This window comes from Pongo abelii, chromosome 1 (assembly GCF_028885655.2).
Source record: "Pongo abelii isolate AG06213 chromosome 1, NHGRI_mPonAbe1-v2.0_pri, whole genome shotgun sequence".
NCBI classification, from domain to species: Eukaryota; Metazoa; Chordata; class Mammalia; order Primates; family Hominidae; genus Pongo; species Pongo abelii.
The window spans coordinates 79,911,339-79,983,427 of record NC_071985.2 but is presented as its reverse complement, the minus strand read 5'-3'; the positions used below and the strand labels follow the sequence as shown (position 1 = coordinate 79,983,427).

General features: G+C 38.4%; 1 protein-coding gene across 1 annotated transcript; it reads left to right on the top strand.

Annotated features, from left to right (window-relative positions):
* Positions 1–19,628: 19,628 nt before the first annotated feature.
* On the top strand, positions 19,629–42,426 carry NTMT2 (N-terminal Xaa-Pro-Lys N-methyltransferase 2). The gene is made up of 4 exons (XM_024237991.2): positions 19,629–19,928; positions 34,405–34,580; positions 40,032–40,281; positions 41,027–42,426. Exons 1-4 carry the CDS (start codon positions 19,775–19,777, stop codon positions 41,296–41,298), a joined length of 852 nt encoding a protein of 283 aa, XP_024093759.2. The 5' UTR covers positions 19,629–19,774; the 3' UTR covers positions 41,299–42,426.
* Positions 42,427–72,089: the final 29,663 nt, after the last annotated feature.

The window sequence follows — 72,089 nt, the reverse complement described above, 5'->3', positions numbered from 1 at the left end:
GCACTGACAATAAAATTCAAATGGATGTATTTTTCTGAGGTTGGTTTGTAGAGCTAGAAAAGTATTATGAATGACGAGAACAAAGACACAACATACCAGAATCTTTGGAACACATTCAAAGCAGTGTGTAGAGGGAAATTTATAGCACTAAATGCCCACAAGAGAAAGCAGGAAAGATCCAAAATTGACACCCTAACATCACAATTAAAAGAACTAGAAAAGCAAGAGTAAACACATTCAAAAGCTAGCAGAAGGCAAGAAATAACTAAAATCAGAGCAGAACTGAAGGAAACAGAGATACAAAAACCCTTCAAAAAATTAATGAATCCAGGAGCTGGTTTTTTGAAAGGATCAACAAAATTGATAGACTGCTAGCAAGACTAATAAAGAAGAAAAGAGAGAAGAATCGAATAGACGCAATAAAAAATCATAAAGGGGATATCACCACCGATCCCACAGAAATACAAACTACCATCAGAGAATACTACAAACACCTCTACACAAATAAACTAGAAAATCTGGAAGAAATGGTTAAATTTCTCGACACATACACCCTCCCAAGACTAAACCAGGAAGACATTGACTCTCTGAATAGACCAATAACAGGCTGTGAAATTGTGGCAATAATCAATAGCTTACCAACCGAAAAGAGTCCAGGACCAGACGGATTCACAGCCAAATTCTACCAGAGGTACAAGGAGGAACTGGTACCATTCCTTCTGAAACTATTCCAATCAATAGAAAAAGAGGGAATCCTCCCTAACTCATTTTGTGAAGCCAGCATCATCCTGATACCAAAGCCGGGCAGAGACACAACCAAAAAAGAGAATTTTAGACCAATATCCTTGATGAACATTGATGCAAAAATCCTCAATAAAATACTGGCAAACCGAATCCAGCAGCACATTAAAAAGCTTATCCACCATGATCAAATGGGCTTCATTCCTGGGATGCAAGGCTGGTTCAATATACACAAATCAATAAATGTAATCCAGCATATAAACAGAACCAAAGAGAAAAACCACATGATTATCTCAATAGATGCAGAAAAGGCCTTTGACAAAATTCAACAACTCTTCATGCTAAAAACTCTCAATAAATTAAGTACTGATGGGACATATCTCAAAATAATAAGAGCTATCTATGACAAACCCACAGCCAATATCATACTGAATGGGCAAAAACTGGAAGCATTCCCTTTGAAAACCGGCACAAGACAGGGATGCCCTCTCTCACTACTCCTATTCAACATAGTGTTAGAAGTTCTGGCCAGAGCAATTAGGCAGGAGAAGGAAATAAAGGGTATTCAATTAGGAAAAGAGGAAGTCAAATTTTCCCTGTTTGCAGATGATATGATTGTATATCTAGAAAACCCCATCGTCTCAGCCCAAAATCTCCTTAAGCTGATAAGCAACTTCAGCAAAGTCTCAGGATACAAAATCGATGTACAAAAATCACAAGCATTCTTATACACTAATAGCACACAAACAGAGAGCCAAATCATGAGTGAACTCCCATTCACAATTGCTTCAAAGAGAATAAAATACCTAGGAATCCAACTTACAAGGGACGTGAAGGACCTCTTCAAGGGAACTACAAACCACTGCTCAATGAAATAAAAGAGGATACAAACAAATGGAAGAACATTCCATGCTCATGGGTAGGAAGAATCAATATCATGAAAATGGCCATACTGCCCAAGGTAATTTATAGATTCAATGCCATCCCCATCAAGCTACCAATGACTTTCTTCACAGAATTGGAAAAAATTACCTTAAAGTTCATATGGAACCAAAAAAGAGCCCACATCGCCAAGTCAATCCTAAGCCAAAAGAACAAAGCCAGAGGCATCACGCTACCTGACTTCAAACTATACTACAAGGCTACAGTAACCAAAACAGCATGGTACTGGTACCAAAACAGAGATATAGATCAAGGGAACACAACAGAGCCCTCAGAAATAACGCCACATATCTACAACTATCTGATCTTTGACAAACCTGAGAAAAACAAGCAATGGGGAAAGGATTCCCTATTTAATAAATGGTGCTGGGAAAACTGGCTAGCCATATGTAGAAAGCTGAAACTGGATCCCTTCCTTACACCTTATACAAAAATTAATTCAAGATGGATTAAAGACTTACATGTTAGACCTAAAACCATAAAAACCCTAGAAGAAAACCTAGGCATTACCATTCAGGACATAGGCATGGGCAAGGATTTCATGTCTAAAACACCAAAAGCAATGGCAACAAAAGCCAAAATTGACAAATGGGATCTAATTAAACTCAAGAGCTTCTGCACAGCAAAAGAAACTACCATCAGAGTGAACAGGCAACCTACAAATTGGGAGAAAATTTTTGCAAACTACTCATCTGACAAAGGGCTAATATCCAGGATCTACAATGAACTCAAACAAATTTATAAGAGAAAAACAAACAACCCCATCAAAAAGTGGGCGAAGGATATGAATAGACACTTCTCAAAAGAAGACATTTATGCAGCAGCCAAAAGACACATGAAAAGATGCTCATCTTCACTGGCCATCAGAGAAATGCAAATCAAAACCACAATGAGATACCATCTCACACCAGTTAGAATGGCAATCATTAAAAAGTCAGGAAACAACAGGTGCTGGAGAGGATGTGGAGAAATAGGAACACTTTTACACCGTTGGTGGGACTGTAACTAGTTGAACCCTTGTGGAAGTCAGTGTGGCGATTCCTCAGGGACCTAGAACTAGAAATACCATTTGACCCAGCCATCATATCACTGGGTATATACCCAAAGGACTATAAATCATGCTGCTATAAAGACACATGCACACGTATGTTTATTGTGGCACTATTCACAATAGCAGACTTGGAACCAACCCAAATGTCCAACAATGATAGACTGGATTAAGAAAATGTGGCACATATACACCATGCAATACTATGCAGCCATAAAAAATGATGAGTTCATGTCCTTTGTAGGGACATAGATGAAACTGGAAATCATCATTCTCAGTAAACTATCACAAGAACAAAAAACCAAACACCACACGTTCTCACTCATAGATGGGAATTGAACAATCAGAACACATGGACACAGGAAGGGGAACATCACACTCTGGGGACTGGGGACTGTTGTGGGGTGGGGGGAGGGGGGAGGGATAGCTTTAGGAGATATACCTAATGCTAAATGACGAGTTAACGAGTGCAGCACACCAGCATGGCACATGTATACATATGTAACTAACCTGCACATTGTACACATGTACCCTAAAACTTAAAGTATAATAATAATAAAATTAAAAAAAAGAAAAAAAGAAAAATAATCCATGACCCTGCTGTGTGCTTTACTGAAACAAAATTATAGGTATTTTGTCTTATTTGGAATTTATACTCTCATTAATCTCCCTCTTGGTTTACACTCTCTTTCTCGTGTAGCACATTCTTCAGAATTTTCCTCTGAAATGGTGCACAGGAGGTAATTTTTCGGGCCTTCCTCATGTTGAAAAATGTCATTATTCTTCACATACTCTACAATCAATTGTTTGGCTGAGTGCTAGCATTTTAGTATTGAAATCATTTTTTTCCTCAGAATTTTGAAAATTTTTCTCTATTGTCTTCTAGCCGCCACTGCTGTCATTTAAGTGCTGATGATCTGAATTGTCATTCACAGATGCATTACTGCAGAAACCTCCTAATTCCCTGCTGCCACTCTTGCCTTACTATTGGCCATTCTTAACACAGCAGCAGGGTGAACTTTTTGAAAAAGAAATCAGATCATGCCACTTCTCCACTCCCAACCTCATAATGACTCCCCACCTTGATTACGGTACCTCTCATGCCCTTACAATGTTCTTAAAGGCCTCACATGCTGTGAGCCCTGTTATTTCTCTGGTCTCATCTCTAGTTTCCTCCCCCATGTTTACTCTGCTCTAGGCACACTGTCCTCCCAGCTGTTGCGTGAACATGTGTGATATGTTACCACCTTTGACACTTGGAACTGGCTGCTCCTCGGTCGGAAGGCTCCTCACCCAGACACCTGGAAGATGAACACCTTCACTTCTTTCAAGTCTGCTTAAAACATACCTTCTCAAGAGGACTATTTTGATTATCTTGTTTAAAATGACATGCCATCTTCTCTTCTCACTCCAATTTCCCCTTATCCTGATTTGTTTTTTCTTTTTATGTAGCACTTAGCTTTCAACTAACTGTATTGTTTATGTTTATACCTTGTCTATTATGTAAACTCTAGAAGGGCAGAGATCTTTGTCTATTTTGTCATGAATGTTGCCCCAGTGCCCAAAGCAGCACACAGTGCACAATAAATGTTTGAATGAATAAACTGAAAAGTGATTATTATATTATTCTTCCATGTAATATGACAGAGAAACTTTATTTTAGTAATATTTCTGGGGCAAAGGTTACTTGCACAATCAAACTTTTCATCATTTTACTGCCTCCATCTGTTTTTCACAATGTAGATAGAATAATACTTCCGAGATGTTAACCTGGTGATGTCAGCCCCCTCTCCACCCCTCCTCCACTCTGTTTAAGATACCCTAAGTGGCCTTCTATGTTTTTAGGATTAAGACAGAATTCTTTGATATGGTCTATAAAGCCCTGCATGGATTGCTTCTTGCCTGAGCCATAAAGTTTTCACATAAGCTATTCTCTCTTCTTGGAATGCTCTTTTCTCTCTCTCTCTCTGTCTCTCTTCATTAACTACAGGAGCAAAGCCACATTCTAAAAGGGGAGAGAATGCAAGTGGAAATAGTCTGCCAAGAGGCTTGAGCCTTTTGATTTCTTGAGGAGCCCTTTGATTTCTTGGGGAGCCCTTTGATTTCTTGGGGAGCCCTTTGATTTCTTGGGGAGCAAAGATGAAAGAAAAAGGCATTGTCCATTCATACTGCTTTCTTTAGCATCTTTTCATCCTAGTATTAACAGCCATTAAGTCAATGAATTACCTCTTTAAAAAACAGCAACACTATCATATGTAGTGGAGGAGTAGCCTTTTTTCACTTCAATTATGCTTCTAGTTAACTCCTGCGTATTTCTCAGATCTCAGCTGAAGGGTCAATTTTGCAGGGCAGTTTCCTCCAACTTAATTCTGTCCACCTTTGATAGGCTCTCTCAGCATTATGCACCTCCACTCCTTAGTACTTACTGTAGAGACACATACTTACACATACATGTGTTATCTGGCTAATTTGTATTGCTCCCACTGGACTGTAAGCTTCATGAGGATAAGGGAATGAGACTAGCTTTTTTTTCTCGATTTGGTCTCTGTTGTCTAGTGCAGTGTCTGGATCATGGGTGATTTAAAAATAAATTCATAGTTATAAAGTAGTCTGTTTAGGCATCAACTTTTATTATATATTAGATCTAATTCAAGCATAATTGCATAATTCCCCTTGTAATTGTACTAAGCTTTAGGGTTGGCCCTTCTCCCTCAGATGCTATGCACTAAATTCTATAAAGTCATAGCTTATTTGCATACCCACTCTTCTATTGGTCTTCTTCTTGTTCTTAACAACTGCTTTATGTAGTTCTTCAAATACGGAATTTTTATTTCTATCATCAAAGCAGAATATTAATCTTATATTATTCTGGTGTCACATTGGTTAATGCTGACTTGAAATGTAGTTTCAGAGTTTTACAGCTCTAAGAACCAGCAGTTTTCACTGTTTTCTAAAAATGTGTCTGTCCTTTTACATTCCGTATACGTTCTAAAAATATATATAAACTTTTGTAAAATTTCATAAAACTGCTCCGAGTGTACAGAACTTTCATACAACTCAAGAACTGACTATGACTTTCAGGCATCAATAAAAACTTACAAGGTCTAGGTAAAAGAAGTGTAGGAGATGAGGATGGGAATAAGAAATGAGTGAAGGCAAAATGAAAAACAGGATGAGGCCACAGTGGATGAGCAAAATGAAGCCAGGAATTTTTTTCACACTAGACTTCTTGTCTTTATTCCAGAGAATATGTAGAGGTGTAAAAAAATTTATTGTCTTCTGATATTTGGCTTATGACACTTGGTTTCAAGATTCATTTTAGTTTTGAGAGGAATGAATTCTCTGTATAATGATCATTCTGCTGGCCTAGTCAGTAAATCTAGTTGTTTTCCTATCAGAGATGATGGATTTGCTGTTATTCAGCCATAATCTGTTACCCAGTCCAGCTACTGGCAGGTTTCATGGATTTGTAAAAGAGATGAGTCAATTAGGAATCCAGCCTACAGTTATGAAGTGGAACAAAAGTTAGTAGGCTTCATTTGGCTTCAAATGTAAGTCTGTTATGCTTATTATCCAGATACCCTGAATAGATGTGTATAAATGCAAATATAGAGATGAGCTATTCTAAATTATGTCCCCTAAACAAGCCAATGTTCACAACTGCACAAAACACACATGCCTGCCAAAGTACTATTAAAATCAGCCTGAAAAAATGACCCAAGGGAGTCAAGTAGTTTATGAGTTTGGCTGTCACTAGATATTTAATTCATTTGAAGCACCCTTTATAACTGGAATGATAGGAGATGTCATAATGATCCAGAGATCTTGATAGATGCACCAAGAGTAAACGAGGGACAGCTTTTCAGCCTCACTTCATTATTGTCTGGCTTTCATCAGTGAGCCAGAGCCTGAGAGGCAGAGCTTGAGTGGCCCATTGAGTCTCTGCAGAGAAGGATGAGTCGGTGAAGTTCCAGAGGTTACCCTTGCCTAAAGTTGGCATTTCCTAGTAACGTTTCTGTGCTATGTGTGCAACTTAGTTGCTGATGTCACTAGTGACAAAAATTTATATAATCATTCATGTGGACATGGTTGAACAGGAAAAATAAAAACACACTAAAACAAATATACTCAACCCTAACATCAGTCGAAAGACAACTGTGGTTAGAAACAAAAGGAAACACAAAACATACTTGGCCTGATAAGTTGTTCTGTGTGAAAAAAGAAGATTGTCCAAGACATAAATCATGGCAACTTCCCTCTGCAGTAAGCACTTTTTTCCCCTCAGAATTATCATTTTATAATCAGAAAAGCCCTAGAGTTTAAAGTATGCCTCGTACAAATGTCACTTCCAAGCTTCAGTGCTAATCCAGAGGAAATATTATCCTAGTGGTCTCCAAGGCCCAATGTCTAAGTGTTGGATACATGATAAACTTATGTGGAGCTTTCTTAGTGAGATATAGTCCTCCAGAGGATTGAATTTTTCAAGGCCTAGTACAACCCAACCCTTTAAAATAAGATTTAAGCTTCCCTTGTCAGGTTCTTTTAAGAGCTTTTAAAATTTTTTTTATTTGCTGCTTTGACCAGGTTCTAATCCCTAGTCCCCAGTGACAACCTTTGGCCATCTCAACCATTTCATGTCTGGTTTCCCATGCCTGGGGCAGCTTGCACAATTAAAGGTATTTTTTCCCACTCCCACAGAAGAGCCTCATATAAATAATTTAAGATAGAAAATATAACTTTTTTTTTAAACTAAAATAAGACTTTCTTGCTACTTTATGGGTAGTATTACAGATTTTTAATCATTTTTTCCATTCTATAGGCAGCTTTCTTGAATACAATAAATAATGATAGAATAGCAGGTGTTGGAAATAAGAAGTGGATCTACCAATTTGAACTCTCCAAAGCACAGTTAAATATAAGTTTACTGCACATAGACAAATGGCTTCCAAAGGTTTCCAAGAGGTCTAGGAGGGGGTTACAGTATATCGCTTGATTGAGTGTCTGCTTTTTTTTTAAAAAAAAAAAAAAAAAGATAAAGAAACAGGCAAACACTCCCTATGTAGTTGGACCCATGTAGGGTGAAGTGAGGCCTGGTGGTCTGTATGAGCCTGTTGGTAAAGCCTGTTTGCACTATTTTTCATACTGCTCTTTCATGCTAAGCTAAAGTCTACTTAAATGCCCACTTTGTCACAAATGCACATTAAGTTTATAAGCAAGAATTACTCATTTGTATTCTTGATAATGATTTTTACCAAAACCTACACATGGCAATATACTTTGTTTTTTATTTTTACTTTTTGAGTTGAAGTGTCGCTGTGTCGCCCAACTGGAGTGCAGTGGCACGATCTTGGCTCACTGCAACCTCTGCCTCCTGGGTTCAAGTGATTCTCCTGACTCACCCACCTGAGTAGCTGGGACTACAGGTGCCTGCCACCATGCCCACTTAGTTTTTGTATTTTTAGTAGAGACGGGATTTTACTACGTTGGCCAGGCTGGTCTCGAATTCCTGACCTTGTGATCCACCCTCCTCGGCCTCCCAAAGTGCTGGGATTATAGGCATAAGCCACCACACTCGGTCCAGGAATGTATTTTGATGATTTTATCATAAATTTAATTTGGCTAAGTTTGGCCTATTATTTTAGCCTCCTAAATCTATCATCCTGGGTAGTAGGTTGGGGTCATCCTGATTCAACTATCAACATATTACTTTTGTTTCAGCCTTGTTTTAGCTACCAATTATAGAAACCTTTGGTCTATATCTTCTTAAGGTCATTAACAAAAATGTCAGTAGTTTTTAGCCAAGGTAGAAGTTCATCCCTGAAGATCCTGGAGATAAACTACTGTCAAAGAAAAATCAGAGCCTACAGTAGTTAAAGTGGTAAAACCGGATTTTGGTTCAAGACTATTGCAATAGGGAAAAAGAGACCGGAGTATAGAACTGGGCTCAATTCCAAATACAGCTGGGCAAATGGGAATTTATAGCTAAGAAGCAGGATGTGAGGCAGTGGATGGAAAATTACTCTGAAGGAAGCATCAAGGGTAAGAGGAGATTCTGGCTCAACTGACTTGACAGGATTCTTGGTGGAGACAGGCCACTGTGATAAGATCCTGAAGGTGGAGGACGCAAAATTTGGTCAGATATAGAAGGCAACCAGATACTGAGGGTAAGGATTCTCTCTACACTAACTTAACAAAATTTTTGCTGAAACTGGACTCTACAGAGACAGACAGAGAAGCCAAAATTTGGACCTCATTGATTAGAAGACTCAGAGGTGCCTATTAAAGTTTGGTAAAGTGGGATGGTGTCTTGTCAGTCCCTCCTCTTGTTCGAGTAAAGAAAAGGCATTCTTTTATCCTCTCAAAAATCTACATCTGCTTCTGGAGGCTCTCAGTAGAACCTCAGTTTGAGGTCTCCAGTTGGAATACTTTTCTAGTCTAAATAGCTTTTTTATTTCTTTAGTTGTGAAACATGAACCCAATGTTGAATAGCATATATTTGATAGCAATGTTAGCAATGAGTAAAACAGTATAAGGTCACTTCCTTCTGGGCTCAAGATTAGTTTTCTGATGGTAGTGTTTTTAGAATACCAGATTGCTTACTTATAAAGGGACAATCAGGAAGTTATAAGGGGATGGAAACCTTGAATTGTTGGTGATAGGATTGAGTATATAGTTTTTATTGATCTTTGATGTATCTAAAGATGTCAGATTAAGTCAAGTTAGAGCCCCACACTAGCTGAGATGCATAAGGCATCCTCATGGGTCTTCCCATGATAATTTCAAAAGTGAATACCTTATGTAGAGGTGAAGGTGTAAGAGTCATAAGAGCAATGGAAAGCACTTTTGGCCATGGAAAGTCCAATTTTTCAGATGGGTTAGCCAATTTGGTCTTGAGAATGCTGTTGGCTTTTCTGTGGTTCCTAATGACTGAGGGCGGTAAGAGCAGTGTAGTCTTTGACTAATGTGTGTTGCTTTTCCAACTTTTTGTATAATTTTACCAATAAAATGTGATCTCTATCTCTAGAGATGGGAGAGGGGATACTCAAGATGGGGAAAATTTATCCTAGGAAAACTCCACTGAGTCAACAAAGAAACAATGGATTTAAACTATATCCAACAACTGCAGAACGTACATTCTATTCATCAGCTCATGGAACATTCTCCAAGATAGACCATATAATAGAACCAAAAAAGAGTTCACATAGCCGAAGCAAAACTAAGCAAAAATAACAAATCTGAAGGCATCACACAAGGCCATAATCACCAAAACAGCATGGTACTGGTATAAAAATAGGCACATGGACCAAGGGAACAGAATAAAGAACCCAGAAATAAATCCAAATACATGTAGCCAACTGATCTTTGACAAAGCAAACAAAAACATAAAATGGGGAAAGGACACCCTTCTCAACAAATGGTGCTGGGATAATTGGCAAGTTAGTGTCATTGTCTCAGCAAGAAAATAACATTTTATTTTTCATTGAGTCTAATGGAACTCTACCATGTGTGAGAGTGGCTCAATCATTTGCTGAGTTAAAAAGCAGGCACACCACAATTCCTTAAAAGAAAAGTGTTCTCTAGGAAAGAAAAAAAATGCTTGGATAATGCAAGTTATAGATAAATATAGCCTTGCCTGGAAATCTTTATCTCACTTTCCAGTCTTGAAAGATTCCTGCCAGAATTTTTATCTGAGCCTAGTCTTTAATAAGTGAATTAAAGAAGTGGAAGACCTCAACCTCCCTTCCTTCCTTCCTTCTTTCCTTCTTTCCTTCTTTCCTTCCTTCCTTCCTTCTTTCCTTCCTTCCTTCCTTCCTTCCTTCCTTCCTTCTTTCCTTCTTTCCTTCCTTCTTTCCTTTCCTTTCTTCTTTTCTTCCTTCCTTCCTCTCTCCCTCTTTTCTTCTCTTTTCGGTCTTCCTTCCTTCCTTTCTCTTTCTCTCTCTTCTCTTTCTTTCTTTTTATTTATTATTCTTTCTTTTCCTTTTTCTTCTTTCTTTTTTGCCTTTTCCAAGATCTTTGCAAATACAAGCTCTCTCTACTAGGGTAATAATTATTACCCTAGTATATAAGTTGTGATGGTGGAAGGGCAGAAAAGGATGAGAAAACTGTTGTGTCACATATTTGATATGCAACGTGGAATCATTGAAGGGTTTTAAACAGGTGAGTAAAAAATTTCTGATTTACAGGTCTTACAACAAGATCATAGTTTGCAGCTTACAAAATATTAATTTTTATATTATTGTGAGTTATTTCTAGATGTAAAGATTAGCTTTCTTAAGGCATCTTCTAAAGGCTGACACCCAGAAAAGGAATTGAATTCTTAAAAGTTCCATGTACACTACTATGGCCCAGTTTTTAAGGCAGTCAATTCTAGCCAACCACAAGCTTGAACCCCGGGCCTCAGGCATGCACAGGGTAGGGCTGTGGCTTCCCAATTATGAACAATGATCAGGCAAATCCTGCAGCAAACTTACTACATCATATAGCTGCAACCACCTAACTAAGACCACAGCTTTCAGATTATGGCAGAGGAAGAGCTGGTGTTACCCCCAAGTCAAAAAATTAAGCTGAAATCAAGGTTCTGCAATGTCATATAGTCATTTTGTCCTGGTCCTTCATCAAGCCAGAACGTGAGCAGCTGCTTCCCTAATCATGCAGCTTAAGATATCCCCAACCCAAGGGTCAGGGTGTCTCACCCAGTATATAACATCCAGCTCTGACAGGTGGCTGTGCCCTGCTGTAGAATGAATGGATAATGGGAAATTGTATGCCTGCTACTGACTCTGTTTCTGTGCATTTTATTTAATGAGCACTGCTCTAGGAGGTCTCGTATAAATGACATTTGGCCATTTGCCTTCACTTGCATGACTATTTCATACAAACAACTATCTTAATGTACAAAAAGCTAATAAGGTGAATATATTTGCACCCACAGCTTAGCTGAAGATTTAAACATTGCCAATACTATCAAAGTTCCGTGGCATTCCATTCCGGATGTATCCTCTCCTTATCTCTCAGGATTGATCCCTGTACTGATCATTGAATTTACTCTTCCCCTAAAATCATACTGCTTAGTTTAGTGTGTGTTTGAACTTTATATGCCTAGAAATATACAGTAAATATATTTTTGCAATTTGCTTTTCACACAACATTGTGTTTCTGAGATTCATTCATATTTATGGGGAAGAGGAGTAGCAGATGTTTTCAAGCACACAAGATAAGGACAAGGCTAAGGTCTGATTCAGCCAGTTAAGATACAATGAGTTATTTTTAGATTCAGGCAGTTTGTTATTTCCATAGAGAGTGAAATAAAGAGTAGCCAAAGATGCCAGGCAGATGCATCCCTGTCCTATGCACCCAAAATTATGATAGTAAAACAAAAGGGGCTGAATGACTGCCCATAGGAGTTGCAGGATACTCCATTACTAAGATGCAATTCTAGACTGGAGCTAAGTGGTTTTGTAGCCTGATGCCATACCTTGTAGAAAGCCTCATATTTCATCAGTATCTGGGAAGTGGTAAGAAACTGTCCCATGCAAGACAAATGCACACTTATGTTTATTGCAGCACTGTTCACAATAGCAAAGACTTGGAAGCAACCCAAATGCCCATCAATGATAGACTGGATAAAGAAAATGTGGCACATATACACCATGGAATACCATGCAACCATAAAAATGGATGAGTTCACGTCCTTTGCAGGAACATGGATGAAGCTGGAAACCATAATTCTCAGCAAACTAACACAGGAACAGGAAACCAAACACCGCATGTTCTCACTCACAAGTGGGAGTTGAATCAATGAGAACACATGGACACAGGGAGGGGAACATCACACACTGGGGTCTATCAGGGGGTGGGGGGCTAGGGGAGGGATAGCATTAGGAGAAATACCTAATGTAGGTGATGGGTTGATGGGTGCAGCAAACCACCATGGAACGTGCATACCTATGTAACAAACCTGCACATTCTGCACTTGTATCACAGAACTTAAAGTTAAAAAAAAAAAAAAGAAAGAAAAAGAAACTGTGCCATGCAAGTCTCTTAGGGGATACAGGGAAATGAGTGGGAGATAGCTTCACAAACCACTTATCATCTTGTGTTTCAGGAGGATCACAAGGCATTCTGCCAAGACTCAGATTAGTTGTGGTTCAGTCCTGTGTGGCACATGTGGATACCTGCAAGGGTTCCAGTGCATAATAGCAGAACATTCCCCAATAGTCATTGCTGTGTCTTGGTTTCTTACTGTATAAATATATGTTATTTGTCAATTTGGATGTTTTTGAACATCCGGGTTGCTATAGTGTTTTTGTTTGTTTATTTGGTATTGTAAAGAAAGCTATTTAAAAAATTCTTAAACATATCCCCTGGTGCAGATGTGTAGGAGTTATTTTAGGGTATGTGCCTAAGAATGGAATTGTTTGATCGAGGATACACACATCATTAACTCTACAAGATAATGTCAAATTGTTTTGCAAAATGTTTATGTCTATTTTCACTAAAACACAGCTTATAATGATTTCTTCTGTTCCATATCCTCACCAGGCCTTAATTTTCACAAATCTCACTCTGCACCTTGTTTTGATTAAAATTTGTATATTCTAGGTGATTAATGGGTTAGCCTTTTTTTAATGTTTCATTTGTATTTTTATTTACTTTTCTGTGAACTACCTGTTAATGTCTTTTTTCAATTTTTCTATAGAATTGTTTGTATTATTCTTATTTATTCATAGAAACTCTTCATATATTTAGTATACTAATTTCTGATTAATTATTGGTGGTACAAGTATTTCTTACCCATTTGTTCAATGGTTTCTTTTAGTAAACAAAAGTTCACCATTCTAATTTCAACGTAGCCTAATTAATTACACTTTTTCTTTACGGTTTTTGCTTTTTGAATCTTAAAAAAGTTATCCTTCTTTTACTCTGTTATCATAAAGATGTTTTCCCATAACACGTTCAAAGAATTTTAGAGTTTTGCTTTCCACATTTAAGTCTTCAATCTGCCTGGGTTAGGTTTGTGCATGATGTGAGATGGGGACCCAACTATGCCAACACCAGGACCAATGTTGAAAATATCTTTTCTCTACTGCAATACTATCTCTGTCTTATGTCAACTTACTATATATGAATAGATTTGTTTTGTAGTTCTATGTGTATTCTGTTTTATTAATCTTTTTACCTATTCCTGTGCTAATAACACCCTGTATTAATTCCTTCCTCCTGAAGTAGATTTTTTTTTAGTTGTGCTTCCAGTTAGCACCTATGAGTGGTAAATTCTCTCTTTGTCTGAAAATATCCTTATTTCATCCTCTATGCTGAATTTCCCTTTAAAGTATTATGATATTTTAATTTGATAGGTATTTTATTTTGAGTGGATGTTCCCAAACATTTAGCTTGTCATACTACTGAATGAGTATGTTTTTTATATGGCATTTTTTCTTTCTTTGTTTTCCTTACTTCTGACTCTCTCTTCATGATAATTTACTTTTTAACAGTAGTTACCTGCCCCCCCCACCAAGGGATCCCCTGTGAGATGGAAAACCAAAATGGATAAATTCAGAGTTTCTACCTTCTCTTGCTGAAGTCATATTTCTTTCTTCTGCATTCATTGTTTTTCTTTCCTGCCTGGAAATTGATGACTGGTAGACTTGAGCTCTATATCATAACCTCATTTACTGAGTATGAACATAGCCAAGAATGGTGTGAGGTGGTAGCAAATAGAGCATGGCAGCTGTGAGAGAAAAAATATTGGCATAAGGAAACAAACGCAATGAGCCAGAAATCGGTTTGAGCTGTACCAGTATGAGAAACAGTCACAAAATCCAATGTGACCTACAGAGATAAACAAAATTTGACAAAGGCATTTTGTAGAAACCAATCAGTCTTTCACCCCACTCAAGAATTATGGGTGTGAAATATAGAATCTTAGAACACTTAATAATCCTCATTCAAACATAAATAATTAATGTTCATTTTATAGTGGAAGAAAATTAGTTCTGTAAAAACTGAGAAACTTCCCAATATCAATTGCCAAATAAGCAATACTGAGTGTCTTGAGCCAGTGATTGCCAGTCTCTCTCCCAGCACCAAACATCCCGACCTTTTCAGCATAGGAGAGGTCATCAAAACATCACTGAGATGGGGTTAAGAACCCACCTCCCGTTAAACGTATTGACGAATATAAGTAACAAAAGAGAAGCCCTTCATGTTTTTCTCCTTTCACTTAATTTATTTTACTACAGCAACAAAAAATTCCAAAGGATGGATGAATGAGCTCTAACAACACATTTCATTTGGATTTCTTTTCAATTCTTAAATGCATTAAGTACAAATAATCTGGATATGTGTTAGAATTACTTGAATACAACACAAGAAGAACCAGATAGACATCATGTATTTTGAGGACCTATAACTTATTATTAACTTACTCCAAAGGATTATAATGATAATAGTTAACTGATGATAGTAACTGAACATGTACTGTGTATTAGGCACTGTGGTATTTTACATGGTTTATTTCATCTTACCCTCACAATAATAAAGTAAGGCATATACTATTATCATCATTTTTATATTAAAGAAGATGAAAGTGAGGCTCAGAGAGACTAAGAAATCAGTTAGTTGAGGTAACCCCATATATAAGTGGTGGCAATGAATTCCTAACTCAGTCATATCTGCTTAATTCCAGGTAAGACCCTTCCTTCTTAATACCATGAAATAATCTCACCAGAAGTTTCTTTGGTCTGTTTGATGTCATCTACTCTATCTTCATCTTCATGAGAATTCATTGAGTAAAAATGATTCTGGATGGTATTTGTATTAGACAAAACTCCATGTTGCTAGTACAGAAAACTGAAGCTGGCATTAACAATAACAGACTTAGATAATGTGCCCACTCAAAAACGAAAACTGGAACCAGGGTAACATTATGGACTGACCGGCTCAGGCATGGATGATGTACCCATCTGTGTACCACAAACTGTGGGAGGGGCAAAATGGATAACTTGAACTGCAATTTGGGCAATTACTGAAGCCAAGGATGGGGACAATTCCACCAAAATTGAATGGCTGTCCCTTTATCTGGAGAGGGAGAAAATGGCAAAACAGAAGCACAAGAAGATGAGGGAAAATAAATCAGAGTCAAATAATTGGAATCCTTACTTCCTCTCTCAGTAAAAGATTGACACACAAATAAAACTTAAAAAAAGATTATGGCTACATTGTATATCTTCAAAAAATTCTGGCTGGGCTTACTGGCTCATGCCTATAATCCCAGCACTTTGGAAGACTGAGATGGGAAGATTGCTTGAGGCTAGGTGTTTGAGACAAGCCTGGGCAACATAACAAGACCCTGTCTCTACAGAAAAAAAAAAAATTAAAAAAAAATCCAGATGTGCTGATGCATGCCCATAGTCCTAGCTACTCTGGATAATGAGGTGGGAGGATTGCTTGAGACTTGGGAGATTGAGGCTGCAGTGAGCCATGATCACACGCCTGCACTCCAGCCTGGGTGACAGAGCGTGACCCTGTCTCAAAAAAAAAAAAAAAATTCATGGACAATGTATGAATTCATTATATCTTGTGGCACTGTGACAAATAATCCCCAAACTTAGTTGCTTAAAATAATAAACACATTTCTGTGGGTTAGTAACCTAGGTATGACATAACTGATTTAGGGTCTCTCATCAAGTTGCAGCCAAACCATTAATTGGGGAAGGATTCGCTTCCAACGTCACTTACACTGTTGTTAGTGAATTTCAGTGTCTTCTGGGCTGTTTGACGGAGGACTTCAGGTCCTCGACATGCGGGCCTCTCCACATGACCACTCACAATAGGCAGCAGTCTTCTCGCATGGCAAACAAGCAAGCGAGAGAAAGAAGACACCTAAGACAATCTTTTAATAACCTCTCTTAAAAGTGACATCCCATCACTTTCTTTTTTTTTAAATTTTATTATTATTATACTTTAAGTTTTAGGGTACATGTGCACAATGTGCAGGTTTGTTACATACGTATACATGTGCCATGTTGGTGTGCTGCACCCATTAACTCGTCATTTAGCATTAGGTATATCTCCTAATGCTATCCCTCCCCCCTCCCCCCACCCCACAACAGTCCCCGGAGTGTGATGTTCCCCTTCCTGTGTCCATGTGTTCTCATTGTTCACTTCCCACCTATGAGTGAGAACATGCGGTGTTTGGTTTTTTGTCCTTGCGATAGTTTGCTGAGAATGATGGTTTCCAGTTTCATCCATGTCCCTACAAAGGACATGAACTCATCATTTTTTATGGCTGAATAGTATTGCATAGTGTGTATGTGCCACATTTTCTTAATCCAGTCTATCGTTGTTGGACATTTGGGTTGGTTCCAAGGCTTTGCTATTGTGAATAGTGCCACAATAAACATACGTGTGCATGTGTCTTTATAGCAGCATGATTTATAATCCTTTGGGTATATACCCAGTAATGGGATGGCTGGGTCAAATGGTATTTCTAGTTCTAGATCCCTGAGGAATCGCCACACTGACTTCCACAATGGTTGAACTAGTTTACAGTCCCACCAACAGTGTAGAAGTGTTCCTATTTCTCCACATCCTCTCCAGCACCTGTTGTTTCCTGACTTTTTAATGATTGCCATTCTAACTGGTGTGAGATGGTATCTCATTGTGGTTTTGATTTGCATTTCTCTGACTGGCTAGCCATATGTAGAAAGCTGAAACTGGATCCCTTCCTTACACCTTATACAAAAATTAATTCAAGATGGATTAAAGACTTACATGTTAGACCTAAAACCATAAAAACCCTAGAAGAAAACCTAGGCAATACCATTCAGGACATAGGCATGGGCGAGGACTTCATGTCTAAAACACCAAAAGCAATGGCAACAAAAGTCAAAATTGACAAATGGGATCTAATTAAACTAAAGAGCTTCTGCACAGCAAAAGAAGCTACCATCAGAGTGAACAGGCAACCTACAAAATGGGAGAAAATTTTCCCAACCTACTCATCTGACGAAGGGCTAATATCCAGAATCTACAATGAACTCAAACAAATTTACAAGAAAAAAACAAACAACCCCATCAAAAAGTGGGCAAAGGATATGAACAGACACTTCTCAAAAGAAGACATTTATGCAGCCAAAAAAACACATGAAAAAATGCTCATCATGATTGCCCATCGCTTTCACCATATTTTATTCTTTAGCTGTGAGTCCTTAAGTCCAGCCTATACTCAAAAAAAGAGGATTGCAGGAAGAGGTGAATACCAGGAAGAAAGAAGATGGGGATTCTTATGGACTGCTGTGGACTGAATGTTTGTGTTCCATCAAAATTTTTATGTTGGAATTCTAAGCCCTAATGTGTTGGGATTTGGAGATGGGGGCCTTTGGGAGATAATTAGGTCATGAGGGTGGAGCCGTTATGAAGGGGATAAGTCCCCTTATAAGAAAAGACACAAGAGCTTGATTTCGCTCTCTGCCATGTGAGCACACAATGAGAAGAGGGCAATCTGCAAACCAGACAGAGGGCCCTCACTAGACATGGGATCTGCCAGCACCTTGATCTTTGACTTCACAGCTTCCAGAACTGTGAGAAATAAATGTTTGTTGTTTAAGCCACATAGTCTTTGGTAATATGTTAGAGCAGCCTGAACTAAGACAGGGGTCACATTAGAGGTTGCCTACCATAATGTGTGCATTTGTGTATATTAGCATGTGTATATGTACGGGCAGGGGGTCTGTGGGTACACAGGGCATAGGGCCAATAGTGTATTGAGATCTTACACATTTTCCTGTTAGGAACATAAGGGGAGGAAAACAGTAGTCACGGTCCCTGTAGGGAACAGATGGAATTCACAAATTGGGAATTAGAACTGGTTTAATAAAGGGACTATTTACAAATATGTGGGCAAGTATAGGAAAATTACAAGGAATCGGGCTTGTCACCTGGTGCATCACTGCCCCTGGGCCTCAAGCAGTCGGGTGAAGGAGAAATGAACAGAACCAGGAGAGGATATTTGTATGAGAAGACTCCGGTCAGATGTATGACCTTTTATTAAAGGATATGGTCAGCTCATGGCATTTCCACAGAGAAGGTGCCAAGGGAATAAATACCTTGACCTCACTTTCCTCCAGTCTCCTCCTGGCACTATCTTTTGGCTAAAGCCAACTAGGAGCTAGAGGGCAATGGAGTCCACTGATGTAGGTCAGCCTCCTGGGGAACACATAGTAATGTGTGAAGAGTGGAGAGTGGATCCGGAGGGACAATCAGAAGATACCCAGTACAGAAAACAAATGTACTTAAGAGGAAAATCATATTCATGGTAGGTAGAGAGGAAGAAACAGGCTTACATGAATAGTTGTTGTTTACAGCAAGCTAGATGGAAGAGTTTGCTGACAGAGAAGGGTATTTAACATCAAAACAAGCTTTGAAATAATTGCATCTCTTGAAGATCCTTCAAAATAGGAAACACATACACATTTCTATGAAATTATTTGGGAGAAATTGTGCTGATGAAAGGAGCATGGGTGGCTAAGATGACTTTGAAGGGTCCTTGTAATTTGAGGATTCAGTGTTCTATGAGGAGTGATGGAAATCAGGGAACAAGATCTCTTGCAAAATATTCACAACTCTTTGAAATGGAAATTAGGCTATTCCAATTTAGAAATCAAATTAAGGCAAATATTCAGGGTGTTAGCAGTCTGTGCTCTTGCCTGTTTGAAGTGGTGGCTAAAGGAGAGAGGCGTGCTTTTTCCTGGATGAAGCAGGATCTCTCTCAGCCAGTTTTCATCCTTACTTAGCACCTGCTGGCTTGGAGTGGTGTCACCCAAGCAATCAGATGGGGGGATGTGCCAAGAGGCTGCCCTCCCCTCCCACTGTGTGCTGCCCCTCCTCCCCACACCCCATGACAGCCTGTCCTGATATAGATGGAGAGGGGACTGGTTTAAAATGACAGTCTCAAGTTCATTTAGAAAGAGAAGGCTAATTCAAAGAAACAGCAAGGCAAGCTTCCTTTCTCTGTAAGAATCATTATTATCCCCCTTTGTCATGGCCCACCTGGGTGCCCATTTTGCCTTTAGATCCCGCTGGCAGAAGACCGACGATGAACTCTGTAGACATAGCATGTCTTTTATCCTTCACAAAGCCATTCGCAATGACTTCTTTCAGAGCTACCTCTACCTGCTGGAAAAAATTCCCCTGGGTAAGTGAGTCAGAGCTACTAGATAAGAAACAAGAAATGACTGATGGGATTGCATGAGGTCATGGGGCTTCTAGAAGAGAATTTAAAACAAGGACACTTTTCAGACAAAAAAAACCCTCCACAACCAATGTCACTGGGCTGAAATGTTTCAGTGGAATTCTTTTATGGAGAATACAAAGATTAAGTGCCTAAAATAGACTCAGGACTTTATTTTGGGATTCCATGCACCCTCAGGCACTGTGATTTGCTTCTCTGGGTGTCTGTTGCGTGAGTATCAGGCTTGTAGAAACTCAGACATGTTTAATATTTACAAAAAATTGTTATTGGGCAAATTTGACAATTCAAAGATGAGAGTTTTAATGCATTAATGCATTGAGTAAGAATTAAAAAGAAAGACTAAATAATGATAGATCAAAATGTGCTTGGGTTATGTATGCATGTTTCTGTGTCTGTGCTTGTGTACACACTTATAATCCTCTGCGGTCTTCTTGAATCACAAGAATAGTCAGAGAGCCTAAAAAAAGAAGATTTTAGCTTGGTTTTTGAATATTGAGAAGTCAGTAGTCTGTCTCCATTTTTGTTATCTCCTCTAGTTTTCAGAGAATTGGACAATAGAGCAACGAAAATCTTATCTGGTTTGCCTACTCTACTTTTTTCAGCCTCTGTGAAAGTAGTTAACTTCAGGGCACCCTAAACAGCACTGAAGAGGAACTAACTTACCATTAAAGAGTAAAGTACCCTCCTCCCTTTGATTTATATCTTCCCCCAATGAAAGCAAGAAGGCTGTGTATCAGCCCAGTCTGTTTTCTTAAGGTCGTTTGAAAGCCCCATTGTGCACTTGTTGTGGTCAGGGTTTCCAGCTGTCGAAGCAGCTACACAATTCTTTGTATTGCATTCAAGCAACCGAATGTTAGCAGCCTACCAAAACCTCTTTTTGTAAATCCATTTATGAGGGATCTTCAATTCTAACATACAAATACCTTCATCTCATATATATATAACTTCCTTCTAAAACTTTTTATCATCTATGACTTTATTTGATTCTCATAGTCACACTATGAAATAGATAGGGTAAGTTATCATTATTTTTTTCCACCTATCTTCCCTCCTTCTTCCTTTCATTTTACTTTTTCAAAGGAGGGAAATAAAATTCAGAGATGATGATATTTAATCTAGATAGAGTAATATCAAAGCAAAGACCAAAGTCCAGGGCTTTTTTTTTGGTAGATCACACTGCCCATGAGTAATTCTTTTAGGACGTATAATACATCTCATCTATATCCAAAAGGAAAAAAAAATAGAGCAGTTTAATTGGAAGGTGATGATGTTCTAGTCACTTCATATACTGGCAAAGCATTGCTTTTCTGGAGACACTCTTCAGGCCATACCTCAATAAGAGTAGCTTGGTAGCCTTGGTTTTATTAGACTGGAGAAATGTATTAATTACAACAGCTGAGAAGAGAGTCACTAACAGGCAGATGACTGTCAAACTTTAAAAATATTTACTAGAGAGAAAAAGAAGTCACCTTTGAAGGCAGCTGAAGATGAATTAAAAAGTTGAATACAATAGTCTCTTCTGAAAAGCAGATGAAAATTAATTTGGCACAAATGGACTATAATTTATATTTGGTCTCAATCCCTTTTTTTTGTCCAATAAAATCATTGTGATTTTGTGTTTTTCTCCTTTGTAAATATGCTAATGTTTTACCAATGATTTTCGACCTTTTAAAAAAACATTATTATCAAAATGCAAAGTTTTTGACAAAATATTCCACTAACGCCCAATGTAAAATACAGGAAAAAGGGAAACTTTATTTTATTTTATTATTATTATACTTTAAGTTTTAGGGTATATGTGCACAATGTGTAGGTTAGTTACATATGTATACATGTGCCATGCTGGTGTGCTGTACCCATTAACAAGTCCTTTAGCTTTAGGTATATCTCCTGATGCTATCTCTCTCCCCTCCCCCTACCCCACAACAGTCCCCAGAGTGTGATGTTCGAAAAAGGGAAACTTGTCTGCATAGGACTGGGGGCAGGGCCCTTTCCTTGGTCTATTCTCTTAGACTTACCACTGTCTCCTGAGGCACTCCTTTTTTTTTTTTTTTTTTTTTTTTTTGAGGTGGAGTCTCACTCTGTCACCCAGGCTGGAGTGCAGTGGTGCGATCTCGGCTCACTGAAAGCTCCATCTCCCAGGTTCACTCCATTCTCCTGCCTCAGCCTCCTGAGTAGCTGGGACTACAGGCCCCCGCTACCATGCCCGGCTATTTTTTTTTTTTTTTGTATTTTTAGTAGAGACGGGGTTTCACCGTGTTAGCCAGGATGGTCTCGATCTCCTGACCTAGTGATCCGCCCGTCCAGAGGCACTTCTCTAATACCTGTGGGGTTCCATAAACACAGTTTGAAAACCATTAGTCTATCCCAAGCCAACATTGCCTTCATTTTACTTATTTGCAGTTTTCCATAAATGGGCATTGCTTATTTTCTCGGACCCTGATGATTTGACCTGGACACTAGTTTGCCTGAGAGTCACAGAGCTAGCCTCATCCACAGTACCTCTTTGATGATAGAAATGTAGGGCTATGTTAGTCAACATGGACTGGGATATGCTGCAATAACAAATTAACTCTGGAATCTTGATAGCTGAATACATAAAAAATATTTTTTTCTCTTGCTACATCATTTTCAACATGCATTATTGGAGTCATCGAGGGGAGGCTATATTCCACACAGGCATTCAGGGATCCAGGATGATAGAGGCTTTGCCAGCTGGAACATCACTAGTCACCAGGCAAGCAAATAGGGCAGCCAAAGTTTTGTCTACTATCTCTTAAAAACTTCAGCCCCAAAGGACATCTATTACATCTGCTTAGAATTCATTGTCCAGAACTACAAGAATGCTGGACAATATGAAGGGAGCACATACATATTTGTTCACTAGAAAATGTTTCTGCCACAGGGAAAAATATTGTATTTTGGAGATAAAAATACCAGACAATGCTTATTTCTGATCAATTCAGTCATATTCAATGTAAGAGACATTTATGGAATTTCATTATTGTCAAAGAACTGTGCATTAGAAAGGATTCAAATATTAATAAGACAGTTTCCATTCCTCAGGATTTTATAATGTGACAATGGATGCAAATCTACAAATAACTGTGTACTAATCCTTTTAACTAAGGGTGCAGGGAAATCAGGCTACTAGTTCTGTGAATACTCAGATTTTTTGCAGCTTTTTCCTCTAATGGCAGAAGCCAAATGTTCAGAAACGAATCTGCATGCAAGTCTTATCTGCCAGTGTGACTTTTATTCAATTAGAAGGCTTCCCTTAATCCTTGATTCACTCATTTAAACTTTGATTTTTGTCCCAGGGGATTATAACTTATATTTATGGAATGCAATTGCGTGTATTAGTTCCCCTATTGGACTCTCATTCCCATGAGAGTAAAGACTCGCCTATTTTTTCCTCTTTTGTATCTATTCAGCATTTACCATGGTTCCCGGCACATAGGAAAAACACAAAAAATATTTGTTAAATGAATTAAATGGCCTCTTACTAATAATTAATTGTAGATCAGCAAAGTTCTGAATTTAAATTTTTGCACTGCTACTACTAGAAAACTAACCTCTGCAAGTTACTAAAGCCTCTGAGTATATTTTTTCTTAAAACTACAGCAGAGTTGATTGAAGGATTAAATGTTGGTATATATGTGAAATAGTCCTCCTCAGTAAATATTAGTTTCTTTATTTCCTTCCTCTGAGCCAGGCCTCTTTTAAAGTCACCACGTAGCTCTCTCTAGAACAGGCATTACCAAAAACGATAAACTTAATTCAAAATATGAGAGTTTTCAGGCTGCAGTGAGTATAATTATGTTTTTCAGTTTGGAAATAAAACTTAGCCAGAAGAGATGCTTCCTCTCCAGCTCTGCTGAGGTGTTTTAGACTCAGCTTCTTCTACTCTTGATAATTTCAAGACTTCATAGAAATGAAAATAAAGCCCTTCTTTCAAAAAGGCTAGGAACTTCTCCTGTAGGGTCTGCACAGAAAGTTTGTTGTTTGGGGTAATTATATGGAAAGAACGGTGACTAACCAGACTCTTTGATCCCTTCTTTCCTTCCTTCCTCCCTCCAACTGCCTAGATTAGGCAGCCAGTCTCACTCCAGCACACTATGTGGTGACATTCAGTCATGGGGAAATTTGCTGGAACATCCTTGGCAAGCTTCAGAGATTCATGGAATAGCAAAGACATACATACTAAAAATCTCCAATGGAAGACTCAGCTATGCTGTTGAACATAACGGATCTTCAGAAAGAAGTCAGAACAAGCCTATCATTGTTCTCAGTGTTTTGCATATATTATCTCAGTTCATTTTTATAACATCTCTATTAGGTGTGCTGTTATTTTCCCCATATTATGTTTGAAGAACTGATACCTAGATGAGTTAAGTAACTTGCCAGAGATCTTGTGGTGGTGAGTGGAGTAGCAGGATTAGAACCCAGGTGATCTAACTCCATGATATTTTTTAAACTACTACATAATACAATGTAAATGAAAACTTAACTAATGTGGGCAGCAATATAAGTTTTACCATATTTTATGATTTAACAGGAATAGAGAACAAACAAAACCTAAGAAGAGCATTTGCTTTCTGTTGAGATAATCAAGATAGGCAGGCCAGTAAATAGGTTTAAATAATCTAGTTATGCCAACCAAATTTCTGTTAGAAGCTTGGTGTGAACAAATTTTCCAAAAGTGGCTATTCATGAACAAATAGGAAATAGAACAGGAAAACAAGTCAGTGGAAATCTCCAGTGTGTATACCAGTGCTCAAAGGGCCCAACTGGAGATGTTGTCCCAACATCTCCATGTTTAGTAACAATCATTGAGGAATAACTTAACACTCAATGATTCTTCTAGTGCTATCCACATTTCTGAACACATAGAAGTCAATGAACATTCATTAATTATATTATTGAGCAAAAGTCTATTACTCCTAGACATTGTTAAAGGCTTAGCCCAACTTCATGTGTAGAACAATGGTTCTGTGTGGTTTAACAGAAAGACCAGAAGCTTTGCATTTGAATAGGCATGTGCTAGGACCTGGCTATGACATTTCTTTTCTATGTGATATGAAGTTACCAAGTCTCTCAGATTCTCTTGCTCATCTATAAAATGATGATTACAATTCTAGTCTTATATAATCATTGTGATAGTTAAAAGAGACAATGTGAAGAGGTGACTTGAAAGTACCTAGCATAATGCCTGGCACATAGGAGGTATCCTCTCTTGTGTTGGTCGCTTTTCAGAAGAATCAGTCTCTGAGGAGGAAATTAACTCTGGCTTTTAACTTTGATGGCAAAGACATAGATTGTTTAGCTACCCCTTTGCCATCAAAGTTAAAAGCCAGAGTTAATAACAACATTTCCTAAAAAGAACTTGGAACTTCCAGAATAAAACTCACCATACAGCTATTGGTATTTTAAAAATTTATTTCATTCCTGTGATAGGCATTGCTGCACAACTCGTTGTCCAATGATACATTTTCAAATGTTTATCATTACCTGTGCAATACAAATGCTGCAAGACCATTTTTCTCTTTCAAGCAATGAAGAAAATATAATTTTCTTTTTTATTTAGCAGATATATTTTTAGGTGCAGAGTATGAGAGGGATGATCTATAGGTTTTCTACTTAAATAGACCTAGGTTCAAGTCCCAGATATATCACTCTCTAGCTGCTTAACCTTGGGCAATTTAGTTAATCTCTTAATGCCTTGGTTTCTTCTTCTGTAGAATGGATATATAATGTTTATCTTACATATTCAGTTTGATATAAATGTTTTGCATAAGTATTACATATAAATATATTTGATCAATTAGTTACTATTTTTTAATTATTTGAGTATGCCTAATTGGGAGGACAGGTATTTCATAAATGATACCAAAGTTATGACTTATGTGTGCTTATGGCAGTTAATCCCTATAACCATTCAGCTCTTTCTTGTACCCACATATTATTTAAAGAACAAAAAGCTAGCTTTTATTCAATGAACATTCAAAGAAGACCCATCAAGAAGTTAGCATAACATTAAGTGCTAGGTTTACAAAAAAATAAGATATAGCCTTATCCTGAAGAGTTTAGTGTAGGAGAGAGACCTACACAAATGCTTTTTAAAAATGTGGTATTAAAGTGATAGAGACCACTATACAATTCTACAGAGGTGCAAAGGAAGCATGGGGACTGCTGAGTCAAATCTCATCATGAAAAATCTGTCTTCAGTATCTCCACTTGACTTCTGGCCTTCTCAGATCTGATAGTAGGTCAGATAGAGAGTTCAAGAAAGAATAGAGGTAGAAGGGCACTCAGCAAGTAGGTAGGGGATAGATCTCTTGCTGAATTTGAGAAAGCAGATTGTCTTTCCCCAATTTAGAAGTCAGGAAACACTAAACTAGCCCCCAGTTGAAAAGAAAAAAATCCCACACAACTTTCAGAATAGGCAGTGCCCTATTTTAGAGATAAGAAACATCAGATACCTAAAGCCTATAGGGAGCAAATAAAACCTAGAGGGTTCCTCTGGGCAATTCAGAGACTTGGTAATGACAGCTTTCTAGTATCCTGGCACATTTAAACCTTGGATTTCACCTGAAACACTGATAAATCCCCCCCACCACCATTGTTGATGAAAAATATAATGAGGAGGGTAATATTTATTGAGCTTCTACTCTAAACCAAACACCATACTAGATGTTTTCACATGCATTATCTCATTTAATAATCTCAACAAGTTGTACGATAGATTTTGATATATTTGGGATATTTGTCTCACCCAAATCTCATGTTGAAATGTAATCCCCAATGTTGGAGGTGGGGCCAGGTAGGAGGTGTTTGGGTCATGAAGATGGATCCCTCATGCCTTGGTGCTGTCCTTAAAATAATGAGTGAGTTCTCGTGAGAGCTGGTTGTTTAAAATTGTGTGGCACTTCACCCCACCTTTTACTCCCACTCTTGCCATGTGATGTGCTTGTTCTTGCTTCACTTTTAGCTATGAGTAAAAGCTCCCTAAGGCCTCCCCAGAAGCTGAGCAGATGCCAGTGCCATGCTTCTTTTACAGCCTGCAGAACTATTAGTCAATTAAACCTCTTTGTTTTATAAATTAAGCAGTCTTAGGTATTTCTTTATAGCAATGCAAGAATGGTCTAACATAGACAATTGGTACTGATGAGTAGAGTTTTGCTCCTGAAATGCCTGACATGTGGAAGCATCTGATACTTGAAAATGTGGAATTGACTTTGGAACTGGGTAATGGGAAGAGGTTGGAAGAATTTGGAAGGCTCAGAAGACAAGATGATGAGGAAAAGTTTGGAACTTCTTAGAGTTGTTAAATCATTGTGATCAAAATGCTGATAGTGACATGGACAGTGAGGCCAGATTGCTGAGATCTCAGATGGAAATAAGAAACTTATTGGGAGGTGGAGCAAAGGTCACCCTTGTTATGCTTTAGCAAAGAGCTTAGTTGCATTGTATCCATGACCTAGGGATCTCTGGAAGATTGAACTTAAGAGTGATGACTTAGCATATCTGGTGGAAGAAATTTCTAAACAGCAAAACATGCAAGATGTGGCCTGCCTGCTTCTAACAGCTTAACCAAAATTTGGAAGCAAGAAATGACTTAAAGTTGGAAGTTACATTTAAAGGTGAAGCACAGCACAAAAGTTGAAAATTTGCAGCCTAGCCATGTGGCAAAGAAAGCTTTTTCAGAGTAAGAATTAAAGCAGATTGTGGAACAACCACTTGCTAGAGAGATTTGCATGACTAAAAGTGAGCCACGTGCTAATAGCCAAGATGATGGGGAAAAGGTCTGGAAGGCATTTCAGAGATCTAAGAGACAGCCCCTCTCATCACAGACCCAGTAGTGTAGGAAAACTGGTTTCAGAGGACCAGGCCCAGGGCCCTGCTACCCTGTGTAGCCTCAGAGCACTGTTCTCCATGTCCCACTCCAGCTCCGGCTGTGGCTCAAAGGGGCCCAGGTACAGCTGAGACATCTGCTCTGAAGGGCAGAAGTTGTAAGCCTGTTGGCTTCCACATGGTGTTAAGCCTGTGGGTGCAAAGAGTGCAAGAGTGGTGGAGGCTGCCAAGCCTCTGGATTTCAGAGGATGTATGGGCAGTCCTGGGCACTCAAGCAGAAGCCTGTTGCAAAGGTGGAGCCCCCACACTGAGATAACCTTTACTAGTGTGGAGGAGAAATGTGGGGTTGGAAGTCCCACACAGAGTCCCCACTGGGGGCACTGCCTAGTGGAGCTATCAGAAGGGGGTCAACTGCCTCCAGACCTGAGAATGGCAGACCCACGTACAGTTTAAAACCTCAGTATGGACTAGCCCAGGAGGGGAGCTGCCTAAGACCTTGGAAGCCCACACCTCAGTGTGCCCAAATGAGGGGCATGGAGTCAAGGATTATTTTGGAGCTTTAAGATTTAAGGACTGCCCTGCTGGCTGGGGTTCAAGCTCGTGAGGGACTTTTAACCCCTTTCCTTTGGCCTATTTCTCCCTTTCGGAATGGAATGGGAATGTTTACCCAATACCTGTATCCCCATTGTATCATGGAAGTAAATAACTTGTTTTGATTTTATGGGGCTGTAGGTGGAGGAACTCATCTCCAGATGAGACTTGCGACTTGAGACTTGGGACTTCTGAGTTAATGCTGGAATGAGTTAAGACTTTGGGAGACTATTGAGAAGGGAATTTGAAACGTGAGAAGGACAAGAGATTTGGAGGGCCAGGGCAGGATCATATGGTTTGGATATTTGTCCCATCCCAATCTCATGTTAAAATATAATCCCCAATGTTAGAAGTAGGGCCTGGTGGGAGGTGTTTGGGTCATAGGGATAAGTCCCTCATGGCTTGGTGCTGTCCTGTGAGTGAGTTCTTATGAGATCTGGTTGTTTAAAAGTGTGTGACACCCCACCCCTCCCCTTGCTCCTGCTCTGCCATGTGACATGCCTGCTCTGGCTTCACTTTCTGCCATGAGTAAAAACTCCCTAAGACCTCCTCAGAAGCTTAGCAAATGCCAGCACCATGCTTCTTGTACAGTCTGCAGAACCGTAAGCCAATTAAACACCTCTTTTCTTTATAAATTACTCAGTCTCAGGTGTTTCTTTATAGTAACACAAGAACAGCCTAACACAGGTATCATTACCTCTTTATAGAGGAAGAAGCTGAGGCTAACAATAACAATAGCTGAGGCTATTCAAGGTCATAAAACTAATTAGTGTCAGAGCTGGCAAACAAATCCAGGGATGTCTTACTCCAACTTTTTCCTTCCTCTCTCTTTTTCTTTTTCTTTCTTCCCTCTCTTCCCTCCTTCCTTCCTTTTTTCCTATTTTACCATTACTTCTTTAATGGCTAAATTCAGAAGTACTCATCTGCAAATCTCTTTTATGGAAGGTCTTACTTTTCATAGGGGCATCTCCTAATTGGGCTTTTTTTTTTTTCTGTTACAAAGGGCTAATTTGATCAAATATTATCAGACTCAACTCATTTCAAAATTAGTGTCTAAACCTAGCTTATATATCTTCTGAAGAATTTTAGATCACTTTTTAATTGACAAACAGTTCTAATAGCTGGAATAAAGAGGCATTTTAAAAGAGCTATATTCAACCACTTGAAAAAAGAAGAAAGAAAAGAGGATACTCAGCAGACATAAGCACTTAGCTATCAACAAAATTTCCTGTTTGTCAGAAAGTCTTCATTTTATTGCCAACTTGGATAATATTGTCTTGACTTGTTGTCCCTATCTCTGATACTGGATCAATATTTCCTTTCAGGTCTAGATTAAGATTTTGAGTGAGTATTCTGTTTTTCTCCACATTTTTATATTGAAAGACAGCAAAAGTCATCAAATGGCACATTGCCTCAAGGTAAACTTACTTATTTGCTTCTTAGAGTCAGAAGTTGAGACCTTAAGCCACAAAATTGTTTTGCTACCTGCAAAAGATTTTCTCAAGGAGGCATTTGAAAATTCTGAGTTTTATCCAGATAATTCATGCCATGTGACATTTCTTTCCTGCTCATTTTTTGCTAACCCAAGTAAAAAGTATCCTTCATGGTTAAGGTCTTATGGAATCTTCTTGCTGCTACTTGCAGGCATCTGCTGCGTACCCAAGGCATTTTTTGGTACTATTCTTTGGACATGCAGCTGTATGACTTAACTCCTCCATGCTAGGGTGCAATCTCCATGAGAGAGATTGAGCTTTATGTTTATTTCCTGAATGTTGTATTGGGGCTTAATAACTGAATCATGAATGAACTGTCTTTCAATGTAAACTCTCTTGGATATTAACCTTTCCTAGAAATTTCATCTTTATTCTCCTCAGAGTAAACAAACTTGTATTCTATTTTTCTTTTCACCACAAGTAAACAGTGGAAGGTCCTTGGGAATTCAACTAATAATGTAGATCAATAAATAAATACTACATTAAATAAAAAACAAATAGTGTCTAGTTTTTGTCTTGAACTACCCCAAGTTTTACAGAGACATTGCAATTCTTTAATTTGCCAGTATATATATTTCTATAGTAAAAAGCCATGTGCTGGTGACTGATTTACTTATCTGAGTCAATATGCACAATTGCAGAAGCTTACAGGAGGGGAGAACCTGGGGCCGAACATGACACCTCATATATCTTTTTTTTTTTTTAGTGAAATGCTGCTGTCAATTAGGTGAAAATGAGAACTCAAGCCTATAACCATAAAAGCCCACCTATTGAGTATGATGCCTGCTGAGATTGGCATTCACTTATGATCTAAATGTTGCTGGCATAATGGAACATTCCTATTTCTAGATTAAGGGTTTTAATAGACTGCACAAACCAGTTGACTTAAGCAGGTGATGATGAGTGTGGCTGCTTTGCTGCTTTGGTTGGATCAAGAGAGCCCTGGGCTATGGCTTGCCAATAATCCTAGAGTAGCATCCAATCCTGGTCAGCCTCTGTGAGCTGTGAGTTCCTAGCCTGATTTTCTGAGACATCCAGAAGAATTTGGAACAGCAATATTATTGGTGATGCCTGGTTTTTGTCATCCCTGTTGAATTTATAAGCACTTATTAAGTCACTTGCTGTGTATGCAACACTTTACCAAGTGCTAGGGAAGGGAGATTGGTGTTGGTCCATAGTTCTCAATGTTTTTGAACATAAGGACCATCCTTTTAATGTATTTTCTCAATCAGTGGCTAATTTGTGTATAAAATAGCAAAAAAGCTTCTATGTATTTATTTAAACTTTTAAAAGATTTGTATTTTTGAAATAATAATCTATGTATAATAGTTAACGTGTATAGAGGATATAAATAATGTTGGTGGCCTCCAGAAAATGATGTACTACATAGAAACTGATTCTTGTTCTCATTATCCCTTTCAGCAAATTCATGGTGATTCAGGGTACAAACACTGGCTCCAGTGTCTCCAAGTTGGAAAATGCTGATGTAACTCCATAGATGGAACATAGTCATAGTAATACAAGTAGTGTTTTTTGGATTTTTAACTTTCAGAATCAAAATTTGGAATTATGTAATTGTTCAATTCTGAACACTATCCAATGTCTCAGTCTTGGGGTTATCTGACGAAAAATGCTCTTAGTTAAAGTGAAATAGGTATTTTTCTCTTTGATTTCTTCTGCTCAAATTTATGTCACATTTTGGCTTGTTTCATTCCCTGATCATAACATTTTGAACCATTGTATATTTTTCTTGGAGCTTTCAATTATCTTTTATTTTTGGTGGTTTAGATTAAAAGTATGTCCTCCTTAGAATATTTCTAATATCTCCTGGCTTCTTGCCTACTCCATTGCCTTGGATCTAGCTTATTCTACTTAAAGATATTATTTTTGAAGTCTATATTTTGTATTGTAATATAAACTAATTTCTTTCCAGATCTGATACATATCTGTCATTTTGGGATTTCTTTTCATTGGATTCCTGGTTAATTACATCATCTTTCCTCGTGCATCTTCTCTTGATTGTAACCCTCATTGGGCTGGAATATAGCTTCAAGAAACTTCTGAAGAATGAATCTATAGGAGGTAAATATTCTTTGATAATTTGACTGGATATTAAGTTTAGTTTCCAAAAATTTGATCTTAGAATATTGGTGGCACTGTGGCATTGTTTTCTAGTGTTTCTGATGAGATCTGTGATATAAGCCTGATTCTAGTCTTTTGAACATAGAGTTGCCAAATAAAATACATGATGCCAGCTAAGTTTAATTTTAACATAATCAAGAAATAATTTTTAGTGTGAGTATTTACCCTGGAATGTGCAATATTTCAGGCATACTCATACCAATAAGTTATTCATTATTTGTCTGAAGTTCAAATCTGTGTGTTGTGTATTTCTTTTTTCCCTAAATCTGGCAACCCTATTTGAAGGTCAACCACTCTTCCTTCTCTAAATGACTTTTATATCTTCTTACTACTCTTTCTGTTTTGAAATTTCTTAAAGATGTGCTCAAATGTGGCTTTAAAAAAAAAATCTATGCACCTCAGCACTTTGTTAGATCTTACAATCTCTTTCAGCTCCAGGGAATTTTCTTCTGTTACTTTCTTTAATAATTTTCTTCCCTTCATTTTATTAGTTTTCTAGAATTCTAATTAGCTTGATCTTGGGCCTTCTGAATTGCTTATATAAGTCTAGTCTTCTTATTTCTGTTTTGCATATCTATCTTTTTGTTGTATGTCCTGGAAATTTACTCAACTTTATATCTTAAAGTTTTTGGTTATCAAAACTTTAATTTCTAAGAATTCTTTATTTTTCTTTTAATTATAATTTTCTTGGAATCTTATCTTTAAGATTCCAAGAACAGGATGTGCCTGTTCTCATATCTCTTCAAAGATTAATGAGTTTTTCATTTTGTTTTGGCTTAAATTCTCATCCATTTCCTGAATTATTTTTGTTTTCTTTGAGGTCAATTCTGACTATTTGTCTCAATCTTTGTTTTTCAGGCATCTCATGTGTTTGGAGATCATTTATCCACATTTAGAAACAAAAAACAAGGTAAATAATTCTAGGCAATAGATAAGGTTTCTTTTGTTTTGTACTTGTCCCCTAAGTAGAGAGGAAGACAAAAAGCCCTACATGTGCAGGTAGATTTTACCAGACTCTGATGAGTGGGAGTAAGTGACAGTACTTGGAGACTTCTATATGTGAAAATGAGTAGTGTTCTAACATTTTAATGCTAACTGGTCTAGCTCTTCCTAGGCAATTTGTCTATTTATTCTTTTTTAAGACAACAGACACATTTTCCCTTTCTAGGATTACAGCTCTGCTGTCTGCTGCTTTTAGGAGGGTGCACTTGTCCTCTTACCTGGTTGTTCTCTGGACAGAGTTTTGATTTATGCTCTTTTTTTTTTTTTTTTTTTTGGCTTCCATTCTCATTTGTACATTTGCCTTCCTGTTGATTCTAAGTCTGGAATGTAGTTTACTCTTGCAAATATTTTGGCCTGCAAATTCTTTAGCTTTGTTCCATCTGCTTTTTATTGTCCAGAAATTTATTGGAATCATGAATCCGTCAGTGATACCCTCTCATTTTCCTCACTATTATGGGTTTAGTGTTTTAAGATAATTCTCAGGGAATATTGGGAGGGAGAGAAGACAAATGCATGTACTCAGCCTATAATCTTGAACCAGAAGTTCCATCCTTTAATCTACTATCTATCATTTTATCATGAATGTCTTATGATGAAAATATTTTATATCTGCATGGGTGAATTTTAGTACACTTACGTGTACTCTCATTTATTCCTCAGAAGTTGGAACACATATTTTTCTTATACATTTTTGAAAATAATGAATGACAAAGTATATGTGAATGTGCCTGGCACACTACCTAGGACAGAATGGCTGCACAATAAATATTATGTCTCCTTTATTATTTTATTTTCACAATGTAGAGTTCAAGCACATTTCTGTAATATTGGTATGAAGACATATTTGGATATGTGTTGCTTGAAAAAGATAAAAAAACTGTTACCCCTACCTTGCGATTAGAAGTAATTTTTTCATTAAACTTTATTATAAGCTTAATGAGAAAATTCTCAGAAAACATTTGGAACTCAGAGATAAAACTCACTGCAAAATTGATGACATTCTTTACATTATTGTAGCTAACACTGTTAAAAATTTTAATACAGTGATATAGCTATGAGTTTATTCAACTATAGAGTTATTAAGTCATGAAAATGCCACATGATTATAATCCATAGATGCGATCTCTGAAGATCAGAGGAGTTAAGACGTTTTCCCAGCATTACATAGCACGTAAATCATGGAGCCAAAACTCAAACCCAAATCTTTTGACTTCAAACCAGTGCTCTTTTTTCCACAGCACAGATTCACAGGCTTTTAAAAGGAAATGCAATGCATAAAGCTGAGCTTTTTAAAATCTTATAAATATTAATAACTATTAATAATGTTTCATTTGCAGTGAAATTGTATGCTTTAACAAGCCAAGTCATCAATGGCAAGATGCAGTTCTATGCCAGAGCTAAACTTTTCTACCAAGAAGTACCAGCCACAGAAGAGGGTATGATGGGAAATTTCATTGAACTGTCCAGCCCAGACATCCAGGCCTCTCAGAGATTTCTTAGGAAATTTGTTGGGGTGAGTTATTCAACTGCACCTTGATGAGAAGGCAAAGTCCTTGCAAATATTGAGCTCGCATGCCTCTGTGTTGTTATTGAAGTCACGACTAAGCCATATGACCCAGCCAAGAGTTCTGCCGCCTGCAAGCCTGTTTTAAGATGTTCAGAAAGGATGAGCCATTTTTGATATGATAAATATAATAACATTGGTTTATCCTCCCACTTGGCATTTCACTCTCCTATCGCCAACTAATCTTACATGCTTCAGAGGAAGGTGAATTAGCAGTGTTGATATAAAATTTGGGAATAAAGAAGACATCTCTTTTAGAGTCTCATAAACATTTCATACCCAAATGATTGATGACAGATCATGCCTTTTGGGATCTTGGGTTGACTTATTGATTCCCTGTAATAAAAATGAGATGTTGGCCTGGCTAACACAGTCAAACCCCGTCTCTACTAAAAATACAAAAAATTAGCTGGGCGTGGTGGTGGGCGCCTGTAGTCCCAGCTACTTGGGAGGCTGAGGCAGGAGAATGGCGTGAACCTGGGAGGCACAGCTTGCAATGAGCCGAGATTGCTCCACTGCACTCCAGCCTGGGCGACAGAGCGAGACTCCGTCTAAAAAAAAAAAAAATGTTAGAAGGAAATACATGATTATATTCTGTTTAAAAACAATGAAGGTAGAATATTTTTATACTATTTTATACATAGTTTTGATTTTACTTTGAAAGATTGGTATCCTTTTTTAGTCCTGCATTGGGTCAACCCCTATTACTTCCTTACCGTCATGTCATATGAAGACAGACAGTATATTGTAGGGGTCAAAATTTTGGGCTTTATGTCTATCGTGGTTCTTCTGCTTAATGTATAAGCAACTTTGAGCTTGTTACTTAAATGCACTAAGTGTCAGTTTTCTCTCTTGTGACTAGGGCATGACAATAGAAGCTACTTCACAGGATAATGTGGAGATCAAACAAGATAATACATGTCAGGTACCTGCTTTAGTGCACAAAATTAGTACCCAATAAATCTAATTTATTGCTATTACTACTACTAACAGGCTTTCATATAATGTATTCATTGTATTTTAAGGAACTTCATTTAGTTGTTAGAAAAGACTTAATCCCCAAGAAAGGCTGGGTGTGGTGGCTCATGCCTGTAATCCCAGCACTTTGTGAGGCTGAGGTGGGTGAATCACGAGGTCAGAGTTCGAGACCAGCCCGGCCAATATGGTGAAACCCTGTCTCTACTAAAAATACAAAAATTAGCCGGGCGTGGTGTTGCGCGCCTGTAGTCCCAGCTACTGGGGAGGCTGAGGCAGAAGAATCGCTTGAACCCAGGAGGCGGAGGTTGCAGTGAGCTGGGATCGTGCCACTGCATTCCAGCCTGAGTGGCACAGCGAGACTCCATCTCAAACAAACAAACAAACAAACAAACAAACAAAACAAAGCAACAACAGAAAAGACTTAACCCCCAAGATAAAGCTGCTGTTAGTTCTATTAAAGATGCACAGTTCTAATCGGTAACAGGTTTTGTTCCAATACATTACAAAGTCATTGGTTTGAGATTTGGTGCCCATTTTATTCTGATAAAGGAAACATAAACATTAGGCTGTGGGGTTAGGCCATCAACCGATGTAGTAGCAAAACATTAATATCTCTAGTGTTGAGGTGAGGTTCACTTCAAATCCAGTCTTCCCGGAGCAACCAGTGTGTGAGTCCAGAGCCTGACAGTAGATAAAAATGTGATCAGGATGATGTATTTACTGGGGCCAAAGTGTCTGGACATCAGCTTCAGCCATAAAAGACTAGAGAGTCTAGGGATGAAGACCGTGGATATTTATAGGTTAGGTTAACTTGGAGTATTTCTAAATCAGTGCTGCTGACTGGTTTCACTGAATGCTGGTTCTGAGAGAGTCAATCTGCTAAGCACTTTAGAAGCGTTGTCTCATTTACTCTTCATGCCAATTCTTGGAGGTAAGTGCTATTATTAGCTCTGTTTTTATAGTTGTGGAAACTGAGGCTTGAAGAGGTTAAATAAGTCGTCAAGATTACACAGCTGGTAAAAGACAGAACGGCGAATTAAGCCCAGCCAGGTCTGCCTAACACCAAACTCTCTGCTCTTAACCATGACATATTTTTTCCATTTGTCTCATGAAACTGAAAAATCCCTGCTTTATTTATTTATTTATTTATTTATTTATTTATTTATTTACTTTTTTGGTGGACCATAGAACTCGACTCTCCTCCAGTCTGGCTGAAAGCAATCCCTCCTGCTTGCCTCGTGGTGAGGCCGACTTTGATCCCAAAGTATTTCAGAAGCTTAGTTAGTAATCCAGCTGTCTTGTCACTCCGTGTGGAATGCCAAGCTGACCACAGGGATGCTGGTCAGACAGAGCCCATAAGCACGCCCACAGACCTGGGAAAGGAAACAGTCTTGCGCTAGCATATTTATGTTGGAAAAGAGGCAGCCTGCTCCTTTGAAACAAATATAAGGAGTCCTTCTTAGTACACAAGGCTCATTGTAAAGCTGTGACTTCTAAGTACAAATGCAGTCCTTTTTAAGGACTGATATTTTGGTACTTTGACCTTCATACTGTAATCTACTAGATTAGTATTCAGGTCAAGATACAAACAGTTAGGGAATATGAGTATCTGACACGACTTATTCTTGTGTCAACTGTGAAAAGAAGATTGTTTAATTTAAAGTTTTGTTTTCCTTTCAACACTTAATGACATGAGACAGTGGGAAAAGGTGTTTAAACTAGTTGCAAATGTATTTACTTTAGCAAATAAACAAATGATACCAAGATGATGTCAATGCCATAGTTGATAACTTTCCTGTTTTAGCTTTCTAGTGGGAGAAAGTAGTAATTCATAAAAAGCAATCAGTATTTTTTGATAGTATTTATTTTTTGACATTTCTCAGAGATTGGATAGCTAAAAAATCTGGGTCTACTAACTTGTTATATTTTATAGTTTTTATACAGTGACATGAGGTCCTTTCATTTTAGTTTTTTAACTCCACTGGATAAACCTAAAATAATGTTCTTCAAAACAAAATACATAGGCAGAATCAAAACTAAACTGAAATTCCTAATAGTGTTTTACTAGTTTATATGGATTCATAAGTATAAACATGGCATAATAAATGAAAATCAAAATAACAAAATGGGCTCACACCTGTAATCCCATCACTTTGGGAGGCCGAGGTGGGTGGATCACCTGAGGTCAGGAGTTCCAGAGCAGGCTGGCCAACATGGTAAAACCCCATTTCTACTAAAAATACAAAAATCAGTGGTGTGTGATAGTGCACACCTGTAATCTGAGCTACTCAGAATGCTGAGACAGGAGAATCACTTGAACCCGGGAGGTGGAGGTTGCAGTGAGCTGAGATCGTGCCACTGCACTCCAGGCTGGGTGACAGAGTGAGACTCTATCTCAAAAAAAAAAAAAAAAAAAAAGACCGTCTTGTTTTGAAATCACACATTGCATGTGGTTCTAGACATATACATTCAAGGGCATCAGATTTCAATAAAATCACAGTTTCAGGCAGCCATGGTGTCCAATAAAGTTCATGGTGCTTTATTGTTCCAGGATTCTACTTCTGAAACCACTTACTACACTAATGGGAGCAGCATGACCAATAGAGGCTTTTAAGGCCAAGTAATAATAAGAAAAATTTGAAATGAGACTCTCTTATTGAGCATACACATTTTTAGTAAAGTCATTTCTAATAATGACATAATTTCTCCATATACTGCCCATCTTTTTGTTATGAATTTACTTAGAAGATGCTTCTTTCACAGCATTCATGCCTAGGCCTTTTTCTGAATTAGTTTAGTCTAAATTATATTTGAATGTGACATGTGGCATAGTGTAAGTAAAAATGGCAAACACATGGCAGTATATTACCACTTCCCCTTCTCATGCTTGAGGCAGACATCACTAATCAATCATAGATCTCTTTTCTGCTGAGTCTAAATGAAGCCTTATAATTCTTTTTTAACATAGAATTAGACAGATATTACCAAGGGAATCACAGGTGACATCCCTAATGTAGAACTGTCTTTGGATTCAGACCGTTCCTGTTCGAATTCTAATTCTGCCATTAGCTATGAAATATTAGAAATCTGAGTTTTCTCATCTCCAAAATGAGGATAATAATCTATATTGTGGAGTTTTCTTATTATAATTACTATAGCTAAGAGCTTGCTGTGTAAAAATAATATTTGTGGCTATTATTATTCCATTTGGAAAGAAGTTACAATTCCTCCACTTTTTGTTCTTCATTGTACTTTTCTAGCATAACGAAGGCCATTTGGGTGGACTGGAAAGCTGCTTTTCTGATGTTTCCCTCTGTTTGTATTTTACCTTTGATCCTTAGCCAATTTTTTTTTTTTTATTCTTAGTTCCTGAGAAATCAAGAGTAGGCTTTTCCCTTAAGATCTTGATTGGCAACTTCAAGTATCTTGTTACTATAATTTCTAGCACAAAACCGCTTCAGCGGCCATCCCAATTACGACCAAATAATTTAGACCAGCTGAATCTTCATAAATCAGAAAAGTTTTTTAAATTTTACGGAAGCAAGTTTGAGAAAGTTTGCATTGGCTGATTTCTCCCTATCTCCACCACCTTGCCATCCCCTCACTCCCAGTTAATTTAATGCACAGACCTACTTAAAAAATAGTTTTAGAGTTTTATGCCCAATAAATCATGTAGTTTCTGGTACCAAAAAAACCCAGAAAACAATGTTTAGCACTAAAAGACACAAGGAAACTTTGCCGAAACTACCCTTTATCCATGTGAACTTGCTGTGTGCCATCAGGGCTGTATTTGCAATAAAATTCTGGCCTGAGAATGGAACAGTTAGCATTGTTCACCTCAGGTTCCCAAACTTACCATCCACCTAAGAGGAGTAGATAATTCAGAGCCTTCAAAATTTGCCTAGAAAAGATAAAATTCAAGTATTCCAAACTGAAATGTTTCCATTGAATGAATCTTTAATTTTAAAACTCAGAAAAGTTCTCACTATTTTGTTCTTTTTTGCTTACAAGGCAATAATCTGTAGTGTAGAACCATTTACCTGTGGATTTGTCTCAAATTTAGTCATTAAAGTTTTATCTTCATAGGGCTAGCAATGGCTCATTTTTTTTTTTGGAGAAAATTACCAAGTGTTTAAACCTAAGATATTATTTTTTTAAATCTCATTTATATTTCTTTTTTTGGATAAATAAAGCAGGACTAGAAATGTTTAGATATTTTTTGAAAAGATAATTGTATATCTTGATTGTGGTAGTAGGTGCATGGCTATATACATTTGTCCAAAATCATCAAATTGTACACAAGAAATGGTACATTTCATTTCTTAAAATTTACCTAATAAAGTTGATTTAAAGAGGTAACTAGGGTGTGCAATTTTCAAGGATGGGTCTCTGTACTTGAAATATCAAGGTGCCTTTCTGCAGGGGCCTGGGAGAGCTGGAACAGACTGCGCCTTGGACTGTGGCTCTGGGATAGGAAGGGTCAGCAAACACGTCTTATTGCCTGTTTTCAACAGTGTGGAGCTGGTGGATATGATGGAATCCTTTCTCCTTGAAGCCCAGAACTACCTGCAGGTCAAAGGTGACAAAGTAGAAAGCTACCACTGCTATAGCCTGCAGGAATTCACACCCCCCTTCAGGAGATATGGTGTCATCTGGATTCAGTGGGTCTCTGGTTAGTCCTGCATGACTTTGCCTCTGCTTTTCTCCCCTTCTCAGCCAGAGAAGACAGTCCTTGGGGCTAATGAGGGCACCAGGGAAGAGTTAGCTGTAGTACTTCAAGCAGTTAGCTAGCCTTAGGTGTCATGTGAACTCCCACAAAACTCTGATCCTCCATATTTCTCCCTTGACATTTTCTGTACAATAAATTTACATTTCTTGGAGGATTTATGTTGGTTCTAAATGGAGAACCAACCTAAATGGAGCAAGTGCCTTTGGACCAACCTAAATCCTCGAAGAAATGTAAATACTTGAAAAAATTTCAAAAGTGCGTCAAAAAGGTTAATCCCCATTTATTGGCAGAACCAGACATTCTTAGATTTAAATCCCCAGGATATGAGACAGCAGTGAATTTGATTTTGGGTGGTGTGTGTGTGTGACACAAAGAAGTGGTAATAGAGGGGTTCTCCAGGGGACATGGAGGGACTTGTGGGGTAGATAATAATTTATCTCATGCCTATGAGGTCGACAGGCTAGGTAGGATAATATATTTTATAGACAGGGGACAAAGCCTTCTCTAAGAGGATATGTGTCCTCTTATCTAAATTTTCAAAGCCTCCTGTAACTAAATGAGGCTATTAAATAATTCATGAATGAGTGAACAAATGGTCTCCCAATTCTTAGCCATGTTCTTCCCTACTCACCTTCTATCCTCCCCACCATTTCATCCTGTTCCCCCATCCACTTGGTCCCCCTTGTAGGGCACCTGACTGATAAGGACCTTCTTGCATTTCTTTCCCGGTGCCGAGATGGCCTGAAAGAAAATGACATCATCATATTGAAGGACAATGTGGCCCGGGAGGGCTGTATCCTCGATCTCTCTGACAGCAGTGTGACTCGGGACACGGACATCCTCCGGAGTCTAATAAGGAAGAGTGGGCTGGTGGTGCTGGGCCAGGAGAAGCAGGATGGCTTCCCAGAGCAGTGCATCCCTGTGTGGATGTTCGCACTGCACAGTGACAGACACTCCTGAAAAAGCTGTGGGAATGAATGACCGGACTGGGCAGTGGTGCTTTGGGATGGAGTTGCTATCCTTCCAGGTGCCCCTTGTAATGCAGATAGGGATGGCAAGAAAAGGGATACAACATATGTCTGCAAATTATTTGTGATATAATATGTACATGTTTTCAGTGATTATATAATGCACACACTCTGATGAGACACACAAATTCTGTGGATTTTCTGAAAAAAAAATGGAGTGAAATATCAGGAAACGTGCTTTAAATCTGTTTGTATGTATCTAAACTGTGCAAGCGTGCATGAAAACAGAAGGCATAAAGGACAGCTGGCCTGCATCAATATTTGTAAAAATTGTCTTTCACAACATCCTAGGCAAAAATAGTGTTTGTTTTTTTTGTTTTGTTTTGTTTTTCCATCACAAGATGAAATCAGCATTCTGTGCATCAAGGAAAACAAATAATTTAGCTTTGGGGGTTGTTCAAATAAAGCATTTGTTTACTCAAACAAAAAAAAAAAAAAGAAAAAGAAAAAGAAACAATGCCCACATATTCCAAACTGTCTTGTTCCCTGATAATTGGTATTATAGAGTATTCCGGTGGGGGCGGGGGTAGGAGAAAATCTAGACTCCTTTCCCCGCCTTCATGTCAGCTACATTATACTTCCTTCCTCTTTGGTACTACTACTTCTCTTGAACAAACATCTCCCTCTAGTTAAGAAGACATTAGTCAAAATAATCTTGTGAAAACAAGTCCATTATTTAATTTTCTCTTTAGTCTTTCTCTTGGCAGAAAAGGTATTTGGTTTCACTTTCTATTTTGGGTCAGTTTTAGTACCCAATGATGTAATATGGATGTAATTTGATAACAGAAGTCTGCATTACAGTGATGGGAAGTATCTCCTTTCAGGAGAAAATGTTGTGCCCTGAAATTTCAACCTTTAACATATAAGTAAATGTCATTCATAATCTAATTTTAGTCTTTGGTTTTCAACATGGCTTGGTTCATTGCAGCTGCTCCTGGGGTCTTGATTGATATGAATGTATATTGGAAAGAGAAGCAGCAAAAGAAATGGACAAGGAAATGATAAACCTGAAAATTGACTATCTGGACATTGGTTTAATTAAAAATAATCTAAAATCATTCAAAAAATGTAATTCAATTTTTATTAGCAGAATGCTAAATATAACTGCTGTTGTCTTTAAAACACTTCAACATCCTTCATAAGGAAGCACATTTGTGCTTGATATGTATTGAGTCTTCCATGAAATGCAAATAATCAATTTAAGTAAAGAAGATAGACTACATGGATATGCTATCATCATAAAATAGTATTTTCAGGTCACAGCTCTAATTTCAGAGGAAAACAATTTTGATAAAACATTTAATACATTGTTGTAGCTTTACCTTGGTAGTTTCATTTAGTGTGCTGGAAAATTATTTCACCTATTCTGCTCTTGGCATCTTACAGCTGTTGTATGTTACTCGCCATGCTCTAGGGTAGAGTGCCACTCAGAATCCGTGACAAGCAAGCCAGGGACCAGAGCTAAATCATGGTAAACCATTACCAAACAGCCTAAGTTCAGCAAAACAATGGTACTTATGTTTTAGGCCTTTGTAATTCTTAGAGAAAATTAGCAGAATCTTCTTTTTAGGCTCATCCTGGGAATTTTCTGTTTCTTTCACCAGTATCCTTAATTCTCTTAACCCTTGACTTTCTGCTTCGCCAATATTCACAAGCTGATTGACACAGTTGTCAATATTGTCTGCTATGGGCTTCTGAGCTTATGGAGGGAATGACATAATTTTCCTGCAGATACTGATACATGATTTTCAACTCAGTTGGGTCATTGAGGTTGATCATCATTGCCCTTTCTCATCCTAAATCACATATTATTCTCCTTAGAAATTTTTCAGATTTTTATTGCTCTATACAATTTCCCAATTCCATATCTATGCTTAACTTAACTGAGAAAGTAGACATTGGGAGTAAATAGTATCAATACTCCCTCTCCCCTGACCTGGCTTTATATTGTTAATAACAGGTACAAGGCAAATGGTGGCTTGAGAGAAATTGGTCCGCTTGGTGCAGAGCTGAGTTCAATTCCTGGGTATCCTTGTAAACTTTCTGTCTCGTTGATCTGTCTAATGTTGACAGTGGGGTGTTAAAGTCTCCCATTGTTATTGTGTGGGAGTCTAAGTCTCTTTGTAGGTCACTCAGGACTTGCTTTATGAATCTGGGTGCTCCTGTATTGGGTGCATATATATTTAGGATAGTTAGCTCTTCTTGTTGAATTGATCCCTTTACCATTATGTAATGGCCTTCTTTGTCTCTTTTGATCTTTGTTGGTTTAAAGTCTATTTTATCAGAGACTAGGATTGCAACCCCTGCCTTTTTTTGTTTTCCATTTGCTCGGTAGATCTTCCCCCATCCTTTTATTTTGAGCCTATGTGTGTCTCTGCACGTGAGATGGGTTTCCTGAATACAGCACACTGATGAGTCTTGACTCTTTATCCAATTTGCCAGTCTGTGTCTTTTAATTGGAGCATTTAGTCCATTTACATTTAAAGTTAATATTGTTATGTGTGAATTTGATCCTGCCATTATGATGTTAGCTGGTTATTTTGCTCGTTAGTTGATGCAGTTTCTTCCTAGCCTCGATGGTCTTTACAATTTGGCATGATTTTGCAGTGGCTGGTACCGGTTGTTCCTTTCCATGTTTAGTGCTTCCTACAGGAGCTTTTTTAAGGCAGGCCTGGTGGTGACAAAATCTCTCAGCATTTGCTTGTCTGTAAAGTATTTTATTTCTCCTTCACTTATGAAGCTTAGTTTGGCAGGATATGAAATTCTGTGTTGAAAATTCTTTTCTTTAAGAATCCTGAATATTGGCCCCCACTCTCTTCTGGCTTGTAGAGTTTCTGCCGAGAGATCCGCTGTTAGTCTGATGGGCTTCCCTTTGTTGGTAACTCGACTTTTCTCTCTGGCTGCCCTTAACATTTTTTCCTTCATTTCAACTTTGGTGAATCTGACAATTATGTGTCTTGGAGTTGCTCTTCTCGAGGAGTATCTTTGTGGCATTCTCTGTATTTTCTGAATCTGAATGTTGGCCTGCCTTGCTAGACTGGGGAAGTTCTCCTGGATAATATCCTGCAGAGTGTTTTCCAACTTGGAGAGAAATTGGAGCCAGATCGTGCACACTATAGGTCATGTTAAGGTTTGGACATGTTATTCAAAGAACAAGTGGAAGTTCTTGAAGGGTGCAAGTAAAGGACTGATTTTTCTGCCTTTGGGAGTAGAGTCATAGAAACTGTGGAAAGAAGACATTTAGAGTGAGACCTACTCCAGTCTTCTTTAATCTAATTGAGTAAGCCAAACACACTGCTCATGTTTATCAACACATCTGAAAGCTAATGATGCAAGTGACAACCTACATTATTTCCCAAACACTGGTCCATAGTCCAGCTGCCTCAGAATCACTTGGAGGGGACTTATAAATAGAAATTCTCAAACTTGATCCCCATGATATATGGTTCATGATATAAGTTGGTCACTGATTCTGATCACTAATTTGTTTGAGGACACTGATGGGAAAGAGGTGTGGAGCTGGGCTCCTCAAAACCACAGAAAGTAAGGCAAGGGAAGCAAAAGTATGGGCCAGGTTCAAGGGAAATTGCTGGATGATGAAATCCATTCTCCACATTGATGCCAGTCCTTCTAAAATATGAATCTGACTGTCTCATGTATAAACTTCCTTTTTCAAAACTTTTATTTTAGGTTTGGGGGTACATGTGAAGGTTTGTTAAATAGGTAAACACATGTCACAGGGGTTTGTTGTACATATTGTTTCATCACTCAGGTATTAAGCCCAGTACCCAATAGTTACTTTTTCTGCTCCTCTCCGTCTTCCAACCTTGCTGCTCAAGTAGACCCCAGTGACTGTTGTTTCCTTTTTGTGTTCATAAATTTTTATCATGTAGCTCCTACTTACAAGTGAGAACATGCCGTATTTGGTTTTCTGTTCCTGAGTTACTTTGGTAAGGATAATAGCCTCCAACTCCATCTGTGTTCCTGGAAAATACATGATCTCATTCTTTTTTATGGCTGCATAGTATTCCATGGTTTATATGTACCACATTTTCTTTATTCAATCTGTCATTGATGGGCATTTATGTTGATTCTGTCTTTGCTATTGTGAATAGTGCTGCAGTGAATATTTGCATGCATGCTTCTTTATGAGACAGTGGTTTATATTTCTCCTGGTATGTACCCAATAATGGGATTGCTGGGTGGAATGATAGTTCTGCTTTTAGCTCTTTGAGGAATCACCATACTGCTTTCCACAATTGTTGAATTAATTTACACTCCCATTAATAGTGTATAAATGTTCCTTTTTCTTTGCAACCTTATCAGCATCTGTTATTTTTTGACTTTTTAATAATAGCCATTCTGACTGGTGTGAGATGGTATCTCATTGTGGTTTTGATTTGCATTTCTCTAATAATCAGTGATATCGAACTTTTTTTCATGTGGTTCTTGGCCACGTGTATGTCTCCTTTGAGCAGTGCCTGTTCATATCCTTTTGCCCATTTTTTAATGGGGTTGTTTTTCTCTTGCAAATTTAAGTTCCTTACAGATGCCAGATATCAGATGTTTATCAGATGCATAGTTTGTAAATATTTTCTCCCATTCCGTAGGTTGTCTGTTTACTCTGTTGATAGTTTCTTTTGCTGTGCAGAAGCTCTTAAGTTTAATTAGATCCCACTTGTCAATTTTTGCTTTTGTTGTGATTGCTTTTGGTGTGCTTGTCATGAAATCTTTGCTTGTTTCTATGTCCAGAATGGTATTATCTTGGTTGTCTTCCAGGATTTTTATAGTTTTGGGTTTTACATTTAAGTCTTTAATTCCTCTTGAGTTCATTTTTGTGTATGGTATAAGAAAGCAGTCCGGCTTCCATTTTTTGCTAAAGGCTTACCAGTTATCCCAGCACCATTTATTAAATAGGGAGTCTTTTCCCCATTGCTCATTTTTGTTAGCTTTATCGAAGATCAGATGGTCATAGATATGAGGCCTTATTTCTGGGCTCTCTATTCTGTGCCATTGGTCTATGCACCTGTTTTTGTACCAGTAACATGCTGTTTTGGTTACTCTAGCCTTGTAGTATAGTTTGAAGTCGGGTAACATGATACCTCCAGCTTTGTTCTTTTTGCTTAGGATTGCCTTGGCAATTCAGGCTCTTTTTTGGTTCCATATGAATTTTAAAATAGTTTCTTCTAGTTCTGTGAAGAATGTCTTTGGTAGTTTGATAGGAATAGCATTGAATCTGTTAATTATTTTGGGAAGTATAGCCATTTTAATGATATTGATTTTTTCTTTACATGAGCATGGAGTGTTTTTCCACTTGTTTGTGTCTTCTCTGATTTATTTGAGCAGTATTTTGTAATTCTCATTGCAGAGATCTTTTACCTCCCTTGTTAGCTGTATTCCTAGGTATTTTATTCTTTTTGTGACATTTTTGAGTAGAATTGCCTTCTGATTTGGATCTTGGTTTGGCTGTTGTCAGTGTATAGGAATGCTAGTGATTTTTATACATTGATTTTGTATCCTGAAACTTTGCTGAAATTATTTATCAGCTGAAGGAGCTTCTGGGCTGAGACTATGGGGTTTTCTAGGTATAGGAAATTCATAGCAATTCTAATTTCAGGCAAAACAGATTTCAAACCAACAACGATAAAAAAAGACAAAGAAGGGCATTACATAATGGTAAAGGGTCCAATTCAGCAAAAGACCTAACTATTCTAAATATATATGCACCCAACACAGGAGCACACAGATTCATAAAGGAAGTTCTTAGAGACCCACAAAGAGATATAGATTCCCACACAATAATGGTGGGAGGCTTCAACACTCCACTGACAATGTTAGATCATGAAGCCTGAAAATTAACAAAGATACTCAGCACCTAAACTCAACATTGGGTCAAATGGGTTAGATAGACCTTTACAGAACTTTCCACCCAAAACCAACAAAATATACATTCTTCTCATTGCCAGATGGCACATACTCTAAAATCAACCACATAATTGGACATAAAACAATTCTCAACAAATGTAAAAGAACTGAAATCATACAAAACACACTCTCAGAGCACAGCACAATAAAAATAGAAGACTGAAAATTGCTCAAAACCATGCAATTACATGGAAATTAAACAACATGCTCCTGAATGACTATTGGGTAAATAATGAAATTAAGACAGAAATCAAGACATTCTTTGAAAATAATGAGAACAAAGATACAATATGTCAGAATCTCTGGGACACAGCTACAGCAATGTTAAGAGGGAAATTCATAGCACTAAATGTCCACATCAGACAGTTAGGTCTAAAATTAACAACCTAACTTCACAATGGAAAGAACTAGAGAAGCAAGAACAAATCAACCCCAATGGTAGCAGAAGATGAGAAATAACAAAAATAAGAGCTGAAATGAAGGAAATCAAAACATGAAAAAACATTCACTTCGGGGACTGTTGTGGGGTGGGGGGAGGGGGGAGGGATAGCATTTGGAGATATACCTAATGCTAGATGACGAGTTGGTGGGTGCAGCGCACCAGCATGGCACATGTATACATATGTAACTTACCTGCACATTGCGCACATGTACCATAAAACCTAAAGTATAATAATAATAATAATAATAATAATAATAATAAAAGAAAAAAAATATTCATGGTGAACCTACTTGTGCATAAGCTTAAATACTACTTCCTACCTCTGAAACAGCAAATGTTGCATACAGTCCCCATGGCCTTACTTCTGAGTTGTTTTCCTCTCACTTTATTATTTTCTTGTTCTCTTCCTAATGTTCTCCTCTGGTTGTAATAAATCACTTGTAGGCAAGAAAAAAAAAAAAAAGAAAAAGAAAAAACATTCAAAAGATCAATGACTCCAAGAGTTGTTTTGTTTTGTTTTGTTTTGTTTTGGTTTTGAAAAAAATAAGAAAGGCCGGGCACAGTGCCTCACGCCTGTAATCCCAGCACTTTGAGAGGCCGAGACGGGCGGATCGTGAGGTCAGGAGATCAAGACCATCCTGGATAACATGGTGAAATCCCATCTCTACTAAAAATACAAAAAAATTAGCCCGGCGTGGTGGTGGGTGCCTGTAGTCCCAGCTACTCAGGAGGCTGAGGCAGGAGAATGGCGTGAACCCGGGAGACAGAGCTTGCAGTGAGCCGAGATTTGCAGTGAGCCGAGATTGCGCCACTGCACTCCAGCCTGGGTGACAGAGCAAGACTCCATCTCAAAACAACAACAACAACAACAACAACAAAGACAACTAGCTAGACTACTAAAGAAGAAAAGAGAGAAGATCCAAATAAACACAATTAGAAATGATAAAGCAAATGTTACTACTGACCTCACATAAAAAAACAACCATCAGAGACTACTATGACCACATCTACACACACAGACTAGAAAACCTAAAAGAGATGAATAAATTCCTGGACACATACACCCTCCCAAGACTGAGCAAGGAAGAAATTGATTCCCTCAACAGATCAGTAATGAGCTCCGAAATTGAATCAGTAATAAATAGCCTACCAACCAAAAAAAGGCCAGGACCTGAAGGACTCACAGCTGAATTCTACTAGATGTACAAAGAAGAGCTGGTACCATTCCTACAGAAACTATTCTAAAAAATTGAGCAGAAAGGACTCCTTCCCAACTCATTCTATGAGACTAGCATCATCTTAATGGTAAACTTTCAATGACTCTCCACCACCAAGAGGATGAATTTCTATCTCCTTAGAATGGCATATAAAGCTTTTTGTGATTTGGCCCTGGCTTCCCTCTCCACTCCTGCAGCTGTACTTAAGTACTTGTAGGTCCCTTAGGGAGCCATAATTTGTGGCATTTTTACATGTTACTTCCTTGGCGTATATATTTTATTTTATTTTTGTCAGGCCCAGACCACTTAGATGTTGCTGACTCCAGTAAAGCTTCCCTTATTCCCTGGGTGCTGGGCTAAGTACCCCTATTCTGGGCTCCCTTCTGCTTACCATATCACAGCACTTCCGTGACTTCATAATCGTCTGTTTACTTGCCATTTCCTCTATTAAATTCTGAGCTCCCTGATGGAGTATTCATGGTTAGAGTCTCAGTCTCTATTACTGGCCCTAGTACACTTCAGGAACTCAAAAGCTTTGCTGATACAATGCAAGGTGATAAAAAAGTAGAAAGACTTGGGATAATCTTGATTTCTGAAGGCATCAAACAGAATTAGAACAAAGCAGCAGGAAAAACGAAGGGCTTTTTAAGTTCCATGAGAACTATGGTGTGCAAGACTGGTCAAAACAGTACAATGCAAGTGGCAAGAATCAGGAAGTACACAGAAACAAGAAGCTCGGTGCACACTGGGATCAGGCAAGCATCTGGGAGAAGATTGCAGCAAGACTGGATCCTGAGGTAAAATCCTGTCTAGTTAGGAAATCTCATTCTCTCTCTCTCTCTTTTTTTTTTTTTTTTTTTGAGACGGAGTTTCACTCTTGTTGCCCAGGCTGGAGTGCAATGGCGCGATCTTGGCTCACCGCAACCTCCGCCTCCTGGGTTCAAGCGATTCTCCTGCCTCAGCTTCCCGAGTAGCTGGGATTATAGGCATGTGCCACCACGCCCGGCTAATTTTGTGTTTTTAGTAGAGACGGGGTTTCTCCATGTTGGTCAGGCTGGTCTCGAACTCCCAATCTAGGGTGATCTGCCCACCTTGGACTCCCAAAGTGCTGGGATTACAGGTCTGAGCCACCATGCCCGGCCCTCTCTTTTTTTTAAGAGGAGACAATCCGAGGATGTGAGCAATCTGAAGTCCATGGTTTCATTAGGTGAGTGTGTACACTTGATAAGAGAGATAGATATGTTGAAATTGTGAGTAGGTTATATTAATAACAAAATCCTCACTCATTTCCTGCTATGCAAGAGGTCAGAAGAAACTAACTAGGTTATAGATGACGTTAATCCTTCTGTGAATGTTGATTAGAAGGTGCTCACCTGATGTCACAGATGAGCTAATTGCAAACATGCCTGCAATCCTAGATGAACTTTGGAGGACCTCTTGATTTATATAGTGATTCATGAATGGGTGCACTCTTTTTCTACCTCCTTTTTCGAGAACCTGAGCCACCATTCCTAAGCACTGGCATAGAAGCATGCAAAGTCTTAAAGCATCAGCAGTTTTATAGATTTGAGCCCATCATAAAAATATAAAACAAAGTGAATAAGGTCATCCATGTGAAAGATGATCTGCTTTGTATTATGGACACATTTTGGCCCCATCTTGATTTTTTTTTTTCTCTCCACCATTTCCTGTAACTGGCCTGTTTTGAGTGATGTATTGCAAAGAAGGTCTGTGTCAGATATCTTCAGCTGCCTGTCATGAGTAATTAAAACCAGTTGTGTTATTGCTTTCCTTAGTTCCAGCTGACTCTTTGATGCTTTGGTGTCCATGCCAAAAAACTACCTCTTATAATCATCAGAGGCCAGTGTTTTTGCAGAGGTCACTGCAAGCTAATTAAGCAAATATGTGAAAAATAGTTTTAAATTATCTCTATTAGTGGAGTGTGTGTATACGTGTATTTAGAGTGGGGGTTGAAGAGAGACTTTTAAAACAATAGCTGACTTCCAGAACTAGTAATTTGGTGTCAGAGAACTACGTGTATATGGCACCTGTGTACATTCACTAAGTTGGCACAATTTGACCTTTTGTTGCATGATAGACACTGTATTAGTTTCAGCAAATAAACATATAGAAAATGTCTTAAAAGATTATGGGTCAGTAATGGGACAGATAGATACATAAATGATAGTAATAATTCAGGATAAAATGGACTAAATGAGTGGTATGTACAAAAAGTTAAAAAAATATAGGTAAAAGAGTAACTCCATCTCTGGGATTTGAGGGAGGTTACAGAGATTCATTTATTCAACACATTTTTTGGTTTTGTTTTGTTTTGTTTTTTGAGACAGAGTCTTGCTCTGTCGCCCAGGCTGGAGTGCAGTGACATGATCTTGGCTCACTGCAACCTCTGCCTCCCACGTTCAAGTGATTCTCATGCCCCAGCCTCCCAAGTAGCTGGGATTAGAGGCATGTGGCTAATTTTTTGTATTTTTAGTAGAGACGGGGTTTCGCCATGTTGCCCAGGCTGGTGTCAAACTCCTGAGCTCAAGTGATCCACCTGCCTCGGCTTCCCAAAGTGCTGGTATTACAGGCATGAGCTATTGTGCCTGGACTCAACACATTTTTTAATGCCTACTATGTGCCAGGCACTGCTCAAGGATCTCAGGCTACATCAAGGAATAAAACCAAGGTCCCTGGCCTTGTAGAGCTTATACTCTAGGAGAGGTGGAGAGGTCATAAATATAAATAAGTAAATTATTTTTATGTTAGAAAGTGGTGTGGGGGGGAATAGAGTAGAAGAGGGGGATTGAAATTAATGGGGGGATGTTTGTAACTTCAAAGAGTTGTCAGTATTGGCTTCATTGAAGAGGTGGCATTTGAGAAAAAAAAATGCAAAGATGAGGGGATAAACCATGTTGATATCTGGGGAAAAAGGGAACAGCTAGTGCAATGCCCTAAGTCTTGAGTGTGCCTGGCCCATTTGGGAGACAGCAAGAGGTCAGTGCGGCTGCAACAGTGAATGAGGGAGAGTGTAATCATATATGAGGTTCAAGAATATGACTGGGGCAAGGTTATGTAGGATCTTGTAGGTCATTGAAATGACTTTCACTTTTATTCTGAGTGAGAAGGGGAGCATTGCAGAGAAGTGACATATGACTTGTGTCTTAAAAAGATTCCTCGCTTCTGTGTCAAGAAATGATAACTGGGGTAAGAATAGAAGCAAAGAGACCAGTTAGACCAGGACTTGGTAAACTATGGTTCATGATCCAAATCTGGCTTATTGCTTTTTGTAAATAAACTTTTATTGGGACATAGCCAGGCCCATTTGCATTACCATAATAGAGGTGAGTAGTTGCCACAATGACTGTATGGCCCATGAAACAAATAAATACTTACTATGTCACTCCCTAAGAAAAACGTTGCTGTCCCCTATGTTAGAATATTGCTGCATTTCAGGAGAGAGGTGATGGTGGCTCAGACCGGGGTGTAGCACCAAAAGTAGTGAGAAGTGTTTGGGTTCTGCATATATACAAAATTAAAACCAACTAGATTTGCTGAATGATTTGGTGGGAGGGTGTAATAAAGGAAAAGTCAAAGATGAGTGTCAAATGTTTGGCCTGAACTACCAGGAGAACATAGTTTCTATCATTTGAGATAGGGGAAGTTGGTGGTAAAACAGTTTTCATGGTGAAAGAAGATCAAGAATTAGAGCAGCTTAAACTCAACATTGGTGAGTGTTGGGATGACAGCAAGTGAAAATGTTGAGGAGCCAATTGAATATGCAAATCTAAGTTCAGAAGAGACTACTAGGCTGAAGATGGAATATTGGGAGCCATCAGCATAGAGATGATGTTTAAGGTCATGATTCTGGATGAGATTACCAAAGGAATGAGTAAACATAGAGAAAAGAACAAAGGATGAATCCTAGAACTCATAATCATTAAGTTTGGGAAGAAAAGGAAAAACCATTAAAGGATACTAAGGAGGAATGACCAATAAAGTAGACCAGTAAATTAAATCAAGAGTAGGGTGTTCTGGAAGCCAAATGAAGAAAGTTTATCCAGGAGGACAGAGGAATCGAATATATCAAACACTTCTGATAAGTCAAATAAGAAGAGAACTGATAATTGACTATTGCAATTTTGGTAGACTAGGTAGGACCAAAAAGTGGATTGGAATAGATATAATTAAGTTTGGAAAGAGAAGAATTAGAGAGAAGGAGTACAGAAAACTCTTTCAAGGAGTTTTTGCTGGAAAGGGAGACAAATTTGCAAACGCATGAAGCAATGTCAGGCAAGGGAAGTAGGATTAAGAGAAAGATTCTTGTTTATAAGATGGAAGAAATCATTTTTCATATAATTTCAACTTTTATTTTAGATTCGGGGGTATATGTGCAGGTTTGTTATATGGATATATTGGGTGATGCTGACATTTGGGGTATGATTGATTCTGTCACCCAGGTAGTGAGCATAGTACCCAATAGTTTTTCAACCCTTACCTACCTCTCTTCTTTCCACCCTAGGAGTCCCCAGCGTCTACTGTTGCCATCTTTATGTCTATGACTACCCAATGCATAGCTTTCACTTACAAGTGAGAACATGTGGTATTTGTTTTTCTGTTCCTGAATTAATTCACTTAGGATAATGGCCTCCAGCTGCATCCATGTTGCAGCAAAGGACATAAGTTCATTCTTTCTTATGACCATGTATTATTTGATGGTGTATTTGTAACACATTTTCTTTATCCAATCCACTACTGATGGACACCTAGGTTGATTCCATGTCTTTGCTATTGTGAATATTGCTGCAATGAACATACACATGCATGTGTCTTTTTGGTAGAATGATTTATTTTCCTTTGGGTATATAGCCAGTAATGGGATTACTGGGTGGAACAGTTGTTTCATTTTAAGTTCTTTGAGAAATTTCCAAACTTCTTTCCACAGTGGCTGAACTAATTTACATGATTTCCAGCCGTGTATAAGCATTCCTTTTTCTGTGCAGCCTCATTAGTGTCTGTTGTTTTTTGACTTTTTAATAACAGCCATGCTGTCTGGTGTCAGATGGTATCTTATTGTGGTATTGACTTGTGTTTCTCTGATGATTAGTGATGTTAAGCATTTTTTTCATGTTTGTTGGCTGCTTGGATGTTTTCTTTTGAGAAGTGTCTGTTCATGTCTTTTGCCCAATTTTTAATGAGGTTATTTGTTTTTTGCTTATTGAATTGTTTAAGTTCCTTGTAGATCCTGGATATTAGAACTTCATCATATGCATATTGTGAATGTTTTCTCTCATTCTGTAGGCTGTCTGTTTATTTTGTTAATGGTTTCTTTGGCTATGCAGAAGCTCTTTAGTTTAATTAGGTCCCACTTGTCAAATTTTGTTTTTGTTGCAATTGCTTTTGAGGACGTAGTCATAAATTATTTCCAAGGTCAATGTCCAGAGTGGTGTTTCCTAGGTTTTCTTCTAGGATTCTTATAGTTTGAGGTGAAGGTGGAAGAAATAATTTAATCATGTGTATGTATTTTGATGGGAAAGATTTGATAGAGATGGAGAAATTAATGATTTAAGAAAGGAATTGCTAGTGTAATGTCATTGAGTAGTTAAGACAAGACAGAATCTGGTTTGCAAATGGGAGGATTGAATTTTAAATAGGAACGTGGATAAATAAATCCTCCCTAGAAGCAGGTGGGAGTTTATGTGTGCAGATTCTGGAGGGGGTGGTGGGAGTCTATGGAAATCTTTTTTTACTTTCTTTAATTTTCTAAGTGAAGTAGAAAAAAAAGATGATTATCTGAGAGTAAAGATTGAGGTGGTGTATTGTGGGTTTGAGAAGAGAGGAGAAAGAACAAAATAGCCATCTAGTATATGGTAGAGTGAATGGATTGGAAAAGTATAGTATGATCATCAAGCAGCAGACAGGCTAACTTAAGGTTCATAATCTTGTGCATTTGTCTTCAGCTCATTCTTTTGCATGGTTGTAGGCACAATGATAAATTTAAGCAGGGTTGTGATTTTTTCAAGTGTGTATAGCAGGGACAAGGAATTGAGAGTGTATACAAATAAGTGAATATGCTAATTAACCATGGAGTTTAAGATGAGTAAGTATGAAAGAGAGGATATTAATGAGGTTACAGACAGTGAAAAGATAGGAAGAGGAATGGATTGGAGATCCTGGTGAAATTGGAATTGAGGAATTAGAGGGAATAAAGTGATAGATGGAAGTTATGGTCAGAGAATGGGATAAACTAAATTGAGATTATACAGGGATTATTGGTGATGAGAAGGTCTAGGGTTATGAACATATAAGCATATGGCTGAGTTAGTTTGAGGGTCAGATCACTGAAAAAGAGGAGTTTAACAAACTGAGAGGCTAGAGTGTTAGACTGAATCTCTAATGGATGTATTGCAATCATCCAAGAATTAAGACATAAGTGGTATTGGATAGGGTGAAAGTGAACCAAGAACTAAAATCAGTGGGAAATAAAGGGGTATTACCTGGGGGGTGGTTGGTGACATAAACAACGAGGGATAATGGGTAACATGATTTTTATGAGATTAACCCCTAGAGTACTTAGTGAGGAGAGAAAGAAAGAGAATAGTTTGGAAATAGCAATGAGGAGCAAATGTGAACCTACTGCACATATGATTTAAATTTTTACATGGGACTCCAAGGATAAGTGGATAAGGGAGGTAGAGTCTGGGGAAAGAATATTTCAGGCATAGGGAAATCATTGGGCATTTAATTGCATGTGAAAAGACATGTAATTTAAGATATGGTGAATATATCCACGTGGCTGCATTATCAAGGGGGAGCATGGTGGCTACAGATGTAGAGATATCGGGACATGGTAAAGCAAGATGGAAGAAAATGAAGTTATTGAGACTAGCTAGGTTGGGGCAGATTGTGCAAAGAGACTACCTAAGGTTTTTAGTCAGGGCACTGATCTCATCAGATTATTTTACAAAAATAAATCTTGCTACAATGTAGAAAGAGAGTTAGAGGCAAAGAAGGCAACTAGAAAGCTACAGCAATAATGAAAACTACAGATAGAAGCGTTTGAATTTAGGCAGTTCAAGGGATAGAGGAAACATTGGGAAGGGAAAATCAACAGGAGCTGGTGATTGAATGTGGTTAGTGAGGCAAAGAAGAGAATAAAGGAAGATTTGAAGGTTTTTGACTACAGCCACTGGGTAAAATATATTAACCTTTTACTAGTTTAGGGAATAAAGGAGAACAACTAAGATAGATTGACAGATTATACATCTTTTAATAGGCAATAACATCGCAGAGGCCTAAGGCATACACCTTATTCTCTAGATAGATGTTTATTTATTTCATGCAACTCAACATTCCTTAAAGTATCTTCAACACTGGTGAGGATTCCAAGAGATATTTTCAACACTGGTGAGGATTCCAAGAGACCAATCGTATTCTTTTATCTAAATGATTTAATCAATTTAGAAATAGACTTGAGGACCAAGGATCACATATTAGTTTACTATATATAAAGCAAAGTTGGAGAATGCATCTTGGATCTGCATTCCAAACTTTCTTCCTCCCATGTCTTACCGCTTCCTACCTCACAAGTCTAGATCTTGGGATATGATTACCCCTGCCTGTCTGCTGCACCCCATCCCCTCTCCAAAACAAAATAGTCTAGTGTGATGGGTTAATATTTGCCAAGACAGATAGAAAGAGATCTGCAGTCTCCCTTGATCCAGGGAGAATGGACGGCCCTGACAGGAAAGGAGAAAAGGATTGCCACATCTTTATGCTTTCTCTCCACAGTGAAACAGGAGCAAGCAAAAAGACCACAGCTTACTTTGTGAGTCTAATCACTTTTCCAAATCCTAATGAGAGGAGCACTACTTTGACTGTGGGAAGGAATGGGTAAGATATAGAAAAGGGACAGAAATGTCCCCTCTTCCCTTACTGATCTCTCCTGGAAGTGGAATGGAAATCTTTGCCTCTCTATGGAAATTGAGGAATGGGGTAATAAGCACTTCCCTAGAAAGGAGAGAGTCCATGTTAGATGTAAGCAAACTGGCAATATAAGTGCAGGTAAGGTAGTCTAGTCATATGTGGCCCCTAAGTAGGGAAACATACCTCCCTGTGTACAAAACGTAGGGCCAGAGCACTCTAAGGGAAACAGAAGAGTCAGATAATACATTTAGAACAACAACAAAAAAAAATCAAGGTGCTGGGAAAAGATAACTGAAGCTCAGTATATCAATTACATCAGTGATTGGATCGCAGGTTGAGCTAGGTGAAAAGAGGAATGTTTAGTATATGGATGCAAGGGTGATATAAAACTCAGTGGCAAGAATGCAGCCAGATCTTGGGATGCGACCAGAGATGAGAAAGCTGCTGGAAGCCAGGAAATAGACTTTTTCTATTCAAGCTTTGCTTTGCTCTGAACATATGCTTGAGTTTTCTCTTTCCTTGTGGGTGGCATTCTCTGCTCCCTAGTCCACATAACAGAAAACATGGGCAACCTCAGCTTCCCAGTTTGCATGTTCTGTATTCAGCCACAGGGAATGAATGATGGAGTGATGGACTATCTCTGTCTTGGTAGCCCTTGCCGTTGCTTTCAATTCCCATTTCACTGAGAATGGTCATCAACTGTTCTGGCAGAGTCTCACTTCTTCCCCTATCAATCAACTGTGGCCAGGGAGTAAGGTCACATTGTGCAATATGGCTGTGTCTCTCTCTTTCTGTCCACCCCCCACTCTCAGAGGCCTTTGAACCAAAGCAACTCCATCTTGAATAGGAGCTGGGCAAAATAATGCTGAGACCTACTGGGCTGCATTCCCAAGCAGTTAAGGCATTCCCAGTCACAGGATGAAATAGGAGGTCAGCACAAAATACAGGTTATAAAGACGTTGCTGATAAAACAGGTTGCAGTAAGGAAGCTGGCTAAAACCCACCAAAAATCAAGATGGCAATGAGAGTGACCTCTGGTTTTCCTCACTGCTGTGCTCCCACCAGCGCCATGACAGTTTACAAGTGCCATGGCAGCGTCAAGAAGTCACCTCTATGGTCTAAAAAGGGGAGGCATGAAAAATCCACCCCTTATTTAGCATATAATAAAGAAATAATCATAAAAATGGGCAACCAGCAGCCCTTGGGGGCTGCTCTGCCTATGGAATAGCCATGCTTTATTGCTTTGCTTTTTTAATAAACTCATTTTCAACTTACTCTATGGACTCTCCTCGAATTCGTTTTTTTGTGTGAGATCCAAGAACCCTCTGTTGGGGTCTGGATTGAGACTCCTTTCTGGTAACACAGCTATGAGCTATAGGTGAGGAGCACAGTTAAAGGAGGAGGCAAGCTGGGAAGGCACTCCAAAATTATCTTCAGTGCCTGAGTGTCTTCATGGTCTTCGTTGTCTTCAGTGACTAAGATCAGAAAACAATAAGAAAATTGAAATACGTGTAATATGTCCATGTTATGCCCTAGAGATATAATTAAGCAGTCTCTTGAGAGGAATTCTTTAGAAGACTTTCTTGGGAAGTCAGTTCACACCTGCATTTGGAATCTTAGCAAGAATAAGAAGGCTGCAATTTTCCTGCACCGTTGGGTTAAATACGTGTACAGAAAGGATTTGGGTTATTGCAAGAAGAACAAAAGGATGTCCTGGAAGAATGTCTGATTCTCACCGCCTCTAGGAATATTTGTCAAGAAGGAAAAAGTAATGTGGCAGACAGGCCCTCTGTGTCTACGAGATGTTCTTTGACAATATGTATTGTTAAAACGGAAATTTAAATTATGAGAACCAGGCCCATCAAACAATGAAATATCTAGTGACATTTTGAGTCCTATTCATTAGGCCTTTCTGAGTATTGCTCTGAGTCTAGCCACTATTTCTTTCTTTTTAAAAATCGTATGATTTAAGGTGAACACCATGCTATTTTGGTATACATAGTGAAATTATTACAATGGATGAGCAAATTAACATATCCGTTTCTTGAAATGAAATGTAAGTTTATCTCCGAGATACTGTTTGGCCTTTCCTTGGATCAGAAAGTACATAAGGAGAACTTTTCTCTGTCTCTTCCTCACTTCAGCCCTTTGGAATTTCCTTTCAAATGGTGGGAAAATAATACTAATAAGCACTCAGTGAATGTTAAGTTCTTTACATCTATGATTTTACTTAATTCTTTCAACAGCCCTGTGAGATAGGTGTTTGCACTTTGTAAGTATAGAAACTGAGCCTTAGAGAGTTTAAGAAAATAGCCCAAGGTCATGTGACTGGTTAAAGGACCAATCACAAATTGGATCCAGTGCTGCTGATATAAAAGTCTGTACTCTCAAAATAAACACTACCAATACGATGATGTCTGGGAAACATGAAAAGATTATATTTATAATAATTTATTTATATGACTCTGTTAGAAGAAGAAATGGATTCAAACATTTGATTGTATATGAGAAAAACCTGGAAGTAGATGAGCAAGTAAAGCTTCATAAACTTGATTTAGTAATTTTCCTGAATGTATGAGTGAGGGTAACAGCTTTCCCCTTCCACTCCCAGCAAGATTCTTGTCCCACTCACTTATAGTGTCAGAAGATTCTTCAGATTATTTTTTATTTTCTTAAATTTTGATTATCTTTTATTAATACATAATATTTGTACATGTTTATGGGGTACATGTGATATTTTGTTACACGTATACAATGTGTAATGATCAAATAATAGTATTTAGGATATCCGTCACCTCTCTCATTTATCATTTCTTTATGTTGGGAACATTTTAAATCTTTCATTCTAGCTATTTTGAAATATACAATACGTTGTCGTTAACTATAGTCACTCTCTTGTGCTATTAAACACTAGAATTTATTCCTTCCATCTAACTTTATGTTTGTACTCATTAACCAACCTCCCTTCATCACTCCCTCCCCAGTCCCTTCCCAGCTTCTGGTAACTCTCATTCTACTCTCTACCTCTATGAAATCAGCTTTTTTTTTGCTCCCATATACAGGTGAGAACATGCAATATCTGTCTTTCTGTACTTGGCTTATGTCACTTAACATAATGACCTCCAGTTCCATCCAGGTTGCTGCAAATTACAGGATTTCATTCTTCAATATGGATAAATAGTATTCTATTGTGTATATACCACATTTTCTTTAACCATTTATTCACTGGTGGACTATTAGGTTGATTACATATCTTGGCTATTGTTAATAATGCTGCAAAAAATATAGTGGTACAGGTATCCCTTTGGTACACTGCTTTTCTTTCCTTTGGATAAATATCTGGCAGCTGGAGTGCTGGATCTTATGGTATTTGTGTTTTTAGGTGTTTTTTTTTGTTTTTTTGTTTTTTTAAGTTCAGGGGTACATGTGCAGGATGTGCAGGTTTGTTATACAGGTAAACGTGTGCCATGGTGGTTTGCTGCGCCTAGGTGATGTCCCATCACCTAGGTATTAAGTCCAACATCCATTACCTATTCTTCCTGATGCTCTCCCTCCTGGCTTCACACCCTCTGACAGGCCCTAGTATGTATTGTTCCCTGTCATGTGTCCATGTGTTCTCATCATTCACCTCCCACTTAGAAGTGAGAGCATGCAGTATTTGGTTTTCTGTTCCTGAGTTAGTTTGCTGAGGATAATGGCCTCTAATTCTATCCATGTCCCTGCAAAGGACATGATCTTGTTTCTTTTTATGGCTGCACAGTATTCCATGGTGTATATGTACCACATTTTCTTTATCCAGTCTATCATTGATGGACACTTAGGTTGATTCCATATCTTTGCTATTGTGGAGTGCTGCAACGAACATACATGTGCATGCATCTTTATAATAGAATGATTTATATTCCTTTGGGTATATACCCAGTAATGGGATCGCTGGGTTAAATAGTATTTCTGCCTCTAGGTCTTTGAGGAATCATTACACTGTCTTCCACAATGGTTGAACTAGTTTACAATCCCACCAACAATGTATAATTATTCCCTTTTTCTGCAACCTCACCACCAGCATCTTTTGCTTTTTGACATGTTTTTTGAGACAGGGTCTCACTGTGTCACTCAGGTTGGGGTGCAGTGGCATGATCTTGGCTCGTTGCAACCTCTGCCCCCTGGTCTCGCGTGATCCTCCTGCCTTAGCCTCCCAAGTAGCTGGGACCATAGATGTGTGCCACCATATCTGGCTAATTTTTGTATTTTTTGTAGAGACAGAGTTTCAACATGTTTCCCAGGCTGGTCTTGAACTTCTGAAATCAAGAAATCTGCCCACCTCATCCTCCCAAAGTGCTGGGACTACAAGTGTGAGCCACCGCATCCAGCCTTGACTTTTTAATAATAGTCATTCTGAGTGGCATGAGATGGTATCTCATTGTGGTTTTGATTTGCATTTCTCTAATGATCAGTGATGTTGAGCTTTTTTTTCATGTTTGTTTGCCCCATGTATGTCTTCTTTTGAGAAGTGTTTGTCCATGTCCTTTGCCCACTTTTTAATGGGGTTATTTGTTCTTTTCTCATAAGTTTGTTTAAGTTCCTTGTAGATGCTGGATATTAGGATTTTTCAGATGGATAGATTGCAAAAATTTTCTTCCATTCTGTAGGTTGTCTGTTCACCCTGATGATAGTTTCTTTTGCTGTGCAGAAGCTCTTTAGTTTAATTAGATTCCATTTGTCAATTTTTGCTTTTGTTGCAACTGCTTTTGGCATTTTCACCATGAAATCTTTGACTGTGTCTGTGTCCTACATGGCATTGCCTAGATTTTCTTCTAGGATTTTTATAGTTTTGCATTTTACCTTTAAGTCTTTAATCCATCTTGAGTTGATTTTTGTATATGATGTAAGGAAGGGGTCCTGTTTTAATTTTCTGCATATGGCTAGCCAGTTCTCCCAGCACCAATTATTAAATGGGAAATCCTTTCTCTATTGCTTGTTTTTGTCAGGTTTGTTGAAGATCAGATGGTTGCAGCTGTGTGGTCTTATTTTTGGGTTCTCTGTTTTGTTCCAGTGGTCTATGTGTCTGTTCTTGTACCAGTTCCATGCTGTTTGGTTACTGTAGTCCTGTAGTATAGTTTGAAGTCAGATATTGTGATGCCTCCAGCTTTGTTGTTTTTGCTTGGGATTGTCTTGGCTATTCAAGCTCTTTTTCATTTTCATATGAATTTTAAAATAGTTTTTCCTAATTCTGTGAAGAATGTCAACAGTAGTTTAATGGGAATAACATTGAATTTATAAATTGCTTTGGGCAGTATGGCTGTTTTCACAATATTGATTTTTCCTATCCATGAGCATGGAATGTTTTTCCATTTGTGTCACCTCTGATTTCCTTGAGCAGTGGTTTGTAGTTCTCCTTGAAGAGGTCGTTCATTTCCCTTGTCAGTTTTACTCCTAGGCATCTTATTCTTTTTGTGGCAATTGTGAATGGGAGTTCATTCATGATTTGGCACTCTGTTTGCCTGTTGTTGGTGTATAGGAATGCTTGTAATTTCTGCACATTGATTTTGTATCCTCAGACTTTGTTGAAGCTTCAGAAGCTTTTAGGCTGAGACAATGGGGTTTTCTAGATATAGGATCATGTCATCTGCAAACAAAGATAGTTTGACTTCCTCCCTTCCTGTATGAATACACTTTATTTCTTTCTCTCACTTGATTGCCCTGGCCAGAACTTTCAATACTATGTTGAATAGGAATGGTGAGAGAGGGCATCCTTGTTCTGTGCCAGTTTTCAAGAGGTCTGCTTCCAGCTTTTGCCCATTCAGTGTGATATTGGTTATGGATTGGTCTTATTATTTTGAGCTATGTTCCTTCAATACCTAGTTCATTGAGAGGTTTTTTGTTTTGTTTTGTTTTGTTTTGCCAGAGTCTTGCTTTGATGCCCAGGTTGGAGTGCAGCGACATGATCACAGCTCACTGCAAGCTCCATCTCCAAAGTTTAAAAGATTATCCTGCCTCAGCCTCCCAAGTAGCTAGAACTACAGGTGTGCACCACTACACCTGGCTAATTTTTGGATATTTAGTAGAGATGGGGTATCACCATGTTGGCAAGGCTGGTATCAAACTCCTGACCTCAAGTGATCTGCCTGCCTCGGCCTCCCAAAGTGCTGGGATTACAGGTGTAAGCCACTGCACTCAGCCAGTCACTGCGCCTGGCTGAAAGTTTTTAACATGAAGGGATGTTGAATTTTGTTGAAAGCCTTTTCTGCATCTATTGAAATAATCACGTGGTTTTTCTCTTTAGATCTATTTATGTGATGAATCACATTTATTGGTTCGCATATATTGAACCAACCTTGCATCCCAGGGATGAAGCCTACTTGATTGTGGTGGATTAGCTTTTTGATGTACTGCTGAATTCAGTTTATTGAGGGTTTTTGCATCAATGTTCATTATGATTGGCCTAAGTTTTCTATTTTTATTGTATCTCTACTAGGTTTTGGTATCAGTATGATGCTGGCCTCATACAATGAGTTAGGGAGGAGTCCCTTCTTTTCAATTTTTTGGGGATAGTTTTAGTAGAAATAGTACCAGCTCTTCTTTGTACCTTCAGTAGAATTCAACTGTGAATCCTTCTGGTCCTGGGCTTTTTTTGGTTGGTAGGCTATTACTGCCTCAATTTCAGAACTCATTATTTGTCTATTTGGGGAATCAGTTTCTTCCTGGTTCAGTTTTGGGAGGGTGTATGTGTCCAGGAATTTTATCCATTTCTTCTAGATTTTCTAGCTTATGTGCATAGAGGTGTTTACAGTATTCTCTTGTGGTTGTTTGTATTTCTGTGGTGTCAGTAGTGATGTCCCTTTTATCATTTCTGATTGTGTTTATTTGAGTCTCCTCTTTTTTCTTTATTAGTCTAGCTAGCAGTCTATCTATTTTATTATTTTTTTCAAAAAATCAACTCCTGGATTCATTGATTTTTTGAAGGTTTTTTTGTGTTTCTGTCTCCTTCAGTTCAGCTGATAATTGGTTTTTTTCTTGTCTTCTGCTAGCTTTGGGGTTTGTTTATTCTTAGTTCTCTAGTTCTTTTAGTTGTAAGATTAGGTTGTTAAATTGAGATCTTTCTAGCTTTTTGATGTGGTCATTTAGTGCTATAAATTTCCCTCTTAACAATGCTTTAGTTGTGCCTCAGAGATTCTGGTACATTGTATTTTTGTTCTCATTGGTTCAATGAACTTCCTGGTATTTGCCTTAATTTCATTATTTACCCAAGAGTCATTCAGGAGCAGGTTGTTCACTTTCTATGTAATTGTGTGGTTTTGAGTGAATTTCTTAATTTTGAATTCTAATTTGTGCTGTGGTCTGAGAGACTGTTTATTATGATTTCAGTTTTTTTGCACTTGCTGAGGAGTGTTTTACTTCTGGGTATGATCAATTTTAGAGTAAGTGCTGTGTGGCATTGAGAAGAAGGTACACTTTGTTGTTTTTGGGTGGAGAGTTCTATATACATCTGACAGGTCCACTTGATCCAGAGCTGAGTTCAAGTCCTGAATGTCTTTGTTAATTTTCTTTCTCAATGATCTGTCTAATATTGTCAGTGGGATATTAAAGTCTCCCACTATTATTGTGTGGGAGTCTAAGTTACTTTGAAAATCTCTAAGAAATTGCTTTACAAATCTGGGTGCTCCTGTATTGGGTGCATATATATTTAGGATAGTTAGCTCTTCTTGTTGAATTGAACCCTTTACCATCATGTAATACTCTTTGTTTTGGATCTTTGTTGGTTTAAAGTCTGTTTTGGCAGAAACTAGGATTGCAACCCCTGCTTTTTCCTGTTTTCCATTTGCTTGGTAAATTTTCCTTCATCCCTTCGTTTTGAGCCTGTGAGTGTCATTATGTGTGAGATGGATCTCTTGACGACAGCATACTGATGGTCTTGCTTCTTCATCCAGCTTACCACTCTGTGTCTCTTATCTGAGACCTTTAGCCCATTTACATTTAGGGTTAGTGTTGTTACGTGTGGATTTGATCCTGTCATCATGTTGCTAGCTGGTTATTTTGCAGACTTGTTTATGTGGTTGCTACATAGTGTCACTGGTCTGTATATTTCAGTGTGTTTTTGTATTGGCTGGTAATGATTTTTACTTTCCATATTTAGTGCTCCTTCAGGAGCTCTTGCAAGGCAGGCCTATTGGTAACAAATTCTCTCCAAATTTGCTTGTCTGAAAATAATCTTATTTCTCCTTTGCTTATGAAGCTTAGTTTGGCTGGATATGAAATTCTGGGTTGGAAATTCTTTTCTTTAAGAATGTTGAATTCTTAAAGAATTGGCCCCCCATTTCTTCTAGCTGGTAGGGTTTCTGTGCAGAGGTCCACTGTTAGTCTCACAGGCTGGCCTTTGTAGATGATATGGCCTTTCTCTTTGGCTGCCCTTAACATTTTTTCTTCCATTTTGACCTTGGAGAATCTGATGATTATGTCTCTTATGCATGATATTCTCATGAAGTATCTTACTGTGGTTCTCTGCATTTCCTGAATTTTAATGTTGGCCTGTCTTGCTAGGTTGGGGAAATTCTCCTGGATGATATCCTAAAGTATGTTTTCCCACTTGGTTCCATTCTCTCTGTCTCTTTCAGGTACCCCAATCAGTCATAGATTTGGTCTCTACATAATCTCATATTTCTCAGAGGTTTTATTCATTCCTTTTCATTTTTTTTCTCTATTCTTGTCTGCCTATCTTATTTTGGAATGATAGTCTTCAAGTTCTGAGTTTTTTTCCTGCACTTGGTCTATTCTGCTATTAATACTTGTGATTGCATTGTGAAGTTCTTGTAGTGTGTTTTTCAGCTCTAACATGCTGGTTATGTTCTTCTTTAAACTGACTGCTTTGGCTGCCAGGTCCTGTGTTGTTTTATCATGATTCTTAGCTTCTTTTCATTGTGTTACAACATGTTCCTTTAGCTCAGCAAAATTCATTATTACCCACCTGCTGAAGCCTACTTCTGTCATTTCATCCATCAGCCTCAGCCCAAGGGCTCAGCCTTAGCCCTTGCTGGAGAGGTGTTGTGATCATTTGGAGGAAAATGGGGACTTTTTGAGTTTTCAGCATTTTTGTGTTGATTCTTTCTCATCTTGGTGGGCTTATCTACCTTTGATCTTTGAGGTTGCTGATCTTTGGATGGGGTTTTTGTGGGGTTTTGTTGTTGTTGTTTTCTTTTTGTTTTTCTTTTAACAGCCTGCTGACTCTTCCACAGGGCTGCTGCAGTTTGCTGAGTGTCTGCTCCAAACCCTAGTTGCCTCAGTTTTTCCCATACCTGGAGGTATCATCAGTGAAGACTGCAATACATCAAAGATGGCAGCCTGCCCTTCCTCTGGAAGCTCCTTCCCAGGGAAGTGCTGACCTATTGCCAGCTGGAACACACCTGTAGGAGGTGGCTGGAGACCCTGGTTGGGAAGTTTCACCCAGTCAGGAGGAACAGGATCATGGGCTAGCTTAAAGAAGTAGTTTGGCTGCTTTTTGGTAGAGCAGCTTTGGGGTGTCGGAGATCCCTTCAGTGTCTCATGGGTTTGGGGTCTACCAAGGCCCTCAGGCTGGACCAGCTAAGAAGCTCGAATAACCATAGTGGTGGCCTGCCCTGCCTCTCAGGCACTCTGTCCCAGGGAGAACATGGGCAGGGATGTCTGAAGGCCCTGGATGGGAGGACACACCCTATGAGGAGGAGTGGTTGGGGGTCCTGCTTAAAGAAGCAGTCTGGCCATGCCTCCGCAAAACAGCTGTGTTGTGGTGGGGAACTGCCTCTTCCCCTGTCAGATAGGACTCTTCAAAGCCCGCAGGCTGGAATGGCTATCATCCAACCAACCCAGGTGGCAGCCTTCCCCTTCCCCAGGCACTCTATCCCAGGGAGAGATCAGCACTCTTTCCCTAATACCTGCTGGCAGGCATGGCTGTAGGGTCCAACTGGGAGATCCTGCCCATTGAGAAGTGTGTCAGGTCCCTGCTTAAAGAAGCAGTCTGCCAATGATCTGGCAAAGCTGCTATGTTGTGCTGCTGGGGAGACCCTTCCTCATCCAGACTGTCTGGACTCTCCAAAGCCCAAAGGCTGGAACTGCTGAGTTGACCAAAGAGCAGAGATGGTGCCTGCCCCTCACTCCCAACCCCCCCACCAGGGCTCTGTCCCATCTCAGGCCTTTTCCACTCTGTTGCTGGTAGCTGGCTGGGATTACAAGCCAGTAGCTCTTATCTTGTGAGGTGCCATGGAAGTGGGGCTGGCAGAATGATGCTGCTCAGCTCCCTGGATTCTGCCTCTTCCTAGCATACATGCAGATGTCCCGCCTTGCCTGAGTTGCAGACATGTTTGTTGGGGTTCCTGGGGCCAGAGTATCTAAAGCTCCTGGGTCTCTGTGCATGCCTGAGCAGCTGCTCTGCCAAGACTCCACACAGCTCTGTGGGTCAGAACCAAGATTCTGATAGTGTGGGCCACAGGGAGATCTCCTGATCTGCAGATTGCCAAGATCGATGGGAGAAGCATGGTTTCCCAGGGTCTCACAGTCACTCACCACTTCCCTTGGGTGTGGTTGGGGGTTCTCTTGGCTCCATGTTGTTCCCAAGTGGGCCATCATCCCGCCCTGCTTTTCTTTGTTCTCTGTGTGTTGAATTGTTTCCCTAATCAGTCCCTATATGAGAACTTGGATATTTTAGTTGAAGGTGCTATATTCACTAGCCCCTTTCATTTCTCTCTGTGTTGCTGTAGACTGCAGCTCCTCCTAATTGGCTATGTTGGCCAGAAGTCTCCTATTTTTACTTTTTTGAGAAACTTTCATGCTGTTGTTTATAATGGCTGTACCAATTTACATTCCCACCAACAGTGTATAAAAGTTCCTTTTTTCTCTACATCCTCTCCAGAATTTATTGTCTTTTTGATAATAGCCATCCTAACTAGGGTAAGATGGTATCACATTGTGGTTTCGATTTTCATTTCCCTGATGATTAATAATGTTGAGCATTTTTTCATATACCGCTTGGCCATTTGTATGTTTTCTTTTGAGATATGTCTTCTCAGATTCTTTGCCCATTTTAATGAGATTATTTGTTTTTTGCTGTTGAGTTGTTTGAGCTTCTTGTATATTCTGGATGTTAGCCCCCTGCAAATATTTTCTCCTATTCAACAGGCTATTTGTTCACTCTGTTGATTGTTTTCTCTGTCATGCAGAAGAGTTTTAATTTAATATATTCTAATTTGTCATTTTTTTTCTGCTTCCTGTGCTTTTGAGATCTTAGCCCTCCCTAAGATCTTTGCCTAGATCAATGTCCCAGAGCATTTCCCCTATATCTTCTTCTAGTGGTTTTATAGTTTCAAGTCTTACATTTAAGCCTGTAATCCATTTTGAGTTGATTCTTTGTATACAGTGTGAGTTTGGGGTCTAGTTTCATTCTTCTGTATATGTATTTCCAGTTTTCTCAGCATCATTTATTGAAGAGGGTGTTCTTTCCCCAGGGTATCTTCTTGGCACCTTTGTCAAAAATCAATTGGCTGTAAACATGTGGACTTATTTGGGGGTTCTTTATTCCGTTCAATTTTATCTACATGTCTGTTTTTATACAAATGTCATGCTCTTTTGGTTACTATAGCTCTGCAGTATATTTGGAAGTCAGGTAGTACGACACCTCCAGCTTTCTTCTTTTTGCTCAGTATTGCTTTGGCTGTTTGAGCTATTCTTTGGTTCTATACAAATTTTTGGATTGTTTCTCTACGTCTGTGAATAATTTCATTCATATTTTGATAGAGATTGCATTGAATCTGTAGGTTGCTTTGGGCAGTATGATCATTTTAATGATATTAAATCTTCCAATCTTCAAATTCTTCCAAAAAACATGGGATGCCTTTCCATTTGTTTTTTTTCTCTTCAATTTATTTCATCAGTATTTTGTAGTTTTTCTTGTAGAGGTCTTTCACTTCCTTGGTTAAATGTATTCCTAGGTACATTTGTTCGTAGCTGTTATAAATGGGATTGCTTTCTTGATTTCTTTCTCAGCTAGTTTGTTATTGGTGTATAGAAATGTTACTTATTTTTACATGTTAATTTTGTATTCTGCAACTTTACTGAACTTGTTATCAATTCTAACAGTTTTATAGTATAGTCTTTAGGGCTTTTCTATATACAATATTATGTCATTATATCACCTGCAAAGAGGGACAATTCAACTTTCTCTTTTCTAATTTGAATGCATTTTATTTCTTTCTCTTGCCTGATTGCTCTGATGAGGACTTACATTGCTACATTGAATAGAAGTGGTGAAAGGGAGCATTCTTGTCTTGATCCAGTTATTAAAGGAAAGGATTTCAGCTTTTCCCCATTCAATATGTTGAGCTATGTTCCTTCTATGCCTAGTTTGTTGAGAATTTTTATAATGAAGGATGTCAAATTTTGTTAAATCCTTTTTCTGTATCAATTTAGATGATCATAAAGTTTTTGTCCTTCATTCTGTTGATGTGATGTATCATGTTTATTGATCTGCATACGTTGAACTATCCTTACATCCCTGGGATAAATCCCACTTGATCATAGTGTATTATCTTTTCTTGATGTGCTGTTGGTTTAAGTTTGCTAACATTTTATTGAGGATTTTTCATCTATTTTCATCAGGAATATTCACCTGTGGTTTCCTTCTTTTTGGTGTATGTCTTGGCCTGATTTTGGTAATGGGTGATGCTGACCTGCTAGAATGAATTAGAGAGAATTCCCTCCTCTGCAATTTTTTGGAATATTTTGAAGATAATTGGTGCTAGTTTTTCTTTGTAAGTTTGGTAGAATTTGGCAGTAGAGCCATCCAGTCCTGGGCTTTTCTCTACTGGAAGACTTTTTATTACTGATTCACTTTCATTACTCATTATTTGCCTGTTTGGGTTTTCTCCTTCTTTCTGGTTCAATGTTAGTTGTACATGTCCTATAATTTATTCATTTTCTCTGGGTTTTCCAGTTTGTTAGCATGTAGTTGTTCATATTACATATAATATGTAGTTGTTCTTATTACATGTAATTGTTCATATTATATATAACTACCTGTTAGCATGTAGTTGTTCTCTGATAGTCCTTCGTATTTAAGTGGGATCAGTTGTAATGTCTACTTTTTTGTTTCTGATTTTATTTGGATCATCTCTCTCTTTTTATTATTAGTCTAGCTAGCAGTTTATCAATTTTATTTATCTTCTTCAAAAAACAACTTCCCATTGACCCTTTGTATTTTTTTAATCTCTGTTTAGTTCTGCTCTGATCTTCATTATTTTTTTCCTTCTGCTAATTTTGAATGTGATTTGTTATTGCTTTTCTATTTCCTTGATGTGCATCGAGAGGTTCAGATTATTTTTAAGAGGAATGGCCATTCTGAAGAGGGCTGGGGCTGGTGCTAGATCTTGAGATGATCCCACTGCCAGCAGACCTCTGGTTGAGAGAGCTAGACGTCTACTGGAAAGACTAATCCTGTGGCCAGGCCTGAGGCAAACGCCCACCATACAAGAAGATTATCCAGAAAGACATTCTGAGCCTTTTCTGATCAAATCCTGGACCTGTCCTTTCTTGGTCTTTCACTCTCTTTACTTGTCTTAAAGAGATTTATCATCTCTTCTTCATTAACATAGTGTATTATTAAATCACTCCTCTGAATATGCACTAAGGAGGTATTTAATAAACTTTTATCTTCATTTGAGTATTTACAATCCATTTATTTAGATTTAAGACATTTCAAAAATTGTGTAAATGTAATTTTTGTTTGTTTGTTTATTTAAAGAAAATATGTGTGGTAATTAACTTAACTACACAGGTAACCTGAACTTTAAATTGTTTGGTTTTTGGTCTATTCACTCTGTCTCAGAGAATACTACAGAAGAGTTGACTTTTCTTTTTGGCATTTGAAATTTGATGAAAGTATAGGCCCCTTTTCTGGATAAACACACACATACACACACACACATACACACACAAATAATTTTATATATCGATTTAAGATAATTGCTATAGTACAAATCATTACAGTGGTAAAAATATCATTTAGATTGAGTTTCTTTTGCAAGCTTATAAAATTCCCTAATTTTATAAATAGTATGTATATTAGAAGATACCTGTAATCTTGAATCTTAGAGGTGGAGCTGACTTTAGAAAGTTCTAATTCAACATCTAACTCAGACTTTTGATGTTAAGTAATAATCGTACATATGTATTGCTATTTCCTAGGCACTTCTGTAAATGCTTTAAATGTACTAAATTCTCATAATATTCCTAAGAGATAGGTACCATTTTCATCCTGTTTCACAGAACAGTGAATTGAAGCATAAAAAAATGTAAGTAACTTACCAGAAGTTACATAGCTAGAGTTGAACCTTGGCAGTGTGAGTCTCTGAGATCCTCATCACCATGCTATAGTGTAAAAGAACTATACCAAGACCTCCTGGAAGAGGTTACTTCTGCCCCCTCTAGGCATCTGAGGCCTGATGCTGTCTCTGAGTCATTTCTGGGATTTCCATATTTTGCTCTAGGCAACTCTTCTCACTTCCATATTCGAAACCTGCGGTATGAGGTTCTAAAAGTAAGGACAAATTGTCAGAGAATGGGTCCTATCTAGACCCTGCTCTTTTATTTTAATTCTTAGAAAAGAGTCTCAATTCAGCTGTACAGAACCCAAGTAACTTTTCTTTCTCAACTCCAGGAGTCTGCTCTCTGTTGGTGCTAAATATGGGCAAAAAATGTCAAGTTATCTAAAAAGGACTCTTGTATAAACCTTTTGGAGTGATGGATGGCTGCTTGGTAGTAACAGTGCAATAATGGCTTCCCTGAGTCATCGTGCTATGCCTGGGAGAAGTGAGAAGTCAGGGACGACTGGTCTCAGATAGGGAACAGTTCTTCAGCTTAACTTTGTATGTGTCAGGTTCTTCGTTCCCCATGACAGGGATTATATTTCAGTGGTCGCTGATTTGAGGACAGGATCCAGACAGAGATTAATGAGAAACCCTAACCCTCTCTGGAATGTGGGCAGAGCCTGGGACTGCAGAGCTTGGTTCCAGAAAAACTGGTTTAAGAAGCCAGAAGCCCAAATTGTCTAAAGTAGGATATTAGACCCTTGGCTAAGGAGAGATGAGCACCCTGAACATAGGCCCTGGTCTGGGGCTTGGTGTGCAATGTTCAGATCATGCTCTTACCTTGTAAGTTCAATCCTGTGATGATCAGCAAGAAGGTGACTCAGTA

What these genes read in the sequence shown, in the direction of transcription:
- NTMT2 (XM_024237991.2), top strand. Translation starts at nt 19,775, where the DNA reads ATGGCCCACCTGGGTGCCCATTTTGCCTTTAGATCCCGCTGGCAGAAG. An exon ending in GCTGGAAAAAATTCCCCTGG is followed by an intron (nt 19,929 to 34,404) that starts GTAAGTGAGTCA and finishes TTTCATTTGCAG; the next exon opens with TGAAATTGTATGCTTTAACA. An exon ending in TTCTTAGGAAATTTGTTGGG is followed by an intron (nt 34,581 to 40,031) that starts GTGAGTTATTCA and finishes GCCTTTCTGCAG; the next exon opens with GGGCCTGGGAGAGCTGGAAC.